Source organism: Narcine bancroftii, chromosome 3, assembly GCF_036971445.1.
Source record: "Narcine bancroftii isolate sNarBan1 chromosome 3, sNarBan1.hap1, whole genome shotgun sequence".
NCBI classification, from domain to species: domain Eukaryota; kingdom Metazoa; phylum Chordata; class Chondrichthyes; order Torpediniformes; family Narcinidae; genus Narcine; species Narcine bancroftii.
Genome location: NC_091471.1, coordinates 301,170,360 through 301,233,278, shown reverse-complemented (window position 1 = coordinate 301,233,278; position 62,919 = coordinate 301,170,360). Strand labels below are relative to the sequence as shown.

Sequence of the window (62,919 nt, the reverse complement as noted above, 5' to 3'; positions counted from 1 at the left end):
TTTACAATAGTTACACACATATATAAAGATTACCATCTATTAAATTTTATCAACTCTTAAATCTAGCAACTGATTAACAAAGTCTATAGCATCTTTATTTTCCATAAAGAATCTATTTTCAGGATAACGGATGATGCAAAACAAAATCATAACCCTTTTTCCAGAGAGAGTTCATTATCGGGTTAAATTCCCATCTATGGCTCAAAAGTGTTACATTAATATCTGGATAAAAGAACATCTTCATATTCAAGTGGTGTTAGCCTTTGCTCCTTTAGCTACTGCTTTGAGAATCTTCTCACAATCTTGAAATCTTGCACATTTAATCAGTATTGAACGAGGTTTCTGGCCTGGAGATGTTCTGTGTACTCTCTTTTGATATTTCCCACTTTATCCTACCCCAATATCTCAGTATCCAATCTTAAAAATATGTTATAGCATAAGCACCTTCGGTTCCTTCCTCGAGACCTACAATTTTAACATTATTTCTCTTACTATAATTTTCTAAAGCATCAATTTTTTTCCAAAGTGTAACTTTTTCTTGGTCCCAAGTCTTAACATTTTTATCCAGACGTGTGACCTTATTGATAACTTCATATTTTTCAACAAAATCAACTCTCTTAATGATTCTATGGCTCCTTCCATCTTTATTATTGTCACTTTTTTTCCTTGTCCAAGGCTTTTAAAATCTCATCTGTATTATTTAGACTTTCTTTGCTGCCTTCCTCCTCCATTCCTCTGGCAGCAGCTTCTACCTCTTCTGCTGAGGTTTATTCTGGCGCACTGTCATCACTCCTACTGTGAAGATTCATCCTCCTGGATGAGTCCAGGCTGTTGGGAGTCGATCTGCTGAGCTGCACAAGTGCACTGAATCGGAAGATCCTGTGGCAGCTTGTTCCGTCGATAGGGCCAAAGACGTCAGGAAGAGACATTTTCAGATGGGAGGTGAGTAAAACTTCATCCCCCAGCTGATTAACTTGTAAAGTCCTTTGCTTCTGAGTTCCTTCCCTCTGGCGACGTTTCCCCGAACCTGCCAGTCGCATCCTGTTCTTCTTTGAACTAGATAAGTTCAGGTAATGTTTGAGCAAAGATAGCTATAGAAATATAATTTAAATCTTAACAAATTTCAAGAGGGCTGAGAGTTCACGTCCAGCTTCTCACCACATCACATGACTCCTCCCACAGTTCCCTTTTCCTACCATCTTTTCCTTGTCCCAGTGGGACAAATCTATCCTGAACCCAGTGTGCACAGGAGGTAAAGGTGTATTACCAATGTTTCGTGCCCGATTCCCTCTTCAAGGTATGAGTAAAAAAGCAGGCAGGTGCTTGAAAAAGTTGGAGTGAAGACAAGGTGGAGGAGTACAGACCAACAAAAGGTACTAATTTGAAGTTGATGATGCCATCCAATTTGAAGGTGCCGAGATGGAATCTGAGTGTAATTCTGTGAAGTTATCTTATTGTCCAAGGTAGATTCTAGTGGCTGTGACAGTATCCTTAAAAAACGGGTAGGGTTACAGCAGACATCACCTTTGGTCCCTTGGGGTCAGGTTGTGGTTTGTTTAAGCTATGTAGCTCTTGTAAATTAAGTATGTGAATTTTTCCTTGCACAAATCTTTAGCATAAATAGATGGGCACCAACGGATATTTAATGCAAACAGAAAATGGAGGAACACTGAGCAGGTCAGAAACCATCTGTGGAAAAAGAAGCACAGTTAATGTTTCAGGTCGAAGATCATTCATCTAAGCATTTTTGACTTGGGGTTGGCTCTGTTTCCAGATCAGTGCCTGATGTGCTGAGTAGATCCACCATTACAGATCGAAGTGAAAAGCAAGTAGGAAACAGGCCATTTGGCCCCCTTAGTTACTGCTGGCTGTTATATACACAAATTTAACACTCATCACTTTTGTTTATTCCCTTCCCCCCCCCCCACCCCCCACATTAGTTCCCCCTCATTCAACCATTCACTGACACACAAAGTCCATTATCCTTTTAAATAGACTTGTGCATTTCTTTCTGTGAGTTGATGTAAATTTTAACTCCAGATGGCAGTCTAGTCTTTCCCGCTCCCCCCTTCAAGTCCTCCCTTTAGCACAAATATCTTTTTGCAATCCAAAGGATAAACCTTCGATCAGTGCTCATTCCACATTCCTACCAGCAATTCTTTGCAGACAGTAACCCTTTTGGGCCCCTAAACACCCCTTACAAGTGAAGCAACATTTCACTTATGAATCTACAGGAGTCATCTACTGCATCCCGTGCTCCCATTTGAGGCCTTCTCCACGTCAGAGAGACTGGGACCTTGGGTCTGTCCGCATCAACGACAGTGGGCAACCATTTCAATTCTGCGCACCACGCCTGCGCTGATATGTCTGTCCATGGCCTCGTACTGTCAAACCAAGCCCACCTCTAAATTGGAGTGCCAATCTGGGTACTTTCCAACTAGATGGCATTAACAGCAACTTCTCCGGTTTCTACTAGCATATTCCCCATTCTCCTCTTCACTATCCTTCTGTCTTCTTTCCTCCAGTCTCCACCCCTTCCTCCTCCATTCACAGAGCCATCCTTTTCCCCACCCCCCCAACCTATTTTCTGGTGTGCTCTCACTCCCTTATCCACATATTAGCACCTGCCTATGGGACTGTGCTCCTCCCCGCCCCCAACCCCCAACATTTGGGTGTCTGCCTACATTTTGTTCGTATATCTTTATCTTTTGTAGATAAAGCACACAGTCTGGCCTGCTGAGTTTCTCCAGCCTTGTGTTTTTACTTCAAATCATGGTGTCTGCCGACTTTAGTGTTTTACCCTTTATGAATTTAGTATCTGCACAGATACTTAATTAAATTAACAAAAAACTGCAGTTGCTGGGAGTTGAAAATAAAACCAGAAATACTGCTTCATCGCTTTCCAAATGTGCAGGTGGGTTCCCTGTAAATTGTCCCCAGGCTCCTGAATGAAACTCACATTAGTGCTATCCTGCTGCCTTTACCTTGATTGATTGGTGAGATTGTAACCCTACACTCTATAGCTGTGCCCTTGCTACTTTGTATGGACTGAATGAGTGTTAGAGCCAACCTGTTCAACTACTAATGAAAGAACTCTTCTCGCTGTATCAGCTGTCTTCTTCTAATGCTTGGCTTCGCGGACGAAGATTTATGGAGGGGGTAAATGTCCACGTCAGCTGCAGGCTCGTTTGTGGCTGACAAGTCCGATGCGGGACAGGCAGACACGGTTGCAGCGGTTGCAGGGGAAAATTGGTGGGTTGGGGTTGGGTGTTGGGTTTTTCCTCCTTTGTCTTTTGTCAGTGAGGTGGGCTCTGCAGTCTTCTTCAAAGGAGGTTGCTGCCCGCCGAACTGTGTGGCGCCAAGATGCACGGTTTGAGGCGATATCAGCCCACTGGCAGTGGTCAATGTGGCAGGCACCAAGAGCTTTCTTTAGGCAGTCCTTGTACCTCTTCTTTGGTGAACCAGTGGAGAGCTCGCCATATAACACGATAACACTTTTCTTTGGCTTGGCTTCGCGGACGAAGATTTATGGAGGGGGTAAATGTCCACGTCAGCTGCAGGCTCGTTTGTGGCTGACACAAGTCCGATGCGGGACAGGCAGACACGGTTGCAGGGGAAAATTGGTGGGTTGGGGTTGGGTGTTGGGTTTTTCCCTCCTTAGCCTTTTGTCAGTGAGTCAGCTCTAATGTGCCAATAAACACAGACTTGAAGAAAGAAAAGCAAGAGGATAGTTCAACTCCACACCTGCTTAGAAGCAGAATTTATTCACTAAATTTGTTGTTGTGCAGCAGTATTGCAGTACAAACTTTTATATAAAACTATCTTACCAAACAAATAAAAAATAGGGCAAGAAAAAGGCAATAGCTGCGGTTCATTGTTCATTCAGGAACCTGATAGCAGCGGGGAAGAAGCTGGACTTGTGCTGTTGAGCACTCTTCTTCATGCTCCTGTACTTCCCCCACCCCGATGGTGGCAGAGGGAAGAGGGCGTGGCCTGGGCGATGGGGGTCCTTGATGATGGAGGCTGCCTCTTGTAGATGTCCTCGATGGAGTGAAGTCCGGTGCCTGTGACATTACAATACGAGTTAACAACCCTTTGGATTTTTTCTTGTCTGGAGCGTTAGCACCTCTGTACCAGACAGCGATATACCTGGCCAGAATGTTCTCCACAGTATACCTTTGACAGTTCAAAAGTCTTCAGTGACATACTGAATCTTCTCATGAAGTAGAGCTACTGATGACATCCAGAAATGTGAAGTTCTTGACCCTCTCCTCTGCTGAGCCTTTGACTTTAGAAGTCGCAATCATCTCCTTGGTTTTGCTAACATTGACTGCAAGATTGTTGGTGTGACATCATTCAACTAACAAAATTAAGGCCCATATTTTACCTCAACGATGTGTGTGGGACTTTGGTGGTCATATACCTGAATGTTCCCCTGAGAGGGGGGGGAAGAGGAACAGTGGACCCTCATAGCAGAAGCCCACTGCAAGGAGGGGACTCCATCAGCAGGAGAGCCTCTCTACAGGGACTCCTTGGGAACAGCTTCTGGAAGGATTGATGATGTCTGTTTGGAGCCCATTTCACAAAAGAAGAGCTGTCAGAGATATCATGTGTTGAAGCCACATGCAGTTTCAAGTACAGGCCTCACCATGCCAGTGAGGGACACTGTCTTGCCTAGAGATCCTTCTCTGGGGACATTCGTTGAAGTATTAAAAGTAAAAACAGAAATGCTGGAGAAATTAGGTGGATCTTCCAGCATCTACAGGAGGTAAAGATATGTTACCGACGGTTCAGACCTGAACCCTTCCCTTGAGGCTTGAAACCCTGGTATTTTATCTTTACTTCCTAAGGATGCTGTGAGACCTGCTGAGTTCCTCCAGCATTTGTGTTTTTACTTCAACCACAGCAGCTGTAGACTGTCACATTTCACTCTATTGTTGAAATATTTTTCAGTCAGGGAGCTGATAGAGGCTCTTCCACAAATAAGAGACAAATTTACTTGCGCCCTCTGTGGAAGAGAACTGGAGCCCAGAGAGGTTCTTGGGGATCATGGACTTCCCAGTAACACAAGGCGCCATCACCCACAGCATCTCGACCGCACTGAGGCAGAATCCTTGGATGTACAGCAGTTGGAAAGGACTTAATTATTGGAATCTACACCTTGTTTCGAAACTCGTCACCAGGAACAGTCGTGATTCATTCTTTGTCAGGCAGATCCATCCATTTCCCCCCCCTCCCCAAAAGCTGAAACGAGCTCTGATTTAGCAAATTAAACACAATGAAATATTTTAAGTCAATTTCTGGTGCAGGAACAAATGTCCAATTTATTCTAACAGTAATTGTTAATACTAATTAATATTTCCATATCCTCTTGTGCCAATATTAGTTTTCCTCCAGGATTAATTACCAATTTAAAATGTGGTTTGGCTGAAATCTATCCCTGGTAATATCTGACCAGGGTAAAGAAAGCACTGAAAACAGGCCAATTGTGGTGTGTGTTGTGGTTAAAATAGCCTTCCTGTAACAACAAATTCTTTACCATCACAATCCATTCATTTTCCTCAAGTGTCTGAAAAAAAAAAATTCCGTTGAGCACAGACTCTGTGCTTTGTGGCTAATTATCAAGACGTTTAACATTATTTGTTATTCTTTATTAACTTGCTTCTTCACTCCCTCTTCTTCTGAAGCCTTGGACCAACTGAATTTATTTAATGGGTTACGGATGTTATTTGCAAAAATGCGACTGTGTGAGATTCCTCTTGGTGTCTGGGGTGCTAGGTTAGATGAATGCTGAAAAGTAAGTCTGGAGCCATCAAGGAGGGCCGATTTTACGGCATCCAGTAGTTCTGTTTTTAAAGCGACCGAGGCCAGTTCAATTTTAAAAGTTCCGATTCATCTTACTGTTTGAATTTAAATCTCTGGTTGCCACGGTTAGATTATAATCCCTCTCTCTGAATTAATAGCCCAGAACTCTAGTTTCTGGTCCATTATTTATAAGGATTCTCTATTACTGGAAGTTTAATTATATTGTCTCACAGGGTTATTGGTGCCAAAACATATGTTAGAGGGGGGCTCATTCAGTGGGGGGCTGTGAGGTAGCAGGGATCAACACCATCCGCCCCTCCAGCGGTTGACATACCCTAGTGAAGCGGCCGGGGCGGGTGGAGCGTGCGCCAACCTAGACGTTACTGACGTGGGAGGGAGTGGGGCAGGTCTGATGGCCAGGGATTGGTGCAACTGTATGGGGGTGGGGCACAGCATCTCATTTTGGGGGGGCAATACCTACTGATTCCCCCACCCCCCACTTTGGCACCAACACCTACTGATTCCCCACCCCCCACTTTGACACCAACACCTACTGATTCCCCACCCCCCACTTTGGCGCCAACCTTTTTGTCTCAGCATCAATAGAACATGGAGTATTATAGTTTCAACCCTTTGGCCCACGATGTTGTGTTGTCTACCTACTGCGTATAAACCTACTCAAGAAATACAATGCTTGAGAAACTCAGCAAGTCAGATGGTGTACTTTATATAGAAACGATAGACACATAACCAACGTTTCAGGCTTGAGCCCTTCATCAATGAGTGAGCAAAATGTAAGCAGGTACCCAAACAAAATTGTAGATATTAACCCAAGAGTCTGTGATTCCTACAATATTTTTGTCAGTGATCCAAAGGCAGGTTTGTGAGGAAGTGGAAATTTATCAACTTCTGTTCGGGCTGGACTTGTACTAAATGGTTTCCCACCTCCTGCACTCTTAAGATCAACAGATGAGGGGCTGCCTTTTAGCTCCTAAAACAGAACAGAGAACATTACAACACAGTACAGACCCTTTGGCCCACGATGTTGTGCCAACTAATGTAAAGCTACTCCACACAATCTAATCCTTTCCCATCTCACCCCTGTAACCCTCTACTTATCTCTGTGTGCTTGTCTGAGTCTTTTAAAGGTAGTTGCCTCCACCAACACTCCCAGCAATGCATTCCAGGCACCCCTCCTCCAATACTCCAACCACCAGGCTCTGCTAGGGCCATTTCACCTCACGAGGAGTCTGAAGCAACTCCGCAGTCACAGGCGAAAGTGCAAACTCTGCAGAGGCAGCACCCGAGGTCAAGATCGAACTCTGTTCTGTGAGCCAGTATTACTACCTGCTGCATAACTGTGCTGTCCCCGAGTTGCTGGTAGCACACCCGAGATTGACAGCAAAGAAAAGAACATGAGAAGTGGAACAATTACTGATCTTTACAAAAATATGTGGAGAATAAGGAAGTCTAGATGAGGAACTGCCACGGGAGGGAAAAGTAGGCGAAGATCGGCACCAGAACTCACCAGCTAGGAAGCGATAGGCCTGTGGCTTGAGTGCGCACATACCAATTGAACAAGGTCTAAACCACAGGTTGAGGAACAACAACTGAACCAATCTTTCCTTTAACATCTGTGTTTAATTGGGAAGCACTTCTCGCTTCATCTACTGCATTACCCTTATTTGTACAAATATATGACCATGTGTGGCAAGTGACAGTGAAAATGACAGTCTGATGAGATTTGATTAATATAATGCACTGTTAGTTTGCTGTATCACTAATGGGTGGCAGGAAGCGACAGTGGTCCCGCTAAGTAGACTCCAATATGCCCTTGATGTTGCTAACAATCTTTGTGGCCTTGAAGCAAAAAATGTATTTAATTTTATGATCCGAATTAACAAATGGACTGGATGAGTTGCGCTCCTCTGCTTTCTCCCAGCCTTTTTCTGTGTGTGTCTAGTTCATTCTGGAACTTGGTAATGTGAGTTTGACCATTCTTAATTACTCACATAAGCCATCACAAAGCTTCGAGTGTGAGTGTTACCATAGAAACTGGCAACACCGCAGATCCAGATTCAGTCTTTTGTCAATTTATACGTACTCTGAATTTGCTGCAGAACACTCTCCTGACAGTGATCACTTCCTGAGGTTTCTTTGTTAACCTCCCAAGAAATTCCCAATGCAGCCCTGGATTCAATTGACCTGAATGATTCTAGGTCACCTAAGATGGTGGATTTAATTTATTAAATCACCAGGGTTAGACTGGAAATTACAATGAAAATGATCAATTATAATACACTGTGAGTAAATGAAGCTTCACTGGAATAATTTCTATGATCTGAAGTGATTTCAAATGGTGAAAGGGGCCTGCTCTGTGGAGTTAAAGCCATATCAGTCAATGTTTACTTTCCTTATTCAACACGTTTATTCCAAAAGAATCTGTAATTCTTCGACTGCCTGAAACACTGATTCTGGGGTTGCATAGGCAAAGTACTGACAACAAAGCCAGTCCTCCAAAGTTACTGAGCTTTGGTCATCGAGAAACCACTCTCCAAACTTTAGCATCAGCAAGATATGTTTCACATCCAGCCATTTTTTCAGTGCATGTGGAGGGTCTTTGAGTCCAGTGTTCACACTGAATACTTTGCTACACGGACCCCAAAGCAAGGCTTGTAGAATGCCTTTGGCTTGACGGATATGTATTCTCTTACTGGGATCTGCACGCAAGAGTAAGTGGGCAAGATGCTGAAGCCCTTCAGAGTAAGCTGATAACTGGGGGATTGGAGGGAGGTTGCTTGGATTGTACTCTTCACCCTCACTTTGCCTTAAAATGGTCTCAAATGGATTTGACATGTGAAGAATTTCATAGATTAAAATGCCTAATTGAAACTCATCAACCATTTTATACTGAGATGTGGACATCATTTCAGGAGCTAAACGGGCATGATCAGGGTGGAACCTCTGATCAATGGCAGCACTCTTTTGTTTAGTTTTGGAGAAGTTGGAGATGATGAGTTTGGGCAGCTGGAGATGCCCACCTTGTGCTTGGCTTCCCGGATCAGACATCTTAACCAGGAGCAGGTTTTCCAAGCGGAGGTCACAATGTGTAACACCTTGGCCTTTCAGGTGTTCCAGACCAAGGCATAACTGCAGAAGAAGAAGGCTTATTTGACGTTCATAGGCATCTGGTTCAGACTTGTGAAGCAAGGTTGACTTGCTTACAAAGTCTGCCATGGTTTGGTAGGGAGTTTCCTGTGTGATGATCACAAGATGATGACTTTTATTGACATTCCTCTCTGGTTGAGTTTCAGCACCTTCTGCACCAGCACTTGACTCGTCATTGGACATTTTAATCTCAGAAGCACTGGTATGTGGGACCGCATCTTCAGTATGCACAAGGTTTGTTGGAATAGCAGCCACAAAGTGACCTCTCACTTGTTGCACATTGAAATGAACTGGAAGGCTTTCCTGGATCAAGAGGCCCTCTCGTTCCATCTCCAGGCATTCTTGTTTCAGGGTCCTGGAGATCTGCAGTTGATAAACATTAAAAAAAAACACCTTGTCAGACTACAAAACAATACAGATAATGTTACTTTGAAATTCGGTTTCATTTAATAAGATGAAAATATTTTTAAAATTCAGATAAAGTGTCCTAAACTCAATGAAGGGTGTGTGTAGTTTTATAAGCAGAAATAGACTATTCAGCCCATCAAGTCTGCTCTACTATTTGAATTATGAGCTGATCCATTTTCCAACTTAGCTGCACTGCCTGGCCTTCTCCCTATAACCTTTGATACCCTGGGTAATCAAGAACCTGTCAATCTCTGTCTTAAATACACCAATGACCTGGCCTCCTCAACCACCTGTGGCAACCAATTCCACAGATTTACCACCCCCTGGCTGAAGAAATTCCTCCTCATCTCTGTCCTAAGTGGATGCCCTTCATTGCTGAAGTTGTGCCCTATTGACATAGACTCTCCCACTATGGCACACAACCTTTCAGTATTTACTCCATCCATGCCTTTCAACATTCAAAATGTTTCAATGAGATCCCTCCTCATTCTCCAAAATTCCAACAAGTATAGGCCAAGAGCTGTCAAATGCTGCTTGTATTCCCAGAATCATCCTAGTGAACTTCCTTTGAACCCTCTTTAACATCAATACATCCTTTCTTAAGTGAGGACCCCAAAACTGCTCACAATACTCCAAAGAAGGTCTCACCAGTATCTTATAAAGCCTCAGTGTCACATCCCTGCTCTTGTATTCTTTTCCACTTGAAATAAATGCCATCTGATGCTAAACCACTAGAAACCTGATACTTTTCAACCTTAATCTTCTAATTCATCTCAGTTCTACACATGTCAAATGGAGTGGTGAAACAAACAGGACAGTAACATGATTTAAAAAATACTCAATATTCCTGATGATTGCAGTAAGTGGAGGATATTTATATAAAAATAAATACATGAATTCATCCTGTGTTACTTAAAGCAGTGCAGTTCAAATGTCAAGAGAATACCCAATCATCTCAACTCTGTTTGGCCATAACAACATAAGGCCATAAGATAATGAAGCAGAAGTAGGTTATTCAGCCCATTGAGCCTGCACTGCCATTCCATCATAAGCTGATCCATTTTCCCACTTCTCTATCTTCTCCCCATAATCTTGGATACCCTGATATACAGATACCAATCAATCTTTGCCTTAAATACACCCAATGACCTGGGCTGCCCGTGGCAGCAAATTCCTTTGCATCTGTTTGGAATGGGCATCCTTCAATCCTGAAGTTGTGCCCTCTTGTCCTTGACTCCCTTACCATGGGAAACAACTTTGCCACATCATCCAGGCCTTTCAACATTCAAAATGCTTCTATGAGGTCGCCCCCCCCCCACCCCCCCCCCACTCATTCTTCTGAAACTCCAAGGAGTACAATCCAAAAGCTGTCAAACATTCTTTATATAGCAATCTCTTCATTCCAGGAATTATTCTTATAAATCTTCTCTGAACGCACTCCAATGCGAGCACATCCTTTCTTAAATAAGGAGTCCAAAACTGTACCCCATGCCCCAATGAGGCCTCACTAGTGCCTTATAAAGCCTGTAACCACCTTTATATTAGCACAATATGTATCTTATTAAAACTATAACTATTCAGAACTGGTCTATAATTTAATATTTTATTCCAGTTTCTTAAAATCATTGTGCTCTTTAGAGCAGATATAAGAACTGTTTTCTTGTTTCCTCTCAATTGATGCAAAAATTTGAAACTATCACACGACTTCAATTTCTTTCATTATCATTCCACAAACTATACAAATCTTCTGGCTTAATTAGAAATTAAGTTAAATATTTCTGATAGTTATTCATTTTGACCAACATTTAGAAAATTTATGGAAGAAGCTTCTCAAAAGTCAACTTTTAATATTTATTGTACTGTGTCTATTTCATAGTTCATGTTTGCCACCCACCAAAGCCAAAAGATCTGGATAATTTCAGTAATTTCCTTGTACTAATTGCAAAATTATAGTCTTACTAGTGAAAGGAAATTTCACAATTCATGGTAGAATAGTTGCATATTAAGTGTTTAAATGGGATCCTTTTCCACAGCAGGACAGAAAAGGATCTTTTGATGTTTTGACCTTTGATGTTTACTAGGTGAATTAAATTTAACTGTCCTGGTTTAACTGTAGTTACCAACTGTGGCTGGAGATGCTCAGTGGGTCAGACAGCATCTATGGAGGCAAGAGGATGGTTGACGTTTTGTGTCAAGATCTTGCATCAGAGCAGAGTGTTAAGCAGTTAAGCAATGTTTTTAGCTTAACAAACAAGCCTGCTGAACAGTCTGTCTGGCCAAACAAACAGTTAATGATAAATGATTAGTGCAGCATTATCAGACCAAATCTGATAGAGATGCACATCAAGACCTATGAGGGCAGATAGGATTTGTTGGCTTCTTCAAGAAAACCATCAAATGCTACCTGCCCTCATAGGTGAATCCACTCATGCTTCAATGCTGCCATTCTCAACCTTTTTTTAAGCTATGCCCCCCCATGACTCTGCTCAAAGTTTATGGGCCCCCTTCCCTATGAAGAAGTCAAATTCTGGTTTCTTTTGTACCTTTCCTACTAACTACACGAGGAACATGGGGGTTAGGGTGGTGGGGGGAAGTGGGTGGTGTGTATGGTCCCCACTTAAAGGAACTGTTATTCTATATACATTATCTTGATGAAGGGTTCATGTCCCACTGATGCTGCTAGACTGCTAAGTTCCTCCAGTAGATTGTTTGTTGCTTCATATTCCAGCATCTGTAGACTCCTGTATCCTCTCTATACATTACATTACTGTAGTGAACTGGGATTCACTAGAAGTGTGCTGTACTGATGACTGGTCCCACCTCTTGGCTTCTCCCCTGGGGGCCTGTATATAATCCTGGTTTCCCACCTAAACTCAGAACCTCTCTGAAGCCTGTTCATGAACCCTACCTGTGTTGTAAGCTAATAAAAGTGTTAATTCTCCCTCCAGTCGAGTGTGAGCTTTTATCTACGCTGCAATCACTTCCCCTTTGAGAAGGAAAGAAACTCATAAAAACAGTGGACTAGATATTTACATATGCAGTTCCTAACTCATCTAATTATAAATGTAGTAAAACATTGCTGGAGGAACTCAGCAGGGTACACAAGATGGGTGCTGAGGCAAGTAGGTAGGAAGGAAACGTAACTGTGGAAGCAAATCTGAGCGAGGACATGGTCAGAGAGCTTGAGAGCAGCAGGCATTACAGATGGGGAGCAGTGAGAGAGATTTTCACAGAACTCCCTTCACCTTGAAGAGGTTTTGCATTTTTTTTGTCCCCATTTTAAATTACATTATAAATGTCCTTTGAAATTTTGACATCTCTCTCGCAGGGGCGTCTCATTTCTGAAATATGCTTCCAATCACCCTCTTTGTGGAGGATCACCTCCTTTCTTAGGCCAGTGGTCATCTGCTTTCAGATTCCCCTGGTCTCCTGACTGGTGTTTTGGCCTTTTACGACAGAGGGGGAAACAACCTTTCCCATCTTTTGCAATCCTTGTGGTTCACTTTGGAGAAGTTCTTGTGACTATGTGATCTGCCAGGTTTGTCATTTCTTGTTTGTCCTACATGGGTGCAACCCTGAACCTATCATAACTCAACCCTCTGTGTGTAATGATTGTCATCTCCCTGGGGATGATGTGTGTACCAAATCACTCAAGGGGACCCTTTGATGTCACCCATTTCTGACCTTCAACATTTAAACCATCCATTCTCAAAGGGAGCCTAGTGGGCACAGCACACTTAAGTAGGTGCAAGAACTGAAATCCTAAATATTTTTCATGTAGTCAATAGGAGAGACGTATGGAAGAAACAAACTAAACTTGACTGCTTCACATTAGTGTCCCCCCACTTAAAACCCTCCCTCCCAGACTGGTGATGTTGGGGGGGGGGTGGGGGGGGAGGTTGGTGTGCCATTGGCCAGTAAGAGGAGAGTGCTGAGGGTTGTCAGGCTCTGCCCTGCATGATTTTCACATTGCTAAGCAACTACAGGTGGTTGATGACAAGAGCTAACAGAGACAAAAGGCTATGCAAATAATGGCATGGGACACCATGCGTTAGATCCTGAAAATGGAACAATAGATCCTTTCTCGTGGAATGGAACCTATAGCTTCATATCTCTGTCCATTATATTTGATCCACAATTGGTGCTAATGTACTGAGGACTTTACCATTTAGATACTGAGACAAAAAAAATGACTGTAGATGATTTGTGCATTGTATTTTTAGAATGCTGGTCAATTTGACTCTGCCAGTTATGGTGGAAGATTTCGACTTATGTGTCCTTTTCATGGAAAAATACACAGCCAACATAACTAGCGATAAGGACAGCTGCATGAGGGAGATACTTGGACCACTGCATTGGCCAGAGAAATAAATGAATGACAGAGGCATCTGGCTACAATCTGGAACAGTTCAGCGGTACCAGAGTTGCCACGTAGAAATCAGTGTTCTTTAATCAGCAGGCTCTTCCATAGAGAAGTAACCCTCAAAACAGTAACTTTATAAAGCGTCAAACATAATGTGCGAGGTGTTCATGTGTTAATAGTTTAGGGCATTTATGACCCTGAAATATTATCTGTTTCGTTTTTTTTTGTCTGGAAGTCATGATTGTGAATTTCAATTCTGGCCATGAATCTTACTCTGTATCTGGGAAGATGCATCAGCCGCTTCTCTCCTTTCCCTCTCTGGCTGCCTCTTTTAAAAAAAAACTTTTGAAAAAAATATTCTATTTTTTCCAGTCTTTTTTACCTGACTTACTTCCCGCTGAGATGGAAGGTTTCCGTGTCAGCCCTGGGCAATTCCATATCCCACTAACTTTTTCTGTCACCTCCTCTCCCCACATTCCCATCAGTTACACAACCCCCACCCTCCAAACATCCCATTCACTTGGAGAGGTTATCGTTTTAACCGATCATGGTCTGTGGGATGTGGGAGGCAACCGGAGCACCCAGAAGAAACCCGGGAGTGTAGGTTCTAGACAGACAGCACCAGAGGGCAGGATCAGTCCGATACCAGCTCCATTTGCTCTGTTTCTATGCTGCACGGAACCAATCTGTACTGACAATAACCACACCAGCAGTGTGAGTATAAGACAGCTTTAATAAACTAATAAGTACACTAAGAGGTCTTGTCTCTCTGCAAGACGAACCTGGAAGGCTAGACTGTAGCTCTGGACTGCTTTATATACAAGGTCACCGGGATGACCCCTGGTGACCTAGTGGTGCAATTACATATCACCACACAATCCACCTCACTTTCCCAGTGCATCCTTTAAAATTATAACTAATTCAATGTCTTAACTCTCAACAAACTACCTGTGAAGATCTTGTATGCCTACTACTCTCTTTAGAGTCATAGAGTCTAACTGTACAGAAACCGGTCCCCAGTCCCAGTTTATCCATGTTGAACAATGGGCCTATGGTGGTACACCACCAACCTACTGCAGGGGGAAACCTCTGTACCTGCAGGAGTGTAAGGGGACAGGACAACACCTGGCCACTGTCAATCAGTTCTGTTCCGGCACTCCCATTGTAAGTTGAAAAAATTCATAAGTTGAAAAAGGGCGGTGAGATCAATGTGGGGACTGACATGGGGCTGTCAGGAGAGAGCGGGCAGTGGGATCAGTGTGGGGACCAACACGGGGCTGTCGGGAGAGAGCGGGGAAAGAATTATTCTTGAACCTACAGGTGCTGGTTTTCAGGCTTCTGTACCTTCTGTCTGAAGGTAGCAGGGAGAAGGGGTTGTGACCCACGATGATGGAGGTCTTTTATGATGTTGGCTGTCTTGAGGTATAACCTCAATTATGAACCATTCCTCATCAAGGGGTCAGCAGTGGAAAGGGTTAAGAACTTCAAATTCTTGGTGATCATAATCTCTGGGGCCACCATGTCGAGGCAATCACAAAAGAAGGCTCACCAGTGGCTATAGCAGGAGCTCGGCAGCTGAGGGATTCACAAAAACTACTGGATACTGGCTCATGGTAAGCAGGGTATTGGAACCAGGATTCGAGAAGGTGCTGAGGGCAAGAAGGTCTCCCGAGGGGCCTCAGGCATTGAAGGCTTACTGATCATCTCGGAGTTTTGGTCCTGGAGCTCTGATGGTTTGAGGACATTTGGTGTGTCTCCAAGCAGTCTTGCAAATTTCTGCAGGTGTAACATGGAGGACATTTTGACTGGTTGCATCAGTGTCAGGTATGGATGTGCCAATTCATAAGACACAAAAAGCTACAGAGAGGTGTAAACTTGGCCAGCACCATCATGGGCATCCGTCTTCACTCCTTCAAGAACATCTACAAGAGGTGGTATCTTAACAAAACAGCTATCCTCAAGAACCCTCACCCCACAGGCCACACCCTCTTCACACTGCTACCATCGTGAAGGAGGTACAGAAGCCTGAATGTTTGCACTATGATTGCTGCCGCAAAACACCGAATTTCATGACTTGTGTGGTGCGCTGTTAGACAGAATCAGACACACACAAGGTAAAGACTGTACAACAGGCTTTAATCCACAAAGACTTCCACAGAGCCTGGCTGGCTGTGGCTGCAGCAACTCTGTGTGAGGCCTCAGGAGGCCAGCGCAGGCTTATATCCTGGAGGGTGATTGACACCCGACTGGGTGGGGCTTGATCCATTCAGCTGACTGATTGACAGCCGGCCAGGTGTTGTCCTGTCCCCTTACACTCCTGCAGGTACAGAGGTTGCCCACTGCAGTAGGCTGGTGGTATACCAGCACAACTTGTTCATGACGATAGTTTCTAATTCTGAAGATGAGCACCCAGTGGCACAACAGTGACTTCTCCCCCTCACCCCACCCTCCCACAACCATCAGATTTCTGTATGGACAATGAATCCCAGTCATCACTTTCTTTTCTTTTGCATTATTTTTTAATATAATTTATAGCATTTTTTTTTTTAAAATGCTGTAATTTGCTGCAAAACAACATATTTTGTGCATTCTCATGACAATGAGTTCTAATTCTGAGATGCCTGTAGTTGGAGCCTGTGATGAACCTGTCGATATTTACTACCTTCTGAATTTCTGTGCGGTTGAATTCCCCAAACCAGACCGTGAAGCAACCAAGCCAATATACCTTAAGCGCCCGTTCTGGGGATGTGGGAGGAAACCAGATCACCTAGGTCATAGTGAGGGCATGCAAATCCCACACAGTCATCATAACTCCTCGATGGCTGGGATGTTCTGAAAGGTTGACAAGTGCTGGTTAAACCTCGGTTTCCCTTTCTGTATAGCTTCTATAAAAAGAAGAGACTTTTACCTTTAATGTGAACTCATCTTGAGGCTCCTGAATGTATTGGGCTCTGTAGTAAATGGCATCTCTGGAGTGACAGCAGATCTTGTCCAACGGCAGCTTGAAATCTGGCCAATCGCTTTCACTGAACTTCAGCGCAGATTTCTTACTTTCCACAAAGATCCTGGTGTATTTTGTACAAATCAATTTCAGCGATTTCACACTTCGGCAGGCGAGTTTTCTGAAAATGTCTGCCTGATTTTCAAAGTTTATCCAGTTCCTTAGATCCAGATCTGACATTTGAAAGTTCAGTTTCTCCATATCTAACTGAGGGAGGTAATTGGTAACCTCTTCCAGACTCTGAGCTTTTACCATTCCTGGTCTTCTGTTGAAAGGACTTGAAAGATTAAAATTTTCATTGGTGTTCAGTGGACTACAAGGGGTGCTGAAACTTGTTTTGGGCCAAAACATAGATTTTCCTTCATAGATGCCATAAAGTGGGTTGTTTATTTGAAATCCAGGTGAACACGGAAGACTTTTGGTTGAAGATGAACCTAACAGAGCACCTCCTGGAGCTGAGTTTGTTCTGTTGAGGGTCTTTTTTGGAAGAGGGGGTGGTTGTGAGTCTTTAGGGGACTCCTTTACAGATTCCTTCTGCTGACAGGCCATTGACACTTCACTTGAATTCCCCAAAGTCTTTGTACGGGCTGTACTGGCATGAACTTCAGCTGAAGAGTAAGAAAGAAAGAAGGAGCTTGTTATTTTACAAACTTCAATCTCCTGCAGGCAGGTTAAATGTCTCACCAGAAGTACATATGCTTGCATTTAGCATGCAATAGAGCTCACCATTCAGTTTAAGGTGCCCATTGGCATGGGTCAAGGATATTATCATTATATTATCATTATTTAAAACTTAAATTTTTACACATCGAATGGTCCTATTTCTTTTTTTTTCTTCTTTTTCTTTTTATTTTTTATTTTTTTATTTTTCACACCATAAACCACATTAACCATGATACATACTTTTTCCTTTTCAAATATATACAGTGCCATTTTCTCCCCCCCTCCCTCCTCCCATCCCACCCTCCCTACCTCCCCCCTCCCATCCATTTAAAGTACAAGATCTAGGATACATTAAACCAGTCAAACAATGTTGTCATTCAATAAAAATAAACAAAAAATTCCACTGAGTCAATTCTTTTCATTTCCTTCTCCTTTCGTTAATTTAGGTAGTGAATGTCCCCGGTAGGTTTTCGCTATTGTGTTTCATGTAAGGCTCCCATATTTGTTCAAATATTTCAATATTATTTCTTAAACTATATGTTATTTTTTCTAATGGAATACATTTATTCATTTCTATATACCATTGTTGTATTTTCAAATTATCTTCCAATTTCCAGGTTGACATAATACATTTTTTTGCTACGGCTAGAGCTATCTTAACAAATCTTTTTTGTGCATCCTCCAAATCAATTCCAAATTCTTTGTTTTTTATGTTACTTAGGAGGAAGATCTCTGGATTTTTTGGTATATTGTTTTCTGTAATTTTATTTAATATTTGGTTTAGATCTTCCCAAAATTTTTCTACTTTTCACATGTCCAGATTGCATGAATTGTTGTTCCCATTTCTTTTTTACATCAAAAACATCTATCAGATACTGTTGGGTCCCATTTATTTAACTTTTGAGGTGTAATGTATAGCCTGTGTATCCAGTTATATTGTATCATACGTAACCTCGTATTTATTGTATTTCTCATCGTTCCAGAACATAACTTCTCCCATGTTTCCTTTTTTATCTTTATATTTAAATCTTGTTCCCATTTTTGTTTAGTTTTACCATTTGTTTCCTCATTCTCCTTTTCTTGCAGTTTAATATACATATTTGTTATAAATCTTTTGATTATCATTGTATCTGTAATCACATATTCAAAGTTACTTCCCTCTGGTAACCTCAGACTGCTTCCTAATTTGTCCTTCAAATAGGATCTCAATTGGTAATATGCCAGCACTGTATCTTGAGTTATATTGTATTTATCTTCCATTTGTTCAAAGGATAATAATCTATTCCCTGAAAAACAATTTTCTATTCTTTTGATCCCTTTTTTCTCCCATTCTCTAAAGGAAAGGTTATCTATTGTAAAAGGGAGTAACTTGTTTTGCGTAAATATTAGTTTTGGTAATTGATAATTTGTTTTATTTCTTTCTACATGAATCTTCTTCCAAATATTGAGTAGATGATGTAATACTGGAGAACTTCTATGTTGTACCAATTTTTCATCCCATTTATATAATATGTGTTCAGGTATCTTTTCCCCTATTTTATCTAATTCTAATCTGGTCCAATCTGGCTTTTCCCTTGTTTGATAAAAATCTGATAGGTATCTTAATTGTGCGGCTTTATAATAATTTTTAAAGTTTGGCAGTTGTAAGCCTCCTTTTTTATACCATTCTGTTAATTTATCTAGTGCTATCCTCGGTTTCCCCCCTTTCCATAAAAATTTCCTTATTATTTTCTTTAACTCCTTGAAGAATTTCTCTGTCAGGTGTATTGGCAATGCCTGAAATAGGTATAATATCCTTGGAAAAATGTTCATTTTAATGCAGTTTATCCTTCCTATTAGTGTTAGTGGTAAATCTTTCCAATGCTCTAAATCGTCCTGTAATTTTTTCATTAGTGGATAATAATTGAGTTTATATAGTTGGCCGAGATTTTTATTTATTTGTACACCTAGGTATCTTATTGCTTGCATTTTCCATCTAAATGGTGATTCCTTCTTAAAATTTGAGAAATCCGCATTATTCATAGGCATTGCTTCACTTTTATATACGTTGATCTTGTAACCCGACACTTCTCCATATTCCTTCAATTTCTTATATAATTCTTTTATTGATAGTTCTGGTTCTGTTAAGTATACTATAACATCATCGACAAATAAACTGATTTTATATTCTTTGTCTTTTATTTTTATCCCTTTTATATTATTTTCTGTTCTTATCAATTCTGCTAGTGGTTCTATAGCTAACGCGAACAATAAAAGTGATAGTGGGCATCCCTGCCGTGTTGACCTGCTTAAGTTAAATTGCTTTGATACATATCCATTTACTGTCACTTTAGCCAATGGTCCCTTATATAATGCTTTAATCCAATTAATATACTTTTCTGGTAAACTGAATTTTTGCAATACTTTGAATAAATAATTCCATTCTACTCTGTCAAAGGCCTTCTCTGCGTCTAGAGCAACTGCTACTGTTGGCGCTTTACTCCCTTCTACTGCATGAATTAAGTTAATAAATTTACAAATATTGTCTGTTGTGCGTCTTTTTTTAATAAATCCAGTTTGGTCTAGATTTACCATTTTCGGTACATACTCTGCTAATCTGTTTGCTAATAGTTTAGCTATTATCTTATAATCTGTGTTAAGTAAAGATATTGGTCTATATGACGCTGGTGTGAGTGGATCTTTCCCTTGCTTTAGTATTACTGTAATTATTGCTGTTTTACATGAATCTGGTAAGCTTTGTGTTTTATCAATCTGGTTGATTACTTCCAGGAGGGGAGGAATTAATAAATCTTTAAATGTTTTATAGAATTCTATTGGGAATCCATCCTCTCCTGGTGTCTTATTATTTGGTATTTTTTTTATTATCTCTTGTATTTCTACTATTCCAAATGGTTCTGTTAATTTATTTTGTTCCTCTATTTGTAGTTTTGGTAGTTCAATTTTAGTTAGAAATTCATCTATTTTCCCTTCTTTCCCTTCGTTTTCAGTTTGGTATAATTGTTCATAGAATTCTCTAAAGTTTTCCTTGATCTCCTTTGGATTATATGTGATTTGTTTGTCTTTTTTCCTTGATGCCAATATCATTTTCTTAGCTTGTTCTGTCTTAAGCTGCCATGCTAGAATTTTGTGCGTTTTTTCCCCTAGTTCATAATATTTCTGTTTTGTCTTCATTATATTCTTCTCCACCTTATATGTTTGCAGTGTTTCATATTTTATTTTTTTATCTGCCAATTCTCTTCTTTTAGTTGTATCTTCCTTCATTGCTAATTCTTTTTCTATATTTACTATTTCCCTTTCCAACTGCTCTGTTTCCTGATTATAGTCCTTCTTCATCTTGGTTACATAACTTATTATTTGTCCTCTAATGAACGCTTTCATTGCATCCCATAGTATAAACTTATCTTTCACTGATTCCGTATTTATTTCAAAATACATTTTAATTTGTCTTTCAATAAATTCTCTAAAATCCTGCCTTTTGAGTAACATGGAGTTTAATCTCCATCTATACATTCTTGGAGGGATGTCCTCTAACTTTATTGTCAATATTAAGGGTGAATGGTCCGATAATATTCTAGCTTTATATTCTGTTTTTCTTACTCTATCTTGCATACGAGCTGATAACAAAAATATGTCTATTCTTGAGTATGTTTTATGTCTAGCCGAGTAATATGAATATTCCTTTTCCTTTGGGTGTTGTTTCCTCCATATATCCAGAAGTTGCATTTCTTCCATCGATTTAATTATAAATTTGGTTACTTTGTTCTTTCTGTTAATTTTTTTCCCAGTTTTGTCCATATTTGAATCCAAATTCAGGTTGAAATCCCCTCCTATTAATATGTTCCCTTGTGTATCTTCTATCTTCAAAAAAATATCTTGCATAAACTTTTGATCTTCTTCATTAGGTAAATATACATTGAGTAGATTCCAAAACTCCGAATATATCTGACATTTTATCATTACGTATTTCCCTGCTGGATCTATTATTTCCTCTTCTATTTTAATTGGCACATTTTTACTAATTAATATAGTTACTCCTCTTGCTTTTGAATTATACGACGCTGCTGTTACATGTCCTACCCAATCTCTCTTTAATTTCTTGTGCTCCAATTCAGTTAAATGTGTTTCTTGCACAAATGCTATATTAATTTTTTCTTTTTTCAGTAAATTTAGCAGTTTCTTCCTTTTAATTTGATTATGTATTCCGTTAACATTTAAAGTCATATAGTTCAGCGTAGCCATTTTGTACTTTGTTTATCTTCCCTTTCCGTTTCTCCATCATTACCTTTCCTTCTTATCCATTTCTGCTTTCTTGTTTTGAACACTTTATAAGACAAAATTTCTAAAACATCAAACATTTTCCCTATTCTCCTATTTAAAACTTCTTTAACCCCAATCTCCCCTCCTCCTCCTGAGTTGTCCTTTGTCCCTTGTCGGACAACCACATCTCCCCTCTCCATTTGGATTCGCGAATTCACTCGCAAACGTCAGCTGATTTTGCAGTGACCGTAACTCCTCCCCACCCAGCCCCCCCCAGAAAATTCCCTCCTTATTCCCTCTATTCCATTTCCTTCCCTTATTAATTCTTGTCTATACTCTATATATTTTCCTCTAAATACAGATACATTCATGTATGCACACTATATATATATACACACATATACCCCTTTACACACATACATATAGATCGTGGTCATTTTTACTCTTATTACATGTCTTCATCTCTCTGCTTGTTTTGTAGTTGTTCTGCAAATTTCCTTGCTTCCTCTGGATCCGAGAATAGTCTGTTTTGTTACCCTGGAATAATTATTTTAAGTACCGCTGGGTACCTTAACATAAATTTTTATCCTTTTTTTCCATAAGATCGTTTTTGCTGTATTGAACTCCTTCCTCTTCTTCAGGAGTTCAAAACTTATGTGTCCTTTTTCGTTCGTAGTCTTTTGTACTCTCGTTACACGTCTTCATCTCTCAGTCTATTTTGTAATTGTTCTGCAAATTTTCGTGCTTCCTCTGGATCCGACAATAGTCTGTTTTGCTGTCCTGGAATAAATATTTTCAATACCGCTGGATGCTTTAGTATAAATTTATACCCTTTCTTCCATAAAATCGCCTTTGCTGTATTGAACTCCTTTCTCTTTTTCAGGAGTTCAAAACTTATATCTGGATAAATAAAATTTTTTTGCCCTTTGTACTCCAGTGGCTTGTTGTCCTCTCTTACTTTCTCCATTGTTTTCTCCAGTACCTTTTCTCTTGTAGTATATCTTAGGAATTTTACTAAAATGGATCTTGGCTTTTGTTGTGGTTGTGGTTTAAAGGCTAATGCTCTATGTGCCCTTTCTATCTCCATTTCTTGCTGTAGTTCTGGACATCCTAAGATCCTGGGGATCCAATCTTTTATAAACTCCCTCATATTCTTGCCTTCTTCATCTTCCTTAAGGCCCACTATCTTTATATTATTTCTTCTGTTATAATTTTCCATTATATCTATTTTCTGAGCTAACAGCTCTTGTGTCTCTTTAACTTTTTTATTGGATTCTTCTAATTTCTTTTTTAAGTCCTTTACCTCCATTTCTACTGCTGCTTCTCGTTCTTGCACCTTGTCCATTCTTTTTCCTATTTCTGATAAGGTCATATCTATTTTATTCACTTTCTCTTCTGTACTGTTTATTCTTCTTCTTAAATCACTAAATTCTTGTGCTTGCCATTCTTTAAATGACTCCATGTATTCTTTAATAAGAGAAAGTATATCCATTGTCTTGCCTTTCCCTTCTTCTTCCATTTCACTGTACTCTTCCTCTTCCTCTTCTTCTTTCTCTGGGTTGGCCATCTGTTGTTTCTTTGTTTTCTTTTTCTTCTCTTCTTTCTTGTTTTCATTGTCTTCTATGTTCTCCTCTTGCTGCTGCTGTTCTGTAGCTGTCATTGCCGGCTGTGGAGATCGACTCCCCAGCTGGTCGCCCCTCCCGTCGGTGTGTTTTTTTGCATGCGCGGTTGCGCACTTTTACTCGGCTCAGCGAGCCATTTTTGTAGTCCACTTTCTACCGACCTGAGGGAGCGGGTTTCTCTCTCCACCGTGGGCCTCTTCGAACTGGTAAGGCCTTCTCCTTCTTCTTCCGTAGTCTTCTCTTCCTCTCTTCTTACCGTTGGTTTCGATTTTTCTTTTTTCGTCGCCATCTTCTTTCCACCTTTGTACTCACTTTACTTTAATTTTTATTTTTGTGCCTTTGTGTTTTCCTTTATTTTTTTCTACTTTTCTGGAGAGGGCTGGAGTTCACCGTCTGGCCACTACTCCATCACGTGACTTCCCCCGAATGGTCCTATTTCAAGGTAGATGTGAAAATCCTGTTTTTTTCATATAGATGTAAAGCAAGGCTATGTTAATTTTACTTGGCCCTATGAGATATTTGGGCCTGATTTTTAATGGTTAAAACTCCTCGATGCTGCAGTTACTGTTCAAGATTTTGGGCCAAGGAAGGAACTCGGACCCTTGGAGATAGGGACCACAGCTGGTACGGACAGGAGGCTGTGCAGCTATGGAGGTGACAGGAGCAGAGGAAACTGCAGCCCTGGAGCAGGTGGTGCTCAATGTCTCTGAAAGGACTCTGCATCTCTTTCTTGTCTTGAAATGGTGAGAGCATCCCACATTGTGAAGGAGAGGCAGAGGAGATGAGCCTACATGAAAGTGGCCACGGCAGCAGACCAGTTGGAGCTGAAAGGCTGAGGGACTCACACAGGATATGGGCGACTTGGCCTGCCTGGGCTCATGGCTGCTGGAGACTGGCTCGTGGCAAGCAGGGTATTGGGACTCCAGGAGGTCACTTATATTGTTACAGACTAGAGGGGCCGAGATGGCCTGTTTCCGTACTGTAATTGTTATATGGTTACTCAAATCACTATTTCATTCTCAAATACTAATGACCACAATATTGTAGCTAAAACACCTGAACATTTGACAAAACACCAGCAGCGATGAAAACAACAGCGTGTGCTTGTCGCGCGTGCAGACAAAACCATGTGATTTAAAACATCGTTGTAACTGGGTAATAATGACAGCTCTGACCAGAGCACATGAGAATATTCAAAAATTCAATTAGCATGGAGTCTTAGCCTTGTAGGTATATTGATAAGCTGGGCTTACAAAAAATGTTTTTGTTGTTATAACTAACTAAAGGGATTTTTAATTTAAAAAAAAGCCTATTTCTGCTGAAACGCTGCACTCATTTTGGTGTCAGCCCCTCTGATGGTGTCACCTGGTGCGGTCCACACCGAACCCCCCGCCCTGTGATGCCAGTGTAAGGAAGGGGATCACTTTATTGGCATAAAGCAGAAGAAGGTGGAGAACATTTTTTTTAGGTGTTTGGTCATTGTGAATATTTCTAATTCTAAAAGATTACCTCAAAAAGGAATCTGTCATAACATATAATTTAAAAAATGAAGTCACATTATTTGAACAAATTTGGGAACCATACATGGAACACAACTGAGAGGGCCGACCGCGGACCTTCACCTCCTAAAATGATAGAACGAGAAGAAGATGAAATGAACTGACATAATTTTCTTGTTTATTTTCATTGTTTAATGAGTTTAATGATGTATATGTTGAATGTTTAATGGGTTTGGAGGGGGGTGGGAAGGAGGGAGGGAAGGTGGGGGGGGGGAGAAAATGCCATTGTGTATATTTAAGAGGGAAATGTTTGTATGTATTTTGATTTATATGGTTCACAGTGTGAAAAATTTTTAAAAAATTAAAAAAGGAACCTGTCAGTGTGCATTATGTGATTATATATTTAACCGAGGATAACAAATTGAATACAGTAGTTCCACATTTACAGACTAAACCAAAGCTAAAAGGGGAAGAGGTTGCATTGCAATACACAATAGGTGCTGAAGGAACTCAGTAGGTTATGGAATCTTATTAGGAAGTAAAGGGTAAGCAACTTTTGGGTCCTGAAGCTGGTAGGAAGGTGAAAAGCAGGTAGGTGAAAAGCAGGTAGGTATCTAAATTAATAGATAGGTGGAGAAAAAGAGGCAGGGGGAGGAACGTAATTCAACTGGAGTCTGATGGAGCTTGATTCAGTAACAAGAACATGGGTAGCAATGCGGATGAAAGTTATTAATAAGAGGAACTGGTTCAGTCATGAGAGGGGCCACATCATGAGTGAGTTAACAGTGAGCAAACGATGGAAGTGGTCTTTTACGGATTAGTAAAAACACACAACAATGCTGGAAGAACTCGGGTGGTCCATAGGAGGTCAAGGCTGTTAGCACAATGCTGTTACAGTGCCAGCGATCCTGCTGGCAGGCGTCGGAATTAAAGACTGGGGAGAGAAAGGGGGGGAGGGGTGAATGGGAGGGGGAGGAATCCAGACCTACAGACAAAAGGTGTTAATTGGATATGAGAAGAGGAAAGATGAGAATTGACATCTGCCTGCTTTTTGCATATGCCTTGAAGAAGGGCTCAGGCCTGAAACGTCGGTTCTATATCTTTACCTCCTATGGACGCCGCGAGACCGGCTGAGTTCCTCCTGCATTTCTGTGTGTTTTTACTACAATCTCAGCGTCCGCAGACTGTCGTGTTTCACTCACTTTATGGAATAGGTACAAGAATTTTTAGCAAGCTTTGTGATGAGATTTGAGAAGCAATTGGGCAAATATCTGGCAAGGGACGTTGTTAACAATATGATCAGAAGACGGGAAGTTGGGGTTAAGAACAATCAAAAGCAATAGGCTTTAAAAAAATACATTTAAATTTAAATTTTAAACTTAATTTTAAAAAATAAATAGCACAGTAACAGGCCCTTTCAGTTCACGAGCCCGTTCCGCCAATTAAACCCAATTAACCTACACCTCCAGTACATTTGAAACGGTGGCAGGAAACCAGAACCCCTGGGGAAAGCCATGCAGACACGGGGAGAACATACAAATTCCTTACAGACAGCACGGGATTTGAACGCAAGCCCTGATCGCTGGAGCTGTAACAGTGTTGCACTAACCACTACGCCAGAGTATTTCTATTCCTGAAAACGTTATGGGAGTTTCTGTAGAAAAAAACTATACCATTAACCATCAGGTCAGGCTGCAGTTTGGTGGTTGTTTCTTGAATGTAGTTACATTTTATCTCATGGATGTTTAAAGATGAAATGATACTTTGTCAGTGCTTAGCAATTCTAAATTATGAACTGAAACACGAAAGTCTGCAGACGCTGTGATTGTAGTTCAATGCACAAAAGTGCTGGATAAACTCAGCAGGTCACGGAACATTCTTTATTTGGCAAAGATATTTTCCAACCATCATTTTGGGCCTGAGCTCTTTGTCAAGGAACTAAACTTAATTCTTTTTCTTATTGCAGATGCATATATTCTAAGCTCCAAACATGAAGGCATATCATAAGATTTTTCTAACGATCCTACAAACAGAATGCTTTTACGGAAGAAGGCTTTTGTAATTATTAATGAATAAGATGATTTTTTTCTCAGATGTCTCATTCACTCATGTTCTCTGTCATATCCAGCACTGTATTTAAGCAGAATATGAAGGGCAATGGTTCAAAACAAGGTATGGCCCCTTCGTTCAGGAGCTCTGCACAATCTGCTTCTCTGGCACTTTCTATAGATGCAGGCCAGTGATCTGTGAACAATAGGACAAAAGAGTGACAGCCTTAAAGAAGCAATTATTGTTCGTGATCAATAATAGCTAATGGTACGAAATGCAACTGGCTGCTAACTTTGCAAGTCTGTGTCAGAGCATAATGCAAGATATCCTGTCCGTGAAACTGATCAGGAGGATGTGCACTTAAAAAAGGGCGAAGAGAACCGTGTGTCTGTGTCGAACATGCTGCCCAAGTTAAACTAAAACTACTGCTTGCACGTGACACGTATCTATTTCCTGCATAATCATGTGTCCATCTGCATCTGCTTTCATCCCTGTGCAAAGCAGCCCCTTCAAGGCACTCTCTGTAAAAGCTTGTTTTGCACACCTCCTTTAAACTTCCCCCTCACTTTATATCCATGACTTCTAGGGAAAAAGATTCTGACTGCCTACCCTATCAATGTCTCATAATTTTGTGAGATCGCCCCTCAGCTCCAAACACACCAGAGTAAAACAGCCCAAGTTTTTCCCAACCTCGCCTGAACAGCTGATACCCTTTAATCCAGGCAATATCCTGGTAAATCTCTTCTGCACCCTTTCCAAAGATTCCATGTCCTTCCTGAGTGCAACTCCATGTAGTTCTCTGAGTGCGGTTGAACCAAAGCTTTATAAACAGATACTTCCAGACTTGTGACCCATGTGACCTACATCCATCCATACATTTGACCAAAAACTTTTTAAATAAAAAAAATCTTAAGGGATCACGGGTGAAAATCAAGCCTATCTACAGTGGCCGCTATGTTAGTTGGTGGCCAACCTCTTGTGAGAGTTGGCCGCGTTGAGACACTTCACCACATTTTAACCCCTTGTGTCTGTTTTTTTTTCTGATTCTCTTCCTCAATATTCTGATGGCCAGACAGATTTTAGCGACCAGTAAGGTCCGCAGCAACAAAGAGAATGAGGAGGATTCAGAAATAGAGAACAGAAGGAAATTGATCATTTTACTTCAGTATCACAGGTAGGAAAATTCCCTGACATGCGTCCCTTCCAAGATACAAAGGGTCACCCAGAACGGAACACGGGCATATGACAGGAAGTAACTGTAGTCTAATCGAGACCAGCTGATTCATATTTAAATACTTGATTAAGCATTTGTCTGCTACTCCCTATTTAAAGCATTAATTCCTACACTCTTGTTTATTTCTATATATATTATTACACTTGCTGCTGCATGAGTTGACTGGCCTGGATAGCACGCAAACAAAGCATTTCATTCTGTCTTGGTTCCATTCAATATAGTTCAATGTATTTTTTAATAACAGACTAGGTTCTTGCCTTCTAAACGTGCTAGTTGCTTTTTGCTGGTGTATGTTATCTATTGGCTAAAGCAGCCATTCTCCACGGGGGCCAAATGGCCCACCTGGGAGCCACGGTGCATTTAAAAGGGTCCATGGACTGAGATCCTTAATGGGGAATGGGAGCAGTAGAGGGATGGGTCAGTAAGTTTGCAGATGACATGAAGGTTGGAGGTGTTGTGGATAGTGTAGAAGTTTGTTCTAGGTTACAACAGGATATAGAACCATAGAACACTGACAGCACAGAAACAGGCCCCCTCGGCCTGTTTCAGTCTGTACCAAACTATTTTTTTTGCCTAGCCCCGTTGACCTGCATCCATCCCATAGCCCTCCATACCTGTCTAAATTCTTCTTAAATGTTAAATTTGAGCCCGTATTCACCACCTCAGCTGGAAGCTTGTTCCACACTCCCACCACTCTCTGAGTGAAGAAGTTCTCCCTCATGTTCCGTTTAAACCTTTCCCCTTTCACCCTTAACCCATGTCCTCTGGTTTGTATCTCACCTACCCTCAGTGGAAAAAGTCTACCTACGTTTACTTTCATTATCCAATTTGGAGCCTGACTTCAAAATACTTCCACAGGAATATCAAGTTTAAGGATCTCACTGAAATATTCATTTACTAAGAATTACTTTTTAAAGTTCTTTTTTATTTTCTCATCCTTGAGTTTCAGCTTAAGTTTCCTTAATGATTCATTGTGTACAAACCATTGTGCTCTAAGAATCTTTTTTAAATATTTTGGTCATATGTATGTTCATGTTTTCTTCTTTCCTACATGTTCAACAAGAATGATTTCCTATTAGTTTGTTTGTTCTGGAACCACAAGCCACAGTTGCTGCACTCAGAGTAAAAACCTTGTTTCCTTTTCTCCTCATGTAACATAAATATTTTTTATGTAGTCGCTAGCGAGAAGTCCGGAAGAAACCAACTGAACGGCTGCTGCACAGGGAAGGGGGCTCATAAACTTTGAGCAGAGACCTGAGGGGGTGAGGGGGTTGGGGGGGGGGGGGACACACAGCTGAAAAGAGGTTCAGAATGGCTGGGCTAAGGCACCCACCAACCACCTTCATACTTTGCCCCTGACTTTAGATGAACACCTTCAACTTTACGGAAGATATTGGCCACCTACTCTTCTGTGCCATTCAATAACTAGCTAGAAAATACTCTGCTTGATGCATCGTTTGCCCCATTCAAAAGTGATTTTCTGTAAGCTGCAGATCCAGTATATCTGATCAAAGAAAGCAGCCTGATTTTGACAGAAATAAAAATAACCTAAACATCTAAATAAAGAACAGAGAACATCGAGACAGGATTGCAATCACTATGCTTGTCATTAACATATTCAACAATTTGTTGAATTGAGTTAGTTATTGACACAAGCATTGCAAAAAATTTGCGTGCTATACTTGCATGCAGCAAGTTATGCAATAACAAAGTTTCAAGATGTCATGTTACACCCAGAGTACAGTGTTACAAAGGCAACATGAAAAATCCACTTAAAGTGGTGCAAGGGCTGACAACGTCAAATTTACTGATGATACTGTGACAGAGTATATAGAAATGTTTTTGGGAGATAAATTGGGAAAGGTTTGTTTGAGCAGGTCACATGCAGACACTTTAAAACAGATCTTATTTAAAATACTTGAGCTCTGCTAATGCTAGACATATTGGCTCCACAGCTTTTGCAAGAGCGCTTCACTAATGGATTGTTGTTTACAAAAGGCAACAGATGAAAGATCTTGTTGGAGCTGCCTTCTGTCCAGAGTAGAGTTTGCTGTTCTAAGAGGGTCATGTGGTTTTGCAAGCAGAGAGAGTCAAACAGTCTTTCTCTCAAAGAGATAGATAGATAGATAGATAGATAGAGAGAGAGAGAGAGAGAGAGAGAGAGAGAGAGAGAGAGAGACACACACACACACACACACACACACACACACACACACACACACACACACACACACACACACACACACACACACACACACACACACACACACACCCCGAGAAATCACTTCTACAGTGTTACAGCCAGCAGAAGTAGCTGGGCATGGAACAGGACAAGCTGGCAAGCTTGTGGAAAGCCCCATTTGGAATACGGACTGGTCAAAGCCCTTGTGGTTCATACAAGAGGAGAGGACTGGCTGTCTAATGTTTCACTTGGAATAAGTGAAACAAAAAGGAACTCTGTGGTGATCTGAAAGAAAGAGGTTATCATCTGGAGAACCTTGAAGGGGCAAGTTTCATCAGCAAGACATTGAGGTGACTGATGGAAGTACATTAGTTGTGGATGTCCTGGAACAACAAATCTCTCTCTGAAAACTGACAAGAACCTTCCTGTAACCATTTACCTTTCAAGCACCAAAGCCTGGTGAACTTTATAAATGCTAAATTTTGTGCACAGTATAAGAATTGCCTGCAACCAGTGAACCTGGAGGAATGAGAAGTGAGATTGGACTGTGAACCAAAGAACTTTTCTGAACTTACACACACATTACATACACGTGCACTTAGAATTAGAAGGGAGTTAAGTTAGGTTAGTTAAGTTAAAGTTTGATTCTGTTTTCATGTTTAAAGATAATTAAAAGCAACCTTTGCTTAAGTAACTATTTGTCTTGGTAATATCTATTACTGCTGGGTTTTGGCATCGTCTGAGCTCATAACAATACCAATTTACGAGGGGCTGAGTGAACGGCAATGCATTTGAAGAGGACATTCATAAGCTTGGAAAATGAGTATCAGCACAGTCAAGTGCAAAATTATGTGTGGATATCACATGAGATCGTGATCAAACTTGAGTCACTGAAGCTGTAAGACATCACCTCTACTAGTTGTGTCATTGTGCCATGTGAGTTCAAAGTTCAAATTTGTTAGAGTACATACAGAGTGCAAACAAAATTGTACTTAAGAAAAGATATGTATACAAAAGAGAGGAATGTAAGCAAGGAAAGACGTAATCAAACTATCCAATGAAGAAAATAAATAATAAATAATGTGCAAAGTCTCTGTTGAGTTTGTTGTTAAGGGGTCTGATGGTGGAGGAGGAGCTACTGTTCCTGGACCTGGTGGTGTGATTCTTGAGGCAACCTGAACCTCTGACCTGATGGCAGCATTGAGAACAGAGCATGTCCTGGGTGGTGACTGCTGCTGCTCTCCAACAGATGTGGTGGTAAATGGAATTTGGAGTGCAAATATACCAGCTCCTAAAATGATATGCCATGGATTAACAAGGCCTTCCATGACACATTTTTTAGAAGGTGATATATAGCACCAAAACACCAGGGTTTATTTCTAGCACCATAGATTTGAAAAGTTAGAAAGTTAATGTCTATTCACCCTAGAGCAGCTCTTAAACCATTTTCCTCTCCACATTTTCCTCCAATGTATATACAAACTCTCCAACTACCTTGACAACGCATCCCCACACCCTGTCACCTGCAAGGATTCCATCCCCTTCTCTCAATTTGTTTGTCTCCGCCGCATCTGTTCCCAAGATGAGGTGTTCCAGTCCAGATCTTCTGAAATGTCTGCTTTCTTACAGAAATGAGGCTTCCCCTCCACCAATATCAACTCAGCCCATGTGTACTATTCCACCCAGACCACCCGCAAATTGGAGAAACAACACCTGATTTTCCATGTGGGCACTCACCAGCCAGATGACAAGAACATTGACTTTACTGCTTTCCACTAAACCTACTCGCCTTTTCTTTCCCCTTCCTTGTCTTTCCAGTTCATCTACCCACCCAGTCATTCCCCTCTCTCCTTTTTCCTCCTATCATCTCCTGCCTTTGTCAACCCCCTCCCCCCCCCGGCCACATTTTTGTTCGGAAGCCTGCTGGCAATTTCTCATACTTTGATGAAAGGCTGAAGCCTGAAATGTCGGTTCTGTATCTTTTCCTTTGCTACATTAACCTGCTGAGCTTCTCAAGCATTTTGTGTTTTCGTTTCCTCTCCACAGATACTGCCTGACTCACTGAGTGCTCCCAGTATTTTTTTTGTTTTTATTTCATCCTTCGTGTGTGTTTTGATTTTTATTTGGACCACTCTCAGAGAACTGTGCATGGCCCTGGTCACAGGAGATTGTGGAAAGGATTTTGGGACAAAAGTACACAGAAGTTTTACAAATCATTTAACAATTTTCTAAAATGAAATGAAACATCACCAACCTGAAATGTCCCTCTTTGCAGCTGTTGCCCGACACATTGAGTCTCTTCTCCGTTGAGGTTTGTTAACAATTTCTATATTTTCCTCAAATCCTTGTCCTTTATTTGGCCAACTATTTTATCACGTCCTTTTAACTGCTGTAACTTGTATATTTTATTTCTCTCTGACTGCTCCTTGGATTTGCACTGTTTCAATGTATTACACCAACAGGAAACATGAAGAAATAACGAATGATTTAAGTAATAGATTCCTGCACATGTTGCCCTGTGATAAATTGTGTAATCACAACGTTCTCCTTATGTCTGCATGGGTTTTCTCCAGGGGCTCCGGTTTCCTCCCACGGTTCAAATATATACTGGAGGTATTGGAGGAAAAAATGAGGTGGCATGGACTCATGGGCCGTTACCGTGCTGCGTCTAAATTTAAAAAAACACACCTTTACCTTGAAGATATTTATTACCCTGCTCTATTTTATATATGGCTGTTTTCAGTGGGCACTTGTAACTCTCTTAAATAAATGATATAATCTTTTAAAGAAGTTGCACCTTCTCCTTTATGTGTCTAATCCAAAAGGTGTTTGAAATTTCATTTCTTTGATGATCTTGGGAAAGAGTTCTGATCTAAAGCTGCATAGAGGTACAGGCTGCGCAAGAAATGGGATTTGTATGATTACAAGGTGAAGAAATAATGACTTCTTCTTTGGTCGATACCAGAGGATATTATAACACAGTCCTTTTGTTCATGTTCCATCAATTAAATTACTCCAAGTAATTATTTCCAATTTGTTATATGCTCTCTGACTGTTCTTGTTACAAGAATTAGTAGTGATTTTAAAAAAATTTAAATGATTAGCTGCTAACCTATCTCAAACATTAGGTATAGCTGAAGCCACACGTTAATTTGACTGAATTTTATATTGTAGCGTTTTTATTTCCTGTTTTGTTTGTCATGTTAATGTCCTCTTACATAATCTCTGTATTGCAGCTAAAAAAATATCGATTTTCATGTGCAAAACCCCTGATTTAGAAACTTAAAAGACTTACCCAGATTAACGTAGATCTTGCTTCCTGAGTCTATGCTACTCATAGAGCCTTCGGTGCAGAATATGTCAAAGTCATTTGAAATTGAAATGTGTTCTTGTGAGCAAGTGCTGCTTGAATCTGCCTCAGAGCTGGTTGCACTCATTCTGAATGCAAATCTTTCCCTGTTAAAAAAAAATGCAGTAGTTTATTTTTCCTCATTTAAGCTGACCAAACCTTCTATCTTGATTCAGGAAGTTCTGAAGCAAATTCCGACGTAACAAACCCACACCAATGCAGACAAGACCTTTGCTCTACACTGCTAACAGCCATGCAACCAATTGAAGTAGCTGTCCTGACGATTGTCTCTGGACATTTGTATCCAGAAACACTGCAGGTAATTTGTCACGTTGAGCGGAAATACAATTTCTTCTGTTAAAACCACCACACCACAGAAGCAAATGAACTCTTGGTTTCAACTCTATAAGAGGAAGTTTGATGTGCCAAGGGGCTTCCTAATTTGCAAGGGTTATGACTGTTCATTGAGTTTACAGTGTCATTCAAATCTCTACAGGTTGTATCTGCATGGTCACCAAACAGTGATGTTCAATTATAAAAGGATATCTAATTGCATTCAAATGCATTAAAATCTGAAAGCAGAACCTGGATCCTTCATAACATTTATTCACAAATTGCTATCAGTGAAATAGATATTTCAGAGATTCAAGCCCAAAACGTTGGTTTATGTATTTTTATATTTGCTATATAAAGTACACTGTTTGACCTGACGAGTTTTTACTTTAATCCCGATGACTTTCATGTTTTATTCCACTTTACTTTCAAGGATTCTTACTCTGGAGAGTTGTGGAGTCTGGAACATTGGAGGGATTTAGTTTGGAGGTAGAGCTTTGGAAGATTAGGAGAATTGAAAGCCAGACGGAACCTGTGCAGAAGAGGAACTGAATCCTGGGCTTCACCATATTGAATGATGGAGCAGGTCTGAGTGTAAGATGGCTTACACGTGACCCTATTTTCTTGTGTCTTTGGGTATAGGCAAGGCAACCAGGAACAAGGTGCATGTCAGGCATCAACCTTGATCCATGCAATTTACAACCAATTAGACCCATTTTCCTTTAGGATTCAAGGCTATCAGGGTTGAATCTTTGGTCTCTGGACCAAAGGCAAGTTTACAATTAAAGCAAGAAATCGGAATTCCATTTTTCTTTTGGCTTGAACTCAATTGGATTTGCCTTTCTGTATCCTTTCGGATTGAGATCAAGGGAGGGACCTCTCCAATGGAAACCAAATGCTACTGGGGTTACAGAGGAGTTGTTAAGACAATTGTTGGGGCATGGCAGGAATGTACATTTGAGGTAATTGAATGGTGAGAAGGTTAATGAGGCCCGGGGGCCTTCTCCTACTCCAAAGCCAGATGTCTAATTATACTTTTCTGCATTTATGGAATTGACATTCCTGTTTGAGACAAAGAGGTGAAATGTTTTTGAAGTCTTTTAAATTATTTTTTTAAATGTAGACAATTATAATGAGTTTATTGTCATAGACATTGTACAATGCACTAAAATTCTTACTTGCTGCAGCTGAACAGGTACATTATAAAAGAACGTTATAAAAAAAAGCCTTACAAAAACAACTACACCAGCATTCTTAATTGAATTAAATTGATCGACAATAAATATTCACACTTATCCTTGTGCAAAAAAAAAGTGACAACAATAGAGCCGCCAATCCTTTTGTGGTGTCAGGGCAGTCACTCATTAATGTAACAAGGGGAGGTTCAAGAGCCTGATAACTGTTGGAAAGGAACTGTCCTTGAACCTAGAGGTGACTGATGTACCTTTAAGGTAGCAGCCTCTATCATCAAGGACCCTCACCACCAAAAGCCATGCCCTTTTCTCACTGCTACCATCAGGAAGGAGGTACACTCACTCAACATTACAAAAACCACTTCTGTCCCTCTGCCATTAGATTTCTGAACAGATAATGGCCCTATGGACACTACCTCACTTTTTTCTCTTTATTGCAACTAATTATTTATTTTTAAAATCTTGTATTTACGGAATTGTAATTTATGGCGATTTTGCATCTTTTCTGCACAATACTGCTAATGCAAAACAACAAATTTTATGACACGTTCATGATGATAAACCTGATTCTCCCTGAAGAGAACAAGATTCATTTTATTATCATTGTAATAAAACAGTGTCATATTACACAAAACTGCTTTTTCCTGCTGTAAGGCACAGATTCGCCATTGGCAGAAATTACCTGAAGCGCCTCTTACAGTCTGAGAAAGAGAAGCAAAGGAGAGTACCCCTTAGAGTCACCGAGTATCTGTAGATTTAGATTCACCTCCACAGCTTATGCAGCCACACAGAGTCCAGTCCAAACTAATGGCAACCCGAGCTCCGGATCAAAACCCCCGACATGGTCAGGAACCCTTCATCACCTCCAGCACCCTCTCGCATCCCGGTTCCGATACCTGGTGCCCCTTCAGCAGGTTTCGAGCCAGTCTCCAGCAGCCAACAGCCCAGCGTGAGACTCCTGACGGAAGTCACTCCAGAAGCCCCCGGCCTCTGTGGGATCCTCACCTTGAGTCACCAGCGGCCCGCCGTGGTCCCACATGGGCTGTCTCCTCTGTTTATCCTTCTCAGATGGAGGGATGGTATCCCTGTTTTCAGGTGCTCTGCGCCAGCCCTCCGCTCCCCTGGAGTCTGCATGCCGATCATAGGCGCTGCCATCTTGGGCGCAGTCGCAACTTGTGCGGAGCTGGTGGCAGTTGAGTGGGTGGTTGGACCCCGTGGGAGTGCTCTATCTCCACTCCTCACTCCCCACAGGTTCACACCAGTGGCAGCATTGCCATGACAGCAGCTCTGGTAGTCCCACCATTTTATGGTGAGAAGAGTTGTGTGTGACTAGGGAGACGGAGGTCTTTTATGATGTCGGCTGTCTTCTTGAGGCAGCTAACATTATAAGGAGTCTTTGGCTTGGCTTCGCGGACGAAGATTTATGGAGGGGGTAAAAAGTCCACGTCAGCTGCAGGCTCGTTTGTGGCTCACAAGTCCGATGCGGGACAGGCAGACACGATTGCAGCGGTTGCAAGGGAAAATTGGTTGGTTGGGGTTGGGGTTGAGTACTCTCATGGGAAACTACAAGATAAGAATGTTTTCAACTAGAAATAAAACTTTGAATGTAGATACCACCCTTATTTTGCTGTAGATTGAAAAGCTGATATCTGTTGCTGCGCTTGCTTCCTTGGTGATTCATTCCAGCTGCTAATGCAGGGAGGTCTTGCAAAAAGCAAAATGCAAGGTAGCAGACTATTGATCTGCAGAACACTTATTGGCAAAAAGAAATGTCCATTTCTATTTGAGTTGCTGCTTGTTACTGATGCAAATTCTGATGCAAGTACCCCTGTTGACTGAACACATTCAGATTGTTACTTGCTTAAAACTGAGAGGCAGAATTCTGCAGAGTGGTCACTGATCTCTTGAATGGGTCTTTGAAGAAAGATGGAATAGCAGGCTTGTATCCATTGGAGGTGAGAAGAGTGATCCTGAGGGGAATCTTCTCGAGGTGGATATGAAGAGGATGTTTCCCCATCTAGGAGGCCTGGGAAGCACAGTTAGAGCAATGCTATTCCAGGCCCAGTGACCCAGATTCGAATCTGCCAGTGTCTGTAGGTTCTCCCCATGACCTGCCTGGGTTTTTTCTCTTCTCCAGTTTCCTTCTACACTTCAAGATCATACGGGGTTGGCAGGTTAATAGGGTGCAATTGGGCAGCGTGGGTTTCAATGGCTGGAATTGGCTTCTACCATGTTGTAAATATTTTTTTCAAAGAAAAAATCTGGACCCTGGGGTTGTTGTTTAAAAATAAGTCAGCACTTAAGAGAGAAATGTGATTGAACTTTTTCTTTCTAAAGGTCGTGAGTGTTTGAAGCTCTTTCTCAAAGGGCAGAGAAAGCAAAGTCTTTGAATATTTTCAAGACTGAGTTAATAAGTACTTGATGAGCAAAAGGGTACAAGGTTATTTTGGGTAGATGGAAATTTAATGTTGTATAGTCAAATCAGTCACAAACTGGATCCAAGTGGCTCGACCATACGTGTTACATATGAAAAACTAGCCTGTTCTCATTGTCCCAAAGACCATCTGACCATCTCTGTTCCTTTCCCTATCTGAATCTCTCTCTCTCCCCTTCTCTCCTTCTTTTCCTCTTCCCATTTCCATCTCCTTCTCTTTCTCCCTCCCCCTCTCCTCCTATTCTTTCTCTCTTCTCTCTCTCTCTCCCTTTCTCTTTCCGATAGTTAAATGACCAAAACAGCATACAATACTGCAAACTTGGCCTCACCATTGTCTTATACAAGACATAATATCTCAACTCTGATATTTAATTCTTTGATCTATTAAAACCAATGTGCCAAAATCTCCCTTTAGTCGGGTGTAACTATAAATGCCAATTACGCATTTACCATTACACCCGACCATCTGCAGTGCCCTACCATTTATTGTGCAAGTCCTACCCTGGTTTCTTCTTCCAAACTTCAACACCTCATATTTGGCTGCATTAAATTCCATCTGCTATTTTACAGCCAATTTTCCTCACTGGTCCAGATCCTGTTGCAAGCCTTGAAAGTCTCCTCACTGTCCATTACACCCCTAATCTTAGTTTGGATAGCATTTGTATTAACGGGGAGAAAAGAAAATGCTTTTAAAAGGGAAAGAAATGTTTTTATCTTTCACATTAATTCCAATGTTATTTTATGCTTGGTAACACAAGAGACAGCAGATGTTGAATCGTGTGCTAAAAATAAACATCTAGGGAACTCAGAAGATCAGGTAACAGGCTTAGTTTTTGCTTTCTAGCCCTAACGTCATCAAACTGGCTGCTGCACTGTAATTCTATTTAACTGAAGTAACGAGAATCATGGGGTCATTGTTTATATCCTATCCTAATTAGTTCTTCCACAGAACATCTCCTTGCATTTCTCAGGTTTAAATTTCAAATGCCATTGCTCTTTCCATCTTACCAATTGGCCAATGTCCACCACCCATCAATTTTACTAATCATACCTCTGACGGTTACAGCTAGATTGTTACTGTATCTTACAATGAGTAGGAGTCCCAGCACCGATCCACGTGCTGTACCTCTGATCACTGACTTCCAGTTACAAAAATGTTCCCCCACCATCATTCTCTGCATTTTGTCACCGTCAGTTTTGGATCCAACTTGCCATGGATCTGAAATGTAACCTTATGAAACTGCCTCCCACCTGTGACCATGTCAGAGGCCTTACTGAAGTCCAGGTAAGTTTTACTGATAGCTCTGCCTCAACAGTACATTCTCTTATAACTTTGAAAAATTAAGCTAATTTGGATCTCGTCCTAATAAATCAATGCTGATATCTTTGAAACACTCTGCCCTCCATTCTCTCCATAAAAATCCCAGCCTCACTATCAAACTCACAGACAAAGGTAGTGCTGTTGTGGTCTAGCGCACTGCCCTCTACCTTGCCAAGGCCAGGCAGCAGCTCTCAGACACCTCCTCTGAATTACCCTTTCAACAAGACCCTACCAAATAACATCAAGCCACCATCTCAAGTACTATCTCTAATCTCATCACCTACAGTTTATCTCCCTCGCACATTCTCCAACCTCATTGTTTCCTATCCCTGCACTGCTTGATTCTATCTCCTACCAAGGTATGCAAACTCAGTTATCCAGATAGACCCATTGATTCCGCATACTCCTGCCCCACCCTGCCCCACTGAACTCGTATCTTTTTACCTCAATTCCATTTTTTTCCCCTGGTCCAATCCCTCCCTATCTACATCCGCAATACCTCATCTTTTCATCTCTTCAATTACTTCCAATTCCCTGAACTTGGCAGCCTCTTTTTCATTATTGGATGTCCAGTCTATTTACACTTCCATCCAGAAGGTCTCAAAGCCCTTCGTTTCTTTCTTGACAAGAGACCTAACCAGTTCTCCTCCACCATCCCGCTCCTCCACCTAGCAGAATGTTCTCACACTCAATAACTTCTCCTTTGACTCAACCCACTATCTCCAAATCAAACGAGGAGCCATGGGTACCCACATGGGTCCCAGCTATGCTTGCCTTGTTGTTGACTTTGTCGAGCAATCCACGCTTCAAGCCTACACAGGGGAGGCTCCTCAACTTTTCTTCCGCTCTATGCACCCAAAATGAACTCGTCACTTTGTTGATGACTTTCACTCCGACCTCAAATCCACTTGGTCTATCTCTGGCGACACTCTCCCCTTTTTATCTCTCTGTATCCATCTTGGGAGACAAGCTTTCTACAGATATTCTTTACAAACCTACCAACTCCCACAACTACCTCGACTGCATTTCTTCACACCCCGACCCCTGCAAGGATTCTGTTCCTTTCTCTCATTTCCTCCATCTCCATCTTACCTGCTCCTAAGATGAGCTCTTCCAGTCCAGATCATCCAAAATGTCCACTTTTCTTCCAAAAATGTGGCTTCCTTCTCCCGCCATTAAAACCACTTAACTGCATTTCCTCCATTTCCCACTCATTTGCCCTGGCCCTCTCTACCCCCAGATGCAACAAATGCAAGATTCCCCTTGTCCTCACCTACCTACCCTACTCCCCCACAAGCCTCAACAGCCAACACATTATCCTCCACAACTTCCGCCACTTACAGCACACATAATCCCACCAACAGATAGATCTTCCCCCTCTCCTCCACTCTCCTCCTTCCATGGCTCCCTCATCCACTTATCCCTTCCCTTCAATCATCCCCTTGGCTGCTTCTCCTGCGACTGCAGGAAGTGCCACACTTGTGCCGACACCTCCTCCCTCACCACCATTTGGGGCCCCGAAACAGCCCTTCCAAGTGAAGCAATACTTCACATGTGAATCTGTGGGAGTCATCTACCGCATCTAGGGCTCCCTCTATGCCCGTCTCTACATTGGAGAGACTAGATGCAGACTAAGATATCACTTTGCTAAGCCCTTTCATTCTGTCCATATCAATGACAAGGATCTCCCAGTGGCCAAGCATTTGAATTCTGTGCCCCACTGATGTGCCTGTCCTTAACTTCTTAATTTCGTCAAACCATAAACTGGAGGAACAACACCTATTATTCTGCTGGGTATTCTTCACCTGTGTTAACATAGACTGCTCTGGCTTCTGCTAACTCACTCCCCATTTTCCCTCTTCCCCATTCCTCTTGCCTTCTTTCCTCCACCCCCTTTCCCTCTCCATTCACGGAGCCATCACCCCGTTTGCTGCTGTGTTCTCCCTCCCTTATCCAACTACTAGCTCCTGCCTGTGGCACTGTGCCCCCTGTCCTTCTCCCCCCCCTGCCCCCCCCCACCATTTTGTTCAGGTGACTGCCCACCTTTGCTCATGTCTTGATGAAGGGCTCAGGCTGAAATGTTGGTCATGTATCTTTATCATTGCTATATTGAGTACACTGTCTGACCTGCTGGGTTTCTCCAGCGTTGTGCTTTTACTTCATTCTTGGTGTCTGTATCTTTTTGTGTTTTACTCCGATATCTTTGAATAAGCCCTTTACTTCCATCTTTAGAGTAATCCTGTCTCTCAGGAATATCTCAATAATTGAACCCATATTGGCATTAACAGAGGCCTTGTAATGGTACGGATTGTGTGTGCTAATTGGCTCGGGTTGGCCCGCACCGATGACACTATCACCTGTCCTCCTCCCCTGGGACCCAGGCCATAAAGGTTGGGCCACCTCTCCCTTCCCGGCACTTCCCTAGCTTGAATCCGGGCCAGCTCAAGTCTTCTGTACAATAAAGCCTATCGTTCCCCTCACTCTTTGCCATTGTGATTATTGGGGCAACTGGTAGTGCCCAACAAGGCCTGAAGCCCCCAGACATTTTGCCCTCCTTGAAGAAAGGTAATCATTTAAAGCTCAATGAGTTGAGAAACATCACGATGACTAATTTTATGAATTGAACAAGCGTGGCAAAGTGTTCTTAATTCTTTACTTCCTAATTGAGATTTCACATTTTTTTTTCTCAGAAAAAAATAGGTCACACCAAATGAAAGGCTTAACTGTTGTGGTCAAGCCTCACTCCAAGAACTGATTATATTGAAGTGAATTTCACTGTATTTGAGAAAGTGAGTTTGAGTGTCAGTAAGTGCAGATTTAAAGGGGTTGAAAGCAATGCGGATACGCTGACTCCAATCTACCAGTTTTCCTATTTGACCTGAGTGCATAAGGCTCTTTTCCTTCAGAGAGGTATGCTTTAGTTTATCTGCTACAAAATGCCCAGTGCAGTGAGATGGGTCCTTCTGCGAGCAGACTGAGAGGTCATCTCTAACATTCATACAATGCATGGAATTACAATGAGAAGAAAGATCAATCAGTACCAAGCAAGGACAGAATGGTAGCACTGATGTGGGGTTTAGTCAGGAGCTCGATGGCTGTGGGGAAGAAATCATGTTTAAGTGGGTTGGTGCGCACTTAAGCCTTCTCTTTGATAGGAGGAGAAAGAAGAGTGTGTCTGTGGACTTCAGTAAGTTGCTGGTTTCAATATATTGATAGTCCTGACCGAAAGCATCATGACCTAGTATGGGGACACCAATACCCCTGAGCCGGAAGGTCCTGAAAAAGGTAGCGGACACAGTCCAGGACATCACAGGAAAAATCCTCCCCACCATTGAGGACATCTGTAGGGAACGCAGTCATCAGAGAGCAGCAGCAATCATCAAAAATCTACATCACCCGGCACGTGCCCTGTTCTCACTGCTACCATCAGGAAAGAGGAACAGCTGCTCCCCCTCCACCATCAGATGCCTCAACCACAAAGTCAATCAGAGGCTCATTTAATGACTCATTGATTTTTTCCCTCTCTGTATTGCACAAGCAAGTTGTTTACATTTCCTTATTTGTTTACTTGTATCTTCTTAAATACAGTTTTTTTTGCACTACTAATAAGTGATAATTCTGCCTCATGTGCAGGAAAAAGAATCTCAGGGTTGTATGTGATGTCATGTCTGCACTCTGACAATAAAATTGAACTTTGAACTCAGAGGAGTGCAGCAGAAGAATTAGCCCTTCAGCCCACATGTCTGTGGTGAACACTAATTAGTGATTTCCTATGTGTCATTGTTCTGTATAATGTGATGAAGATGTGAGAGATTAAGGGGATGGATTAGAACTGAAGACGATGGTTGAAGTTATTGTGATGAACAGGATCATTTTCATGCACAGCAGACCAAGTCCAGAGAAGCAACTATTTTAATGTGACCACACAATATGGAGTCTGTTAAGGTATGTACAAAGCTTCCATCCAGAGATTTTTAATGATCACTATTTCCCAGCCATTTCCTCTGCTCATTTGACTTCAGAGGTCTGTGAAGAGTCGCCTCTGCCTTGCCCTGATGTCTTGGGCAAGGAGGGAAGGAACGGATGTCTGAGGGAGATCTTTGACTTCTGTTGAGTGGATGAATGGAGGGTATTCATTGAGGGTGGCTTGGAGTAAGAGATAACCAGAGGGGATTTACCAGGATGCTACCTGGTTTAGAGTGAATGCATTTTGAGCAGAGATTAAGGGAGCTAGGGCTTTACTCTTTGGAGAGAAGAGATGAGACATGATAGAGATATACATAATATTAAAAGGAATAGATAGAGTGAGCAGCCAGCGCCTCCTTCCCAGGGCACAACTACTGTGTAGCTACTGCATAGCTTTAAGGTAATGGGTGGGAAATTCAAGGGAGATATTAGAGGAAGGTTTTTTTTACCCAGAGAAAGGTTGGTGTATGGAATACACACCCTGGGTCAGTGGAGGAGGCAGGTACATTGGTGAAATTCAGGAGACTTCTAGACAGGAAAATGGAGGAATTGAAAGTGGAGGGTTATGTGGGTGGCAGGGTCTAAAGGTTGGCACAACATTCTGGACCAAAGGGCCTATACTGTGCTATACTGTTCTATGCTCTATATGGTACAGCACAAAGATATGGATAAACTACAGTGGTGCCTGGGGTGGAAGGAATCTATATTTCGTATCACTGATATTGGTTGTTTAATCTATTTATTGGCCCCAGCTCCGCTTTCAACACAATAGCACCAAAGGATCTAATCCTCGCGCTTGTTCTCAGCACCCCTCTCTGCAATTGGATCCATAACTTTCTATCCAGTAAGACGGATTCAGTCTGTGCAGATCGGTGACACCAATCCACGATCATCCACAACACACAGGGCTGTGTAATCACTCCCCACTGCACTCCTTGTTCACGTATGTCTGCGTATCCGAACACAGCTCCAGTTACCATATATACGGTATATACCCGTGTAATAGTCAACCTCCCTTTTTGGCCCAAAAAATTATGTCTTTTAGTATAATCCGCATAAACATCGGGCCCGACCGCTCACCCATCTGTTGCCTTTGGTCCGTGCCAACCGAGCTCTCACCGTAACATTGTACTTTTGTACTTCTTACTATGTATAAGATGAATACTGGTCTGGCTGCAAAATAACCTCCAACACTACATTTTTGATACATGTGGCCATAAGCTTGAAGTATTTGTACTGATTGTATCAGCCACTTTCTAAATGGTGCTTTGGACTGGCCCTTTCCGTGCTAATGCCTGGATAAATGTGGAGATGAAGAACTGAATGGACAGGCAAGGTGAGTAGGAATGTGAATGGATATGTTAGATGCTGCGAGTGTAGGGTGATGGTGTAGAGTTAAACACGTTAATACCCAAGGATGATGTCATTGTATCAGCCTTGCTGACCTAGGCGAGGTCATTACCAGAAGAGGTTCGGTGTTTCAGTCACATGGCAATGACTTCTGCAGGCACCACATTATCTATCGATGCATCCATTTACAGTAAAAAGTCCAAAAATCCTGATACCAGAAATCCGGACCATTGAGAATCTGGGCTTCTCGGAAACTCTCGGCTTTGTGTGTGTGTAAACGCCATGGATGCACAGCGGCAACATGTGCCCATGCAGAAACTGTGATAGTGTGTGAAAAAAATATTTTATATTTTATATGAAAAAATGTTTCATTAATAAACTTTAACCCATTTATTCTCCTTAAATTTGAATTTTAAATGTACTGCCTGAGAATCTGGAAAATCTGAAAATCCGAACCAACCTAATCCCCAAGCAGTCCGGATTTTAGGACTTTTACTCAATCTATCCTTTTATATTTGATAGCTTTTTTAAAAAAAAATCTTGTGCAGTAATTTTAATGAATACTTTTTGTTTTAGTATATTTTAAGTACCTGTGGACCTGCAACAAGCAAGAATTTCAGTCCAGCTGTACTTTGTGCAGCAAAACCCCTGTTACCTACAAACAACTGGCAAAAAAGAAATTGTGGAAAATACATTTAAAATATAAAACAAATAAGAATAAAATGACAGGTTAAAAAAATACAAAATTGTAGAAGTAAATGTTCTCTGAAGTAACATATAAATCTTTGGTGAATAGGGGAGCAAATATTCAGCCAGTGGAGTGCCTTGGCCTGACTTTGCTCATAGCAGCTGTTTGAATAAAGTTGTGTGAAAGAGCCGTGGCATCATCCAGTATGAAGAGCTGGTTGATGCCGCTCACCAGTGGCATGACTCTTTTAAAGTATCTCCTTATCCCTGTTTAGTACGAATCACCCTGGTCAGAGCTCTTATCTGTAAACTTGGTGGGGGTGGGGGGTACTTTCAGGCAGCTCCATGGTGGGGGAGAAAACTGCAGATGCAATGATGGTTAAAGAATGCAACTGATAATAACCTTAAAGCAAAGGTTAATATATATTCATGCAAGTACATTTCATTCACTGCAAGTGCAATATTGTATTTTTTGTCTTTTAAACTGATTATTCTTAATACAGGTGAATTAGTTAGGTATTATAAGATTAAGTCTCAAGCAACCGGAAAATACAATTATCCGGCATCTAAAAATTCCCAGGTGCTGAATACCAGTGGTTTTTGCTGTACAATAGACGCTCATCTTGACCTCCACTTGACCCTCTTTCCAAGCTGGCTTTTTTCTTCACTATTCCTCCGGCTCCCAGCAAAAGACAGTCTGCTTGGGGAGTTCATTGGGTTGAGCAGCATAGCTCTGGCTGTGTTTTGCTCCAAATTCCAACAACTGTGGTCTCTCACCTGTTCCCCACAATCCCTGAATAGACATACAGCAATGAGTCGCAAAGCAAACCCTCTGTTCTTCAGTCCGGTCCATCTGGCTATTCCTGCACTTGGTTCTCAAATCCCGAATCCATCGATGACAGAGTTCCAACGCCTTTCATCTTGTATTGCAAATCCATCTAATTAGTCAAGAAGAGGTCATCAAGAAGTCGGCAATCCTGGGGAAGTAGTATATTAACAAAAATACTGGAGGAACTCAGCAAGTCAGGTAGTATCCGTGGGAAGCAATAGGCAGTCGACGTTTTGAGCCTATGCACACCTGAAGAAGGGATCAGGTCCACAGTACTGATTTCAAAAGTGGGAGATGCTGCAAATTCTCTGGGTTTCTGCACTTTGCCTGACAACTTTCTTCCCCTCTCTGTCACCAGAGAGTCAGAGTGTCAGAATGGAGCCTGGTGTCTAGACTGCCACTCCAGTACAATCTCATGGTCGTTAGCATTGCCAGAAGCGTCCTTCTGATCAGGTGCTAAATTGAGGCTTTGGTTTCTCAAGTGAATTTAAAAGGTCTAAGTACACATTTCCATTGAGCAGTTGTCCGGTGAAAATCTAAATGAATCACCAGTCCCTTATTTCATTGCAGTTGTTAACAGCTTTTGCTGTTGATGTATGAAACTTGACTGCAATGTTTGTTTCCATGTAGAAACTGCAAGTTCAGTAACAATTTAGAAGGCCACAAAAGTAACTTTTATTTTCCTATCAATCAAGTCAAGTTTATTGCCATCTGATTGTACAACTACAACCCAACGAAACAGCGTTCTCCGGTCCTCGGTTCAAAACGCAGACACACAACCAGACATAACACAGATGCAGACAAGCAATACATATGCAGGACATGCATTTCACCTAAATAAATAAATCTTGTTTCATGAATATGAGAGTCTTGAATGATGAGTGTGAACAGTTCCGTTGGACATTCAGCATTCTCACTACCCGTGGGAAGAAGCTGTTCCTCATCCTGGCTCTAATACTCTTGTATCTCTTTCCTGATGGGAGTCGCTGAAGGATGCCATGTTCAAAGAGGAAGGGGTGCTCAATAACTTTTCGCGTCCTCTTCAGACAATAGTATGTCTTATATATTACAATGTCTGATCTATTACAGTAACTCCTAGTAATTCCACCTTTATCGTTGGGATCGGAATAGCATTGCAATATTAGCAAAATATAAGTTTACAGTCAAATTTTCTCTGCTGATAACCTATGTGACATCTTGTAAATTTCTGATTGTACATGTGCTACTGGGTATGCCCACTGTCACATGTATCTACTAGAAAAATTAACCATTTCTCTGAGGCTTGTAATAGTTATCTGATCAACTGGAGATGATAGGAAAAAATGTAAACTGACATAACTGACATTTCCTGCATTCGCTTCTGAAGTTGTTATCTGCAATTGGCAGGTGGCTTCCTATTCTACAAGCATGAGCTGCACCTGGTACCTGCGTCAAAGTTGATTGGAAATTGGAACTGACCAAAGGAATTTTTCTTCAATCAAAATACTTTTGCTTTGTGATTTTGAACGTGCACCATGGGTCTAAGGCAGTAGTCCGAAACAAATCTAGTGAGTGGGTGAAACAGAACATTCTGGAAACCCACAATAGTCTGTCTGCAAGAGATTGAAGGCTCTGATAGCAAATTCACCAGAACAAGGGGTTAGAGTCTAAAAGGGGTAAGGGGGAAGGCATTGAGTTCTGAGATGAGGAGAAACTTTTTCACTTAGAGAGTGAACTATTATACTGGAAAATCCCTGTTATTCGCAATCTCAAGGCAAAAAAAAAAACTGGGGAAAATAAATGCCCGAGTTTAAAATTTGGTGCCCCCCTAGTAGTTAGTTCACCAATCTCCCACTATGCAATCTCAAGCAACTGGTACGTTCACTTATCCGGCATCTACCAATCCCAATAGGTGCTGGATACCAGGGGTTTTATTGTAGTTGTTTTTGTTTCCCAAAAAAGTACCTGTTTGGCTGTAGTAAATAAAAATGTTGGTGCATATACTGTATGTACATTAAGCTCATTATCATTATTAAGGCCAGTTCATTAAATATATTCAACAAATAGTTAGATTTGGCGGAAGGGATCAAGGGATATGGAGAGAAAGCAGGAATAGGAATATGGGTCTGATGTCAAATGAATAGCAGGATTGAAGGTGGGGCAGGCTTGAAGGGCTGAATAGCGTACTTCTGCACCTAGTTACGGCGGGCAGTGCTTGTGACGACCTTTTGTTTGCCTTATGGCTATCAAAAGTGAAGTATATCATGTATATTATATTGTAAAATACATTTACAAATACAAAAAGGAACCTTGAACATATTTTCCATTTTTAACTTGTTGAGATAGCATTGGCATTGACTTTCAAATTCTATAATTCTCTTGTGCACGTTTTATTTCTCCAATATATATGTGTTCCACTCACGAGATCTCCATCTCATGGTCTTAACTTTCTTATTTTTACTGTTCTTAAGAGGTGCAGAAAAGTTAAAAAAGGAAATAAATGGGTCAAATGGAGAAAATGTAAAGGAGGATCCAAGAATATTCAAAACTAGATGAAGGGCTCAAGCCAGAAACATTGGTTGTGTATCTTTATCTTCATTATATAAAGTCCACTATTTCTACTTCAATTGTGGTGTCTGCAGAATTTTGCATTTTTCTCCGAGAACATTTTCTTAATATGCCCCTGTGTTCCATAGTTTTAAATTTGTAATGGGCAGGAAGAGGGGAGCTGCAGTTCGAAAGGCCGAATGGTGGAGGGTGAGGCTGGTTCAGACATTTAAATGAACACTCTATATAGCGAAGGAAGAAGTCAGCCTTGAGATTCAGCATTAAGAACTATCAACAGATCTGGAGTCACCAATACAAATCACTGAAGGAACTCAGCATCTGTGGTGGGAAGAAACTGCTGACCTTTCGGGTCAAGCCCTTCAACCAGACTGATCAGAATCAGAATTTATTGCCATGAGTGTGTCGCGAAATTCGTTGTTGTGCCAATCACCTCCCTCACCACCCTGTCCACCCGTCACCACATTTAGGGAAATGCTCCGCTTTCATTCTCATTCTCCCAAACTTTAATTCTCTTTGCCTCCAAGTTTAAAAACCTTCATTCTTTTAGGTTACTGATTACTTTCTGTTCTTGTTAAAGACACCTTAACGGTCCGTGCACGTGGGCTTTTTGAGCCAAGGGTACTCTGCCGGAGGAACTCAGTGGACCAAGGAGTATCAGTGGGAGAAGAATGGCCAATGTTGTGGGACAGTCCCCTTCACCAGGACTGCTGCTCGACCTGTTGACTTCCTCCAGCAGATTCTTTTTTGCTCCAGTCTCCAGTATCTGCTGTCTCCTGTGTATCTCTTCTGCTTCTAGATTCTCACCAGGGGCTCCTTGTGAAGGGGGAGTGGGGGAATTTCATGGACTCTACCACTTCACCAGGGTGCCTTGTGATGGGGAGTTGTCATGGTCTCTACCACTTTACCAGGTTCCTTGTGATGGGGTGTTGTTACAGACTCTACCACTTCACCAGGGGTCTATGTGATAGGGTGGGGTGGGGGAGAGTTGCCACATACTCTACCACTTCACCACGTGTCCATGTGACAGGTGGGCATGGACTCTACTACTTCACTGGTTGTGAGTGACCTTCGCTTTTAAAGCTGGCCAGTAAGTGGGCCCTAGCCATCTGTAGGCCACAAGTGCCCTCTAGTGCTGAGTCTGCACACTACCTAGTAATGGTCTTGGCAAAGCCACTTTACAGTCATCTCTGTGGCAAACCAATGCTGCGCCAGTTAAGCTGACATGTGATCAATGGCTCATGCCATTGCCAAAAATGTCACGCCATTTTCTAGCACAGTACAGGCCTTTCGGCCCACAATGTTATGCTGACCTATGTAAACCTACTCCACATCAATCTAAACTCTCCCTTTCTCACAACCCATGGCCCTCTTTTCCTAACATCCATGTGTGTGTATAAGAATCTTTTCAATATTTCTATTGCACCAGCCTCCACCACCACCCCTGACAATCCATTACAGGCACCCTCCACTCTCCATGTAATAAAACTTACCTCTGACATCTCCCCAAAACTTTCCACCATTCACCTTAAGCATGTGTTCTCTGCTATTTGCCATTGTCATTAGAAAAGGTGCAGGCTGTCCACCCCTTCTTAACCTCTCATAATCTTGTACACCTCTCATCCTTCGTCACTCCAAAGAGAAAAGTCTTCGCTTTTTCAGTGTGAATTAGTTGTGATCTAACCAACATTTGACTCTTGTATTCAATTGAATTTCACAATAGGGAACACTGCAAACCAGTGGCTTAATGTTCTTTAAAGGTGAGAATAATTTCAATGTCAACATTTTGATTGGAATTATTTTCCTTAGAGCACAGAAGGTAGAAGGGCGATGTTTATAGCATTGATATAATCAAAGGAGTCATAGATAAGGTAAATAGTCACATCTTTTTTCCCCAGTGTTAAGGGAATCTAAATTTAGAGAGCATTGGTTCAAGGTGAGAAGGGTAAAATTTAATAGACAGGAACTTGTCGAGCAAGTTGTTCACACATGATGTGGTTGGTCACCGTGTCGGAGGTTTGGATTTGGAGCTCGGGCTGTTAATGCTAATGGTGAATCTTTGCCTGCCTATGGCGGACTAAAAGCAATTTTGTGTAATATTACATTTCTGTTTTATTACATGACGATAAATAGTGTCTGATCTGATCTGTGGAATGAGCTGCCAGAGGAAGTGGTAGAGGCGGGAACCATTACAATGTTTAAAAGACATTGAGACAACAACATGGATAGGAAAGTTTGAGAGGTAAGTGGGAGAATATTTGAGACAAAGATACATGTCTTCCTTAATATGCCCCTGTGTTCCATAGTTTTAAATTTATAATGAAATAATTCACATGTGATTAAAGTGCATGTTCCAAATTTTATTAAAAGTTATTTGTGTACATTTTGGTTTGACCATGTAGAAATGACAGCACTTTTTATACATAGTTCCCCCATTTCAGGGCACCATAATGTTTAGGACATTTGGTTTCACAGGCATTTCTGATTATTCAGGTATGTTTAATTGCTTCATTGGTGTAGGTATAAGAGAGCTAGGCTTAATTCAAAGCTTCTCATCACCTTTGGAGTCATTTTTCAACATGAGGACTAGAGTTATGCCAGTGAAAGTCAAAGAAGCCATTATGAGTCTAAAAAAATCAAGAATAAGACAGTAAGAGATATCATCCAAACCTTAGGATTAACAAAATCAACTGTTTGGAACATCATTACAAAAAATGAGCATACTGGTGAGCTCAGTAATCGCCAAGGGACTGGTAGGCCAAGGAAGACCTCCATTGCTGATGTCAGCATAATTCTCATCTTAGAACCATAGAAGGCTACAGCACAGAAAATAGGGCATTTGGCCCCTCTAAGTCTGTGCCGACCATCATCTAGCTAGTCCCACTGACCTGCCCTCATTCCATAACCCTCCATCATAATGAAAAAAAAACAATCACCTGACCAACAGATCAGAAACATTCTTCAGGAGGCAGGTGTGGATGTGTCGATGAACAGAAATACAGAGGCTTCACTGCAAGATGCAAACCATGAGTTCGCCACAGAAACAGGATGGCCAGATTAGAGTTTGCCAAGAAAGAGCCTGCAGAATTCTGGAAAAGGTCTTGTGGACAGATGAAAACCAAAATGAACCTGTCAAAGGCGTACTGACATCAAGAGTAAAGTGTGGAGACGTAAAGGAACTGCTCAAGGTCCAAATCAGAGATTGGTGGGAGTTTGGAATGAGCTGACATCTGATGTGGTAAATGCAGGCTCACTCTTAGGTTTTAAGAATAAATTGGATAGATACATGGATAGAAGAGGTCTGGAGGGTGATGGAATAGGTGCAGGTCAGTGGGTCTAGCGGAATGATGTTTCATCACAGTCTAGAAGGGCCAAATAGCCTGTTTTCTGTGCTGAAGTTTTCTATGGTTCTATGGTTCATACCACCTCACCTGTGAAACATTGTGGCCGGGCATGCATGGCTATTTAAATAAGGTTTGCAGTAATTTATTTACTTTTTAAATGTGATTTACAGCAATATTTTTGTCTGTAATGCTGCCACAAAACAGCAAATTTCATGACATGTTGATGACAATAAATTCTGGTTCAGAGGGTCAACATGATAGGGGATAATAAAATTGTTATTTGGGGGATTGATTTCCAGTGTAAACTTCTCATGGTAGGAGCATCTAAACCAGCTGTTCTGAACCTTTATTTGGCTACGTCCCCTCCTCCCCGCAGGACTCTATTCCGTTGTTGGACCCTTCCCTGTGAAACAGTTGTTTTGGTTTCTTCCATACTTCTCTTTTGCCGACTTTGTTAAAAAACATTTTTTTTAAATGATGTCATGTTAGGTGGAAAGGAAACAAGGCTTTTACTGAAATATGCTGTGGCCCCCAGTGGGTCATGGAGCCCCTGTTGAGAGTGGCTGGTTTAAACCTTCAGGGCAAACGTTTAAGATGTGAGGTAGAGGTTTAACGAGGATCTGAGAGGTAATCTTTTCACACAGATGATGTGCTGCCAGAGGAAGTGTGGGAGGCAAATTTAAAGAGGCATCTAGTCAGGTCCTTGAATGAGCAGGGCATTGAGGGATGTGGAATTAATACAGGCAGGCGGAATGAGTGTAGATAGCAGTGATAGTCATCATAGACGTGTTGGGTGGAAGGATCAGTTTCTCTGCTGAACACTCTCTGATTCTGACTTACAATGTATTCTGGCCACTTTAGTCCCACCCTGCCCCAGTGAAAGAGAATTATCTTCCTCTTTAATGAACAATTTGGAACTGAGGCATATTTCTCCCGTATTAGTGTTTGGTTTAAATTAAGTGGAAAATCAATCAAACACGTACGTGAGGAAATTCAAGTAAACACCAGATGTCCAACTCTAAGATCTATGTTTGTTTCAGCTTTACAGTCTGACAAATTATCCCCGTTAAATTATTCTGACCCAAAACATTGACTGACCATTTCTACCCTTGGACACTCTGAGTCCCTCCAGCTTCTCGTTTTAAGATTCCAGCTCTGCAGTTTACATGTTTGACAATTTACCCTGCCAGCTGAGACTTAAACAGAGAACAGCACAGTACAGGCCCTTCACAGCCCACAGTGTTGTGTCAACCTATAACCTATTCTAACAACTGTCTAGAATTTCCCTACTACAAACCCTTCCATTTTTCTCAGTTCTATGCACCTATCTCAAAGTCTCTTAAAAGATCCTATTGTACCTGTTTCTGCCACTGATGCCAGCAAAACATTCCACGCACCTGTGTGAAAAATAGACCTCTTACATCCCCCCATACTTAATCCCAAATACCCTAAAACTATGGCCTCCTCATGTAATCCATTTCAGTCCTGGGAAAAAAGCCTCTGGCCATCCATACGATCAATGCCTGTCATCAATTTGTGCACCTCTGTCAGGTGTGACAGATTATGTTATATTTTATAATATGTATAAATATGTTTTAAAGGAGATAAATTGTGGGTTATTTTAGTGTAGGTCACAAACAAATACAAACACTTCAAAACAGATATTTAAAATACAAGAGCTCTGCTCAAACCAGACAGTTCAGGCTCCCAGTGCCTTTGTAAAGATAATGGAAACTGCTTTGCTGAAGGACTTCACAAGTAGGCGTTAATTGGACATGCTGTGGAGTAATGGATTATTGTATTGGAAAGCAACAGATGAACGGACTCAGAAGATTGGGTCCTGTGTTGCAGTCTGTCTGAATGCAGTTTGCTGTTCTCGGAAGGTCATGTGGTTTTGCAAACAGAGAGAGTTAAACAGGTTTTTTCTGTGTGTGTGTGTGTGTGTGTGTGTGTGTGTGTGTGTGTGTGTGTGTGTGTGTGTGTGTGTGTGTGTGTGTGTGTGTGTGTGTGAGAGAGAGAGAGAGAGAGAGAGAGAGAGAGACTACTGGTTTTCTGCAGTGGCTTTTGGAAGCTTGTTTGAAACCCCATTTTGAAGACTGGTTGTGAGTTCATAGTTCAGCCTGTTCAAAGCCCTTATCCAGACAAGAGGAGATGACTGGCTATATAATGTTTCACATGTTTCACGGAAAAGGAACTCTGTGGTGCTCTGAAAGAAAGAGGTTATCATCTGGAAAACCCTGATGGGGAAAGTTTCTTCGGGAAGATACTGAAGTGGCTGATCAGAAGGAATCGGTGGGTGTCCAATGAGCAACAAATCTCTCTCTGAAAACCAACAAGAACCTTCCTGAGTGGTAACCATTTACCTTTCAAGCACTAAAGCCTGGTGAAGATTCATAAATGTTAAATTCTGTAAGCAGTAAAAGAATTGGCTGTTACGAATGAACTTGGAGGAGTGAGATTGGACTGTGAATCAAATAATTTTTCTGAACTTATACACACATTACATACCCGTTCACTTAGAATTAGAAGGGGGGTTAGACTAAGGGTCAGACTTTATGCATCAGACAACCGATTAAAATCAAGATTTAAATTTAAATTTTGCATACAGCACAGTAACAGGGCCTTCTGGCCCATGAGCTCGAGCTACTCAAATACCCCAATTAACCTACAACCCCAGTACGTTTGAGAGGGTGAGAGTAAACCAAAGCACCCAAAGGAAACCCACACAGACACTATACAAACTCCTTACAGACAGCATTGGCTCTTAACCCAGGTCATTGGCATTGTAATAGCATTGCACCAACTGCTGAACTAACCATGCCTCTACCCCAAGATGTGGAGGATTTTAGCTGAAATCTTGGTTAATAATGGTAACCATGTTCATGATAACTTCATGAACAAATGAATCTGTGCCAAAGGCGGAATGGTTAATGTAGTGGTTAGCACGATGCTATTACCAGGGTTTGGATCTAAGGGGTTTGTACGATCTCCCTGTGTCTGCATGGGTTTTCTCCGGGTGCCCCGGTTTCATCCCACCTTTCGAACTGTATGGGGGTTGTAGGTTAGTATTTTGGGGGAGCCTGGGCTCATGGGCTGGAAGGGCCTGCTACTGGGCTATATGTCGAACTTTAAAAGGGGCACAAATGAATTGTTTATTCGAAAGATAAATGCAGATCTCACTGATTTTCCTCTGCAGTTTTCCCAAAAGACACATTTACATCCCATGGAAATCAGATTATTTGGATTATTAATGTGTAGATTATAGCCACCTCGATGCAAAGTGTGGCTACAGGCATCAAACCCTGAACGGAGTTCAATGAATGTGGTTACCTTGGTTTTTGTTTGATATACCTGAGGCTGCGGTTATGTATTGACCATAGCCAGCAGTTCGTCAAATGGTCACTGGTAAAAGAATAATCTGCAAGTCATTCCTCCATATTTTGCTCAACAGAAATGTTTGTGAATTCTAACCAGCACCTCTTGTACTCAGACCAGAGTCATATAAACATTATGTTACTGCAACACCTGGGAGCAAATTCTGGAAATGAACCGAACTGAAAACAGAAGGTGCTCTCGAAAGTAGTTTATATGGTTTCTCATTAGCCTTCCTGTTAACAAATATGCCTTCTCATTCCAGGATGTGGAGTAATATGGAGCACAATGACGGCACTGCAATCTGATCTAGGACAATGATAAGGAAGGCCAAAGTCGAATATGAGAGGTGAGAACCATAGAACATTACAGCCCAGAAAAACAGGTTAGTCAGCCCTTCAGATCTGTGCTGACCAAGAAAACGAGCTAGTTGCACTGACCTACTCTCATTCCATAACCCTCCAGACACTCCTATTCATGTATTTATCCAATTTATTTTTAAGATTGAATCTGCATTCCCTACGTCAGAAATAAAAAGATGCTTCTGTGGGTATGTACAAAAGAAACCATTAGTCGATTCTAATGTAGACTGAGACTAAAATAGGAGAGTGCAATTTTGTAAAACCACAAGACATCGGAGCAGAAATACCCTATTCAGCCCATCGAGCCTGTCCCACCATGAGCTGAACCATTTTTCCACTCAACCCCACTGCCCGGCCTACTCCCCATAAACCTTTGATACCCTGGCTAATCAAGAACTGATCAATCTTAGTCTTAAGTACACCCAATGATCTGGCCTCCACAACCGCCTGTGGCAACAAATTCCACAGATTTACCACCATCCAACTGAAGAAACTCCTCTGCCTCTCTGTCCTGAGTGGACACCCTTCGATCCTGAAGCTGTGACCTCTAGTCCTGGACTCTCCCACCATGGGACACAGCCTATCTACATCTCCCCTGTCCATGCCTTTCAACATTTGAACTGTTTTAATGAGAGGGTGGAGGAGGGGATTCACCAGCATGTGGAGGACACATATGAGACTAAAGATGCTGGAATTTGGAACAAAAACATAATCAGCAGATCACGCAGTATCAGTGGGAGGATAACAATGGTCAATATTTTGGGTCTTGATGAAGGGTTCTGGCTTGAAATATTGACCATTCTTTTTCTCCCACTGATGCTGGTCGACCAGCTGAGTTCCTCCAGCAGGTTGTTCTTTTTCTCACCAGCACGTTGCCTGGATTTGAACTTATCAGCTATACAGAGAGAGTGGATAGGCTGGATTTGTTGCCTCTAGAGCAGAGCGGGCTGAGGGGCGAACTAATTGTCTCTAATGTTTCGAGGCGATAGATAGTGAAAATATGTTTCCTATGATGGGCTGGTCTGAGGTCAAAGGGCATAGGTTTAAGGTAAAAGACAGGATGTTTAGGGGGTAACTTCTTCACACAGAGGATATTTGGAATCTGCAGTGCACTGTCGGAGTAGGTGATGGAGCAGATACTCTCACAATATCTAAGAAGCATTTAGACAAATCACCATGGCATAGAGCGCTATGGGTCTTATGTGAAGAAATGGCTGGTGCAATGGATAGCAGGGACTTGGTTTGCCAAAGCTCCTGATTCTATGCTGTACAATGGATTATATTGGGGAATAAATGGCAAATAAATGTATTCATTTTTCTCAAAGACATAGAAAATCTTTAGGAAATAGTGGAGTCCTACAAGTGAACGAGAAGCTCAAATACTTAAAAAGGTATGAGAATATTAATGTAAATAGAATGTGATAAACATCCACATAGAAATTCTGCCTGGCAACAGGCAAAAGAATCTCAGGGCTCTATGTGATGCCATGTATCTCCTCACAATAAATCTGGACTTTAATTTAAATGACCAGGACCCGCCAACCTGCAGCCAATAGTGGAGAAGCAGATCTTTGTGGAGCCCATCTTGTAAAATTCCACAGGGTCTAGAACAGTTCCAACAGATAGGAAGGTAACAAATGTAGCCCTGCTATTAAAGTAAGGAAGGAAAGACTTACAGCCAGAAATTTAAAAAAAAACTAACAGCTGTTAAGAGTTTTTCTTTCATAGATATTTTAGTAAGAATTTTTATGCATTGCTTTAAATTACTTTAAAAAAATGGTGGCACAGTTGATGTAGTGATTAGCACATTGCCTTTACAGCACCAGCAATCAGGACCAGAGTTCGAATCCCGCGTGGACCTGTAAGGAGTTTGTATGTTCTCTCAAAGCCTGTATGGGTTTTCCCCGGGACCTCCGGTTTCCTCCCACCCTTCCAGAAGTGTAGGTTAATTGGATTTAAATTGGGCGGCAAAAGAAGAGAAAGTGAGGTGATGTCTATGGTTCATTGTCTGTTCAGAAATCTGATGGCGGAGGGGTAAAAAACTGCCCTTGTGCCACTGGGTTGTTCGTCCTCAAGCTCCTGTACCTCTTTCTGGATGGTAGCAGTGTGAAGAGGGCATGGCCTGGGTGGCGAGGGTCCTTGAGGATAGGGGCAGCTTTCTTAAGTCACCACCTTTTATGGATGTCCTTGATGGTGCTGGCCATGCTCACAACTCTCTGTAGTCTTTTCCTGCCCTGTGCATTGGCACCTTCATACCAGACTGTGATGCAACTGATCAGAATGCTCTCCACGGTACACCTGTAGAAATCTGCAAGTCTTTGGTGTCGTACCGAATCTCCTCAAACTCCTTACAATGAATAGCCTCTGGCGAGCCTTCTTCATGATTGTATCGACATAGAGGCCCCAGGTTCGAACTTCAGAGATGTTGACACCCAGGAATTTAAAGTTCTTAACCCTGACCCCCCTCGATGAGGACTGCTTCATGTTCACCTGGTTTCCCCCTCCTGAATCCACAATCAGTTCCTTAGTTTTGCTAACGTTGTGTGCGAGGTCTTTGTGGTGACACCATGCAACTAGCTGATCTATCTCACCTTCGCATTCATCGCCCCACTTCTTTTAGCATCGTTCTGCCTTTGATCTCTCGTAGATGCACTTTAATCTGATTTGGTGTAGTCCCATTTCTGGACTCTTTATCTTCTAGACATTGACCTCCCACACATTTATTAAGTACTTGGCATTACACCCCGAGGATGTCATCATATTTGCTTCACAATTGTCCCCATTAGGTTCAATAAAGAGGAAAGCAAACTTATCTTTTCACAAAAAAAATCTCATGGCCATAGTCAGATATTTCCCATTCTTGTTTTCTCGGAGCCACCCTTATAAATCAAGCATCACAGCAGCAAGTTACTTTGAATAACAGTACAAGATATCATAAAGGGCCTTTTTGCTATTGGGATCTCATCAGCCTCAATGATGTTTGATTTGTTTTAGGACGAGGCGCCATTTGAACACTGTACTGGTGGCAGCCGCAGTAATCCAGTGAAGTACGGCTGTTGTTGTGATGGGTCTGCAGTTGACTGACTGATATAATTATCCATGTGCTACTCTGCCAAAAGGCTCTTAATAAGTTATGTGGTGGAAACTGAAGAGGCTACACAGACAGACAGATTAGTGATTGTCAGCAATGCAATTAATACATGCCAATTTTATAATCTAGTAAGTGAGAGTGCATTAGTTTTCAGTAAAACTGCCACTTCCTGTTGTACAAAAAGGCACATATTTTATTTTCCACTTGTACCCCTTTCTGCTGATGCAAACATCAGGTTAAAAAGACTTCCTGCCACATTACATTGTAACGCATCATTCTTGGTAGCCACATTGATAGTGTGAGAGATGGGAAAACTGATCTAAAATTATGAACATGAATGAAACTAAAATTCATACATTAGTTAATGGCTGTAACCAGTACAAACAGGATGAGCTTGGGAATTAGGATGCAGGAAAGCAGAGTCAGCACGATTAACATAAGAATCTTCTAGTCTTTGTGACAAGATCAATGAGCCACCATAAGAATAAGGAGCGGTAAGGAACAATAGAATGTAGGAAGTTGAGGTAGTCTGGATAGACAGAAGTGCCAAGTTCTACGTATCTAATTAGTTAACCTTACACAGATTTACAAAGTTATACATATTAAATTAGCCAACCCTAGACAGGATGAGCCAACTCTACATACCAAGAGACTGTAGCCCCGAGAATCAGGAAGGTGTGAATAAGGACAATGACATGATGGGACACCGACAGGATACCCCCTGGTCCTCCAAGTATACTGAAACTGCACGTAGGCAGGAAGGATTGCCTCTGCCAAACCCATCCATGGGGCAGAAGAATGTAAGGGGGAGGGTATTCTGATACTGAAATTTACTGTATAAAAGTTGGGTGAGCCCCAGTGTGTGTGTGTATTCCCAGGGTAAGGGGAAGCACCCAACTTTGCATTGTTGCTGTAATAAATGTTCTTTGTTCTCAATTTTTGTCTCGAGCAATTTCTTTAAAGGTACTTCTATTTCTAACAATAGGATAAAGAAAACCTGTAAAATAGAAGTACATTTGCCTCTGGAACATGCAATGAAATATAATCCAACGAATGCTTTAAAAAGCCATGCAGACATTTCTGAGACATGTAACTATATACCCAGTGAAATGGTCTCCTGAGTTCCTCCATCTCTTTATCTTAAGTGAGGCCTTTCATGTTACCATCCTTATCAGGTCCTGTGGAGTCATTAGATCATCAGTAATGTCTGTCATTTGCTGCTGACCAATCACCATCAACGTGACTTCTGCCTCTTCATTATCTTCCATTATCTTTGATCATTGGCTGCTGGAGACTGGCTCATGACAACCAGGCATCGGGACCGGGTTTCGAGAGGGGAAGCAGGGCTATTGAAGGGCTCCAGGCCCCGAATGTGTCCGCATTCTGACAGAGGTTTGGATCTGGGCTCAGGCTTCTGATGGTTTGAACCAAGCTGGAGACTTCTGTGGTTGCAGAGGCTGCGGGAGTGCCGGATGCAAATTCATGGATGCTCGGTGAATGCGGGGGACTCTGTTTTGCTTCTCTTTCTCTGACCATAAGGGGCGTCGGGCAATGTTAATGGCGAATCTTTGCCTTATGACAGACTAAAGGCAATTTTGTGTAATATTACATTTATATTTTATTACAAGACAATAAATAGCATCTATATCTTTTTCCACGCTGATATCCAAGCCTTATAGCTCAACCCCCTTCACTTTGTGGCTGACTGCTTTTGATTAACAGAGGTAAATGACTCACAGTTACATTTGAATTTATGGAAATTGAGGATCAGAAAGTCGAATAGGCCATTTGTCTGTGTTTTTCTGAAAGGCACCTTGTTCAATTCTCATCAGCCGCTGTGCAAGTGTGTTTCCACTCCCAGTCATACTCACTCCCCGAAGCTAACACATCAGCGAAGAATTTTATTGCTTCCTGAACCAAACTTCAAAATGCACAAGCCATCATTGTTGATGCCTCCAACATTCCTCTCCCTGCTATTCTATTTATCCCAGCAGAAAGCTCAATCATTTTCCCGATTATTATGTAAAGGAAATTAAAAAAGAAAACAACTGTGGACTGAGCAGCAGGTGCACTGCATGGAAAGCATACTTGCTGGATGCATCTCAGCATGGAACAGAAACTGCTCTGCACAAGATGGGAAGAAGCAAACCCCTCCCCTCCATAGATTCCATCTGCATCTCTCATTGTAGAGAAAGGCAGCCCACATCACATTCTCTTTTCCCCTCCATAGATTCCATCTGCATCCCCCATTGTAGGGCAAAGGCAGCCCACATCACATTCTCTTCTCCCCTCCATAGATTCCATCTGCATCTCCCATTGTAGAGAAAGGCAGCCCACATCACATTCTCTTCTCCCCTCCATAGATTCCATCTGCATCTCCCATTGTAGAGAAAGGCAGCCCACATCACATTCTCTTCTCCCCTCCATAGATTCCATCTGCATCTCCCATTGTAGGGCAAAGGCAGCCCACATCACATTCTCTTCTCCCCTCCATAGATTCCATCTGCATCTCCCATTGTAGGGCAAAGGCAGCCCACATCACATTCTCTTCTCCCCTCCATAGATTCCATGCATCTCCCATTGTAGGGCAAAGGCAGCCCACTTCACATTCTCTTCTCCCCTCCATAGATTCCATCTGCATCTCCCAATGTAGGGCAAAGGCAGCCCACATCACATTCCTTTTTCCCTTCTCCCATGGGGGAGAAGTACCAAGAGTGTAAAGAGCAAGTATCGACAGGCTCACTGACTTCCCCACAGCCACTAGACTCTTGAATGAACCCACATGCTGCCCTTGCTTTGGGTGAATTGACCTTCCTTTTCATTTAAACTATACTCTGCCAAGTGTGCTCTTCACACTTAGAGGTAACGGGTTAGTCTGTTCGCAGAAGATCCCATCTCACTGTGCTGGGCAGAATGTAAACTTAAAGGCTTAAAAAGTGGTAAGCCAATTTTGTTTCTCTTTGTTTTTGGTAATAAGGGAAAAATCTTGGTCAGGATATCTAGAAAAAAAACCACTTCAATTACTGACTATAAAACTGTATTACCAGCTTTCTGGACTCTCAAAATTCATTCCCAATGATCTCAACACAGCCACCATTATATCTTGTAGGAGAGCGAGGGGCCATTTCTACCAATCTTAACCTTTCCTTAGATAATATCAATAAAGTAAATTCCATTTGAGTGGCAATGATCATAGCTTCTGATCCCATATCATATCATATTTTAGGATAATTTCTATTGTTCAGGCACCATAGTGTATAACAGAAAACACTTAGGGTTGAAGTGAAGTGAGACACATTGAGCACTTAAAAGATAATGCCACGTTTTACAGAACGATGCAGGATACTTTCACTTATATACAGAACAGATTTTGATTTCAATCAGAGCAAAATACCTTTTAAACTTAGCAGGGAGAGGTGGAGGCCTTGGGTTGGAAGAATCAGATATCTTTGCTGTGTCTTTGCTTCGTGTCATTTTTCTATCGGTACTTCCGAAGAGGTCAGACGGAGTTGTGTAGGTGATTGGATTTTGGGCATAAGCCTGGAAGTGTGGCTGCTTCCAATATGCATCCAAGTTTTCATATTGGCAGTCTTCATCTGAAATCTGCTCGAAGTTGTTGTTGCTATTGATGACTGCTTCTCTGTCTTTGTGATTGGCATTTGACAGAGGGGGTTGAGTTTTTTCGAACTGTACTGCATTGAGCATATTTGGGAATGCACTCTGGTCCATTTTACTCTCTGAAGCATTAGGGTTACAAAAGAATTGCTGCTGTCTTGTAATGGTGAAGTCATTTGCAAGATATCTGACCATCGGTGATTTTGCTTTGGGAGACACCACAGCATATGATGGGGAGGAAATATCATTGAAGACCCCCCTACATTTCAGATTTGCTGCTCTCCTCCCTGATGTCTTGTAATTCTGTGCAGGAAAGTTGCAATAATTACTGTCCATTTTAACATTTCCTCAGCACACATCCATTTCTATTTAATTACATTACGGTGCCCCGTTCTACTGGCCTTCTTTCAAAAGAATCCTGGACTGAAAATCAAAGTAATTCTTGTCAACATCAGCAGATTAACGTGATGAACTGATGATTATCTTCAACGTTTTCAGTCCCAGGAGAAGATCTCGAGAACAGTCATTCCAGAAGCACTAATGCAGTTAGTGCTTCAGTTGTCGTCAGGGAGGAGAACAGATGAACCAATGGGGCAGTTATTCTGAAAGTTTTTTGCTTCCTGCCTGTGACTCTGACATTATGCTTCACTTTGCAGAATGTTCTCAGTGTCAGATCGGCTCTTATAGAACTATTGACGATTCCTCATGCCCTGCCACACTCTCAGATTATTCTGCTGCTATACATGCTCAATGCCCTCGACCTTGATTGATTTGCTTTCACAGAAGCAGAACGGGCCTATTTTTAACAAGCTGGAAGAAGACTTCTATTGGTGATCAGGCTTCCTGTGCACTGGTTAGAGTGGTTTCTATTGCATCCA

General features: G+C 41.6%; 1 protein-coding gene and 1 long non-coding RNA gene across 5 annotated transcripts; one reads left to right on the top strand and one right to left on the bottom strand.

Moving 5' to 3' along the window:
• Window positions 1–6,511: 6,511 nt before the first annotated feature.
• LOC138758986 (inactive tyrosine-protein kinase PEAK1) lies at window positions 6,512–62,662 on the bottom strand. Of its 4 annotated transcripts, none has more exons than XM_069928704.1 (4): window positions 61,821–62,662; window positions 33,547–33,707; window positions 16,653–17,353; window positions 6,512–9,336 (listed from the first exon to the last, which is right to left on the bottom strand). In XM_069928704.1, the coding sequence occupies exons 1-4, from the start codon at window positions 62,375–62,377 to the stop codon at window positions 8,233–8,235; spliced, it is 2,523 nt and encodes an 840-aa protein (XP_069784805.1). In that variant the 5' UTR covers window positions 62,378–62,662; the 3' UTR covers window positions 6,512–8,232. The 4 variants fall into 4 exon arrangements, with proteins under 4 accessions (XP_069784805.1, XP_069784807.1, XP_069784808.1 ...); XM_069928706.1 differs by lacking the exon at window positions 61,821–62,662 and adding an exon at window positions 33,809–33,944; XM_069928707.1 differs by lacking the exon at window positions 61,821–62,662 and adding an exon at window positions 33,815–33,944.
• LOC138756537 (uncharacterized) lies at window positions 50,270–59,333 on the top strand. Its single transcript, XR_011353139.1, has 3 exons — window positions 50,270–50,499; window positions 55,239–55,322; window positions 58,330–59,333. It is a non-coding gene; the product is annotated as an uncharacterized lncRNA (long non-coding RNA).
• Window positions 62,663–62,919: the final 257 nt, after the last annotated feature.

Coding starts and splice junctions, on each gene's coding strand:
- LOC138758986 (XM_069928704.1), bottom strand. CDS start 62,377: ATGGACAGTAATTATTGCAACTTTCCTGCACAGAATTACAAGACATCA. Junction 17,354..33,546: donor CAAGATCTACGTTAATCTGG/GTAAGTCTTTTA, acceptor CTTACTCTTCAG/CTGAAGTTCATGCCAGTACA. Junction 9,337..16,652: donor AAGATGAGTTCACATTAAAG/GTAAAAGTCTCT, acceptor TATCAACTGCAG/ATCTCCAGGACCCTGAAACA.